The sequence below is a fragment of the Oryza glaberrima genome, chromosome 9 (assembly GCF_000147395.1).
Source record: "Oryza glaberrima chromosome 9, OglaRS2, whole genome shotgun sequence".
NCBI classification, from domain to species: Eukaryota; Viridiplantae; Streptophyta; class Magnoliopsida; order Poales; family Poaceae; genus Oryza; species Oryza glaberrima.
In genome coordinates, this window is record NC_068334.1 from 16679785 (window position 1) to 16748583 (window position 68799).

Below are 68799 nucleotides of genomic sequence, written 5' to 3' on the forward strand. Positions count from 1 at the left end.
GTGTTTTAGGTTAAATACCGTAAAACTATATATTTAATAATAAATTTATCACAAAACTACAAAATTGGGGGTTTAAGCACTAATATTATGTTTGAATTATAAATGTCCAAGTTTTATATCTAAATTGGTACTAAACCTGTAGTGTTTTTTTATAGCTTTGTTATAAAATTTATAGTTTTACGATACTTCGCCTTAAATCTGTAGTTCTATGATTAATTTAATATTAAATATGTGATATATCACCTTGAATATATTGTTTTATTATAATTTGACTAAAGTATCTGTAATTTTATAAAATTTACTAAAAAATTAAACTATATTCCATTCATCCTAAAATAACAACTTAGAACCGGATTAGAGAGATCCTATTAAACACGTCTTGCCTAATACTAAGAACATCGCAATATAGAGAATTGTATAAAATGTAACTATCTAGGAATAGGATCGGATGTGTCTAATCCAATCTTAAATTGTTATATTTTAAAACAGATGGATAATAATAAATGATTGATGGACAAATACTATTTTAGAACGCCTATATGTCTAGACAAACTTTAAAGGGTAATTTTATCTTTTCTAATGTAAAATTTGATACATCTAGGTAATAAGAATCTCAAGGTATTAAACATTATAATGTAAAATTTAGTTACCTTAATGTACTTTCTCAACGATTGTAAAATTTTTCAACTTTAAATGCTTGAAATACTTATAACTATGAACACGGAGAGAGTATCAAATTTGAGGTGAAATCTAAATGAGAGATGGTTGTGATTGGATAAGATAATACAATAAATAAAAGATAAATGAGATATTGTTTGTGGTTGGTTGAGATAAGCATCTAGGTCAAAAAATAAAAGAGAAATTAGTGTGGTTAATTTAGATGATGAAATAGGCGAGGAAAGAACTACTATATTTTAGAAAAAATGCTAAAGATACTCTTATCCTATCTAAAATGTAATAATTTATAGCGTTCAATATTGCTTATTTCTAAAATATAATAACTTCCCTCCCAACCCTCATTTTAACTGACCACGATCATTTCTCATTTCATCTTTCCATCTACTTTCGCATCTCAGCTGATCAGAAGCACCCTCTTATTTAGTTTCAACTACTATCTTTTGCCAAACTCTATAAATTCTAGGGTTGGATCTACAGTATAAGGACCGATGTCAGGCCACACCGATGATTTATTATGACGCCAACAAATAGATTTTCTGGATCCGCCACTAATTAAATCCTCATATTTTGTGACGGTGGGAATAGCTCATAGGAGTACTTTCTAACGGGGGAGTAGTGCATCTGGTGATCTGTACTGAAACATTCGCAAATGCAGGATTAGATAGACGACGCACATGCGTCGTTGCTCATTATCCTCTGCCCATTGTTCTGTCTCTGGAAATGTGTTCTGAAGATCTCTGCACAGAAAGACGAGGATAAAACAAAAGAAGCAGACACCTATTGACATATTACTATTGAGCACTCGATAGGTTTGCTCCTGGAACACAGCACTATAATGTGATATCTGACCATTCATTACACTTGCTTGGAGTACTCCAGCAGTCCAGCTCGCCAAATGCTTGTTTAGATCGGGAGCAACTTGCTCTTGCTGCATAATGATTCCGGAGATTATTGCTACTGTGGCGCCACTTTGTTTGTAGACAAAACGTACGGGCGTTGCCTTTTCTTATCTCGCTTCGACGTTGAGGGCATGGAGAGTTGGAGACATTTGGTCAGCGCACTATTCTGCCGTTGTGAAGAAGTTGTTTGCTCTCACATGCTCTTGTTTTCTTTGTAGGGTCATCGAGATAAAAAGGTGTGTTACGAGTAATTTTTACTATTTCGTTGTGACGTACTCCTAGTTGAATTTCACCTAACTAATGCATAGTGCAGAAATGCACTAGAAGCTCCAGAAGATCTCAAGCAGAAGCAAGTATAGCGGATCATTGATGATTTGGAGGTTAGAGTTGATAGGGGTAAGTGATGAATTCGACATCACAGAGAGCAGAATTTCCTATAACTCCGAAGCAAATATTACCCGAGAGTATCAAGCTAGGTCAGATGGATATGGAGTTCTTCTCTACAGCTGAAACCCTGCTTGAAAGGTAGCAGATCAGACCGACATTCTGCTGAAGTAGTGATTTTGAACTAATCACAACATTTTTTTTACCTCCATTGTGCTTAAAGCAGTAACTGCGAAATGCAAACTGCTACAAAAGTAAAAGGTATTCTCAAGCTCCTGTTGCTCCCAATAATGTCTCAGAGAGTTACAGTACATGTGTTTGATTCTGTCATTCGCAGCTCACACTACAACATGGAGTTTGTTCTCGATCTGACTAAAGGAACCAAAGTCCCAAACAAGTAGGAGTACACATTACAGCAAAGCCCAGTTAATTTGAGCCCATAAAGACCGATGTCTATTGGACCACTAGTCATACTGGTATGGAAAAAGTATACTTTTGACTCCCTCAACTATTGTCCGAGTATGATTCATGTCCTCCAACCACAAAACCGGGTATATCGACTCCTCCAATTATCAATACCGGTGTAAACAATATCCCTCGGTTGTTTTGGAGATGGTTTTAGCTGACATGGCGCCTACGTGGCGGTGTCCTACGTGGCATTAGAATAAAAAAAAAATTTGTGGGACCCATATGTCATTAAAAAAAGGATTATGGGACCCACATGTCATCATCCCTCTCCTTCCCTTCTTCCTCCTCCTCTCTTTCCTTGTCTCTCTCTCCCCCGGCCTTTCTCTTCTCAGGACGATGGCGGCGGGGAGCGGCGGCGACGGCGGCGGCGGTGGGGACGACGGCGGCGGGGAGCGGCAGCTGCTGTGGTGGTGGGGAGCGACGGCGGTGGCGGTCGGGAGTGGCAGCGGTGGCGGCAGCGGGAAGCAGCCGCGTGCTCGCGCGGCGCGGCAACGGCAGCGGAAACCTCTTCGGCCTCGCCGCGGCCTCCGCCTTGTCCACGTCCACGTCCACGGCCGCCGCCACAACGCCTCAGCGCATCTCCCACTACCTCGCGCACCATCCGAGAGCGACATGGGAGGCACTTTCCGCCGCCTTTCCCGCCACCGACCACGTCGACGCCGTCCTCCTCTCCCTCACCAAGCACCGCCACTCCTCCTCCTCCCCGGAGCTCGTCGCGAGGAACGCGCTCACCTTCTTCTACTGGGCCACCTCCTTGTCGCCGTCGTTGTCGACCCCCACTCCCTCCTCGCCTACTGCCTCCTCGTCCACCTCCTCTCCCGCGCCGCCCTCGTCCGCTGCCGCTCCCGACCGCCGCCGCTGCCTCTCCCCACCGCCGTCGTCCCAAGAAGAGAAAGGCCGGGGGGAGAGAGAGACACGGGAGAGAGAGGGGGAGGAAGAAGGGAAGAAAAGGGAGGGTGACATGTGGGTCCCACAATATATTTTTTTAATGACATATAAGTCCCACATATATTTTTATTTTTTTATCCTAATGCCACGTAAGCGCCACGTAGGATAAAGACTTGGTCAATACCGCTACGTAGGCACCACATCAGCCAAACCACCGAGGGATATTGTTTGCACCGGTTTTAATAGTTGGAGGAGTCGATATACCCGGTTTTTATGGTTGGAGGACATGAATCATAATCGAGCGATAGTTGAGGGAGTCAAAGTATACTTTTTTCCTACTGGTAATGATCCAATTGAAACTAAAGCCCAAACAGATCAAATCTTACGGATGACTAGCCCTAAGCCTCTCTTTTATTAGAGCCATACGAGAGCCTACAAACATGTACAACACCCTATCTTGTGTCCGTTCTCATGTCTGCTCACTCACTTTAGACTTTGTTGAAATGCTAGGTTCAATAATTCATTTAGTTATTAGTTACTAGCAGTACTATATTCACAAACAATTGCTGGATTAGTGACTGCAGTTCTGATCAGTAGTCAAGGCACATGAAGAGAGCATTACAAACAAAGTCACTGACTAAATTGTCTTAGCAGTGAAGAAATTGTTAATTTAACATTAGGTACCGAATAAACTAAAGCGATTCATATTATGTGAGTAAAGCTGTACAAATATATAGAGTCAAAACTAATCGATTAGTCGTGAACTCGTGATAGGCATAAATGATATAGTAAGTGCAACGAGTATAGATTTATAAGTGCAACGAGTATAGATTTATTCTTTCCGAATTAGATTTATGCAAATGGGAGGTGAAATGGAAAACTTTTAATGATCTTACATGCTTATGATGATGAAAATGTTGATTTGTCACCATGAATGGTGTAAGTGTGAAGATGATGCTTATGATCTCTATGCTTCATACTCACATGAGCTCGAACTGTTTCGCTATCTTTATAAAATTAAAGAAAAATGAAAATAGAGCAATTATCTTTTGTCCACCTAAAAAAATGCTCGGATCAAGAGTTACAGTTGCATTTTTCAGGTTGCTTATTCAGATACAAGTATATATAAGGTATAACACAATATTAATCAGACCATTGAATTATCATCCCTGGCTCCCTGCATGCCACCAGCGTGCACGTAAAGCTTCACGAATCACGACCCAATGCAACTTGATCATTAACTGATCATACTTCAGTTAGCTGCACTGGCACGTCGGCGCTTCTCGTCGCCGCGTGGACGCCGGCGAGCCGCCGGCCTTGCGCTCCTTGGCCGCCGCGAACACCCTGGCCGCCCACTGCGCGAAGTAGGCCTCGTCGTGGCCGATCTGGCGGTTCTTGTAGCAGCTGAGGATGTCCGGCGATCCGGGGCACGGCTCGCCGTGGGGATCCCACCACGAGCCCTCGTGCCGCATCCCCGACCTGTCCGCGCCCCACCGGTACACGAACTGCCCGCCTCCCGCCCTCTCTCGCCACCCCTTGGGGTAGAACTCCATGATGCTGCTGTTCCTGTCCATGAACACCAGATTCGTCATCTGCGCCCCGTGCGACGAGATCAGCACGTCCGTCCCGCTCATCAACTTCACCTGCGAGAAAAAAACGGAGAGAAAACACGCGTGTTACATTACACTGCTCGTTCGTCCATGCGTGCATATGCATGGAGCGAGCTGGGGGTACGTACCTGGTCGCAGAAGGTCAGGTTGTCGGAGCGCGCCGTGGTGAGCGCGCAGCCGGCGACGCGCGCGCACTCGCTCTTGAAGACGCGCGTGACTGCGGCCTCGTCCTTGAACGCCCGCGCGCCCGTGCGGAACAGGATGGTGACGCGCACGGCGGCGGAGTCGGGGTCGAAGACGTCCGCCACCACGCCGCACTGCGCCCTGGCCTTGCACCGCATGAAGTCGAACGCCGCGAGAAGCCGCTCCCGGGTCATCCCGGCCATGTTCCGCCTGAACACCACCGCCTCCTCGAAGCACACGGGGACGTCGGACGCGTTGAACGTCTCGACGACCATGCCCACGCCGGTGGTCGCCTCGGCCAGCGACGTCAGCCACGGGCTCATCCCGAGCCTCACCTCGCCGTGGTGGAACAGCGCCCACCTCGCGGGCCTCGCCCTGCACCCGCTCCTCGCGTGCCACGACGCGAACGGGATGAGCGCCGAGATGCCGTGCCACAGGTTGCTGTGGTCGTACGCCGTCTCGGACACGTACGCGAGGCCCGGCCTGAGCTCCGCGCCGTCCGGGAGCGCGTCGCGCCACGCGAGCGCGTAGGCGTTCCTGGTGCCATCGCGGCGTGACGGCGCCGACATGCAGAGGAGGCGGCCGGCGGAGGCCGCGGACGGGAAGACGATGTTCTTGGCCTCGCCCTCCGGCTCCGACGTGTCGTCGAGCGTGCTGATGAACCACGTCTCGGCCCACTCCCGCGTGTCCTTCAGCGGGAGGAACGTGGCCGAGGCTCGCAGTCGGTCGACGTAGTCGTCGCCGCCGCCGCCGCCGGCGGACTGGCCACCGCACCGGAAGATCGGGGAGAAGAGGCCCAGCGTCTGGAACTGCAGGTAGAAGAACACCGCGAGAAGTAGAGGCGGGACGAGGCAGAGCGAGCCCTTGACATGCTTCAGGTTACCTTCTCTGCTCTTCTTCATGGCTGTCGAGCTATAATTTCACACGACGACGCTCATTGTCTCGTGCAAATGGGCACGCCGTATGTATAGATTGATACACAGATCTCACTGCAGTGATTCTGCAATCTACGGAGGCCAAATCAGACGTTGACACTTGACATATATCATGTACAATTTACGTGTAAGTAGAGACGTGAATTGGAGTTACGACGACGAGCCATAGGATGTGTTGTTTTGATCTTTTCTGTGATATATAAATTTGCATGCACGCTATGTCGCTATGATATGCAGCCATCCAGGGTGATGATGTGTGGCTGCAGCCGCAAAAAATGTTCAGAGGGATCGAGTTGACCATGCATGGTACGAAATGGAGAAGACACTCTACATGTAAGAAATGCGCATAGGGAATCTGAATTACGAAAGAGTTTGGTCTAGTTGATGAAAAGTCACACCGGGTTATCCGTGAACACTGAGTAGGAGCAAAGCAAAGTTGCAAGTACTAAGCTAGGGTGAGGCAGTGAGCCATATATGGTCTGATTCTATCTAGTACAATTAATGAGCACATCAATCACGTAGGAGTATTAAACTAAGCATACATTTCAAAGCATTGTGCTGTATGCATGCACCAACTTGAACAGTTGAGCTGATAGGAAAATATATAGAGAGGTTAACAGGGTAGGGACATGAACATGAAAAGAGATACTATGTTTTTTCTTGACTGAAATCATTTTTAGTCATGGATTATCTTTGGCACGTATTGAGTTCCATGCCAAAAAGAGTAGAAGAAAAAGGCTTGGCCGGCAATGAGAATAGCCGGACACACTATAGTTCAGCACGACGTACGTTTTCAGAGGAGTACCGTAAATTTCCTTAGGAGGCAAGTGACTGACTCGACTACCCTCGAAGGCTCCAATTAAATGACATGAAACAGTGACAGTCTGGTAACGAATATATGGAGTAGTTTTTACTCGTGTACCCTTTTGCATGCTGTAAATTAAAGTATCAAGTTCCAAAAGCTGGCGAAATTACTCACATTTTGTAAAATAAGTGGACACTTTAGCTGTCCAGATAACTTCAAAAGAACTGGAAACTATTTAAGATGGAAGTCTTTGTGCTGGCGTTTAGCTTGCGGGGTTAGTGGCCGGCCAGCTACAAAGTCGAGAGCTTTTGGGCAGGACGTCAAAGGCGCCGGCACTAAAAGCCACAGAAAACATGGCGAAGCGTCGGTGCAGCTAGGGATGGCCAAAGGTCAGGTGGTAGCATCTAGCATGTCACAGATGCACCAGATGTCATGTTGGTGATGTGTATCAGCTTAAGATAGTCCCTTTTCTAGTTAATTATACCTTTATTCTAGAACAATGGCATAGATCCATGATGAAATACTTTAAAACTCCCTTTCTAGCAAATTATACCTTCATTACAACAAGGGCATATAGATCCATGATGAAGTACGTTAAAAGTTTAGAGAAGTGAATTTTGTGATATGAGGTTGAAAACCTCTGCCAACAAAATTAGTCTCAATAGACTGGAAAGAAACAAGATGAATCATGCACAGGGAAATGGCACACGATATTTTATCAACATTAATTGAAACAATTTGCTACGTACGCATAGATTAGCAACCCAGGAGCTAAGGGGATCATGATATTTACAAAATTTACAGAACCGGCCTTCTAATGGCCGGTTTATCAGCATCACCAGATAAAAACTACATCATACCCATGTCAAACGCTTATTTGATTTGACAGAAACCCAGGTTATTATCCTCAGCTCAGAGACACCACCTGATGGAGCCTTTTAACTGGCATCAGACCAACCTCTGCGAGAAAAATATGCACCATTCCAATCAGGAGCTGTACATCAGGTCGGGTCAGAATGCCGTACAGAGGTTGCTCTTCAAGTTTGAAGAGCATTCCTGCTGTATGGGAATGGCTGGGTTACACAGCCGACTCCTTTTTGGCTCTGATATCCTAACATTCGTTATTGCTGCTGTCAGTGCATCAACTATACCACATTCATCCTGATCTGCTGATCTCTGACTTGATGAATCTGAAGATATTGACTCGCAATGTAACCTAATTCTGTCCCATGTAATTCTGGGTGCTACGATATTGTTAGTAATACTCAAATTAGCAGTTACAGCCTTCAAAGGGCACTCTGTGTAGAACACGACCCACGGGTGACCTGAAAAATAGCATTATTATTAAATAATGACAATGTAAACGCAAAATCCAATAAAACTGCAATGCAAGATGAGAAACTGCTTGCACTTACTAAGAACTTCGTCAGCAGTAATTCTGGATGGTACATCTCGGTTCAACATTCGACTAATAAGATCCCGTGCAAGAGATGATATTGATTCCCATGGTCCACTGTGGAAATCAAGTTCAACTGTCTTTATAGCCTCAAAGACAGCATCTAGTGAACCCCCTTGAAATGGAAGGGAACCATGCAGCAGTACATGGAGTAGCACACCAGCTCCCCATACGTCTACTTTCTCAGAGTAGCATCCAGACAAAACCTCAGGCGCCACATAAGCTGGGCTACCAGCAATGCCAGACAATTTTTGACCTGCTCAATTAAGACCAAAAATATCAGCTCACGCAAAAAATGAAAATTGTCTAATCTACTAGGCCAGACTAAGCTGAGTGCATTCACAAAACTTTTGTGTTGTTTGGAAAGGAAGTGTAAAAATCAAAATTCAACTAACATATAAGCATGATTGAAAGAATAGAGTCCAAGTAAATCAACAGCGCATCTAATCGAAATACAGATTAGAGGTGGATTTGGACTATTACAGGCCTAGAACCAAAGATACAGCAGAGTTAGCTTAAAAAAAAAGTATGACTGATCTTGCAACAGAGATCAAATAAAGCTTCACTTCTCTTAGCAATTGATGTCAATTCATGACATAAAAGATACAACTTGCACTCACTTCTAGATATTTCCTATGAGAACTTGCTCCACTATGTGAAACATTAAATCAGTAAACAGCACCAGATTAAACAGGACTACTATCAAAGAATTAACCACTGCCAACTTAACAGGAGAAGGTAAGGTAGCTCATATCATGAAGGAAAATTTAATTATTCATGATTATGAATTAGATAACCAGACCAAGTAGTGCACTTAGCTCTTTAACTCTGTTTAGTGTGTACACCGGCTGATCACTAAAGTCATAAATGCCCAAGGACACTACATTGAACCTCAGACCGGCCAATTCCTTAAGAATTGGCACACAATTTCAAGGACTATTTCCATTAGCACATGTTTTGAACTTTTAAATCCATGCAAACTATTAAAACTAATTAGCTATGACACTCTCAAGCAAAAACCCAATAGCAAGTATGACTCACCAATTTTAATTCTTTTAGCATACCTATCAAATGGAGATGACATGTGAACGGACACTGCTACCAACTCAAGACTCCAAAACACACAGCTTGCACTCGTTTGTATCCCGAAAGAACATATTTCTTCTTGTGGGGTACCACACAGAACACTGAATCAGTCGCCAATGACAAGTTAAACAGGACTCCAGAAATGAGGGACCTCATAACTTTGTAAACTTGAGTTAGCCTAATTTATTTGTTACATGATCAAACCAAGAAGATCCAGGCTAACAATGCTTGCTTAAACTCTTAAACTCATAAGGGTATGACAACTCCCAACATATTAACATCACATTTAGCTGATATGCATGGCCAGTAGATATGAGAAACCTGCAAAAATACTAGTGATCATGGTAAAAGAGTAGTGGTCAAGATTTAATAAGTTGGAATTGTGGTGGAAACCTGGCACCCACCTCTAAATCACAATAACACAACAAAATATTACATGTTAGATGCAGATTAACTAAAACGTTGTCCATGCTAACTTTGTGATACCATCTTTTAATCTATAATTCAATGCTAGAATTCCAGTTGATCTTCAACTACCTTTGGGTAACTTTTGTTTCTGATGACAACAAAAAATGCATTTTGGTACAGGCACATTTTTTGTTTCCTCATAACTTAGACAACTCGAGGCATCCCAGCATAAGATTATCCTCAAAGAGCGCATCTCAACATTGTAGAGCCTCAAATTCAGTATCAGTGTCACTAACACTATCAATCTAAGATGAAGAAAAAAAAATTACCGTCGGCAACTCGTGCAGCAAGTCCAAAATCTGCGAGCTTTATCTTTCCTGCCTTGGTGAGCAGTATATTCTCCGGCTTAATGTCCCTGTGAACGACGCCCATCTCGTGGCAGTACTTGACCACGGACATTAGATCTTTGATCACAATGGCGGCGCGCTGCTCGGAGAACTTGCCCTCCCTCGCCATCTCGTCGAGCAGGCGGCCGCCGCCGCAGAGCTCCATGACGAGGTAGAACTTGTCGGCATCCTCGAAGACGGCCTTGAGCGTGACGATGCCGGGGTGGCCCGAGAGGTGCTGCATGATCTCCACCTCCCGGTGGACGGTCTCCTCCCCGTTCTTGGGGAGCGCCTTGCAGGCGAACTCCTCGCCGCCAACCTTGGCGCGGCAGATCCGGACGGAGCCGAACTTGCCCTGGCCGATCTCGGCGCCGAGCTCGTACTCGCTCTCGAGCCGCTTCTTCCGCCCCATCCGGGTGGCGGACTCGATGCACCCCAGCTTCCGCTTCAGCCCCCTGCTGGGGCTCTCCGGCGCGGCCCGGCCGCTCGCGGGGGGCGCCGTCTGGACCACGCCCCCGCCTCCGCCCCGGCCGGAGGCGTCATCGGAGGAGGGATCCTTCTTCTTCTTCTCCGGGCGAGGCTTGGGCTCGCGGCAGGCGCGCTTGCGGGCGACGGTGGTGGGCTCGTGGGAGGATCCGACGAGGGAGCACGCGGAGCGCGCGCCCTTGCGCTTCCGCGGCAGCGACGACTCCATGGACTCCCACCCCCCCACCCACCGGGCGATCAGGCGGCGTGCTTGCGCCGCTTGCGGGTCATGGGGATGCGGATCGGGAGGGGAGGGGAGGGGAGGGTTGGTGGCGGTGGATTGGGGCGGGGGAGGGGAGGGGCTCGAGGGAGGAAAGGGAGGAAAGAAAGCCAAAGCGTTGGGGAGCGGAGAGGAGATGAGGAGGAGGAGGACGGGGGCGGTGGTGGTGGGGTGGTGGCCCTGCCTTTGTTGGACTCGTGTCGCGTGCGTTCGCGTCGCGTCTCTTCTTGGAGAGCACGGGGGGTGTGGAAGCAGGTCGGCGTTAGTAATTGTGTCGGGTGGTGGCCCTGGTGGGTGTGCGGTGAAATCACGCGACCTTGGGTGGGCTGGTGGCGCGACGTTTCCAGGCCGTCCGCGTCGCGGGTTGCGGCCTGCGGTCGACGGGGTTTCGATGGGGGATTTCGTTGGGGGGTGGGTGGGTTGAGATTTTTCCTAACGAAATCTAGCTCCCATTCGCGTGTGGTGATTGGTGATTATTTTGTTGCCAGTTGCCACGTGTTCGCTCCACGGTTTTCCTGAGCTAAATTTCGGGGTCGAATAATACTACTTCCTCTATTTCACTCCATTTCAAAATATTGGACATATTTAGTTCTGTTACCTAAAACGTTAATTAATTGACGTTTGTTTTTCTAATATATCAATTATGTAACATAATAAAAGTATAAGTATACAAAAGTATCTTTTTATGCGAATCTAATAAGGAAAAAGTTAGAATTACCCTTTAAACTATTATGTTTGACCGGATCACCCTCCTAAGCTACAAAACCAGAAATTTTAAATCCTAAACTCTTCAGCCCAGATAAATTATCCCCTTCACTCAATCTAAATCGGTTTTGGTTCTAGGTGGCACACACGTGACAGTCTAGTTGGAAAAAAAAATCCGTGGGACCCGATTGCCAGTGCTTTTCCTATATTTATCCCCTCGCCAGCTTGACCCTAGTAGGCAACATCGCAACGAAGACGACATCGAGGGGGGCCTCAGCCGCAAGCACGAAATGGAGCAAAGGGAGTCGGACGGACAACGTTTGGTAGCGGGCGATAACCAAGCAGTCCCTCAGGCAGCATGACGGATGTTGAGGAAACTAGCAAGAGGAGTGAGCACGATGATGTGAAGCTTAAGTTCGAGCTCCAGATTCACCGCCATCGCCGTCTTCTAGATACCATCGTTGCTTCCATGAGCATAGTGTAGCTGCTTGAGCTCGAGCTCGGTCTCCTGGAACCGTGGAAGTAGCCACACTTGGTGAGCACCTTGAGCCTATCTTCCTGTCTCATGCATAAGTCACCTCGTCAGAGTCTCTACTGTCTCTCGAGTTTGATCTGATGGAAGAGGGGAAGATAAGTGGCGGCGGCTGACTCGCCTTACTAAAACCTGTTTCGCCTGCCGAAATCAATCTGGTGGAAAAGGGGAAGATTGAAGAGGAGTGGAGGCGAGTGAGCCCTCCTCGCCGTCGTTGCATGCCGGGTGCGAGCACTTGTCTCTCCCTTCCCAAATTTGCCTGTTATGGCACAGATGAACGTATATTTGGAAACTCGGTCCTAGAGGCGGCAGCGCTGGGCGAGCTGGGATGCAGCAGGAGGCGAAGAGCGACGAAGAGAGCGGAGGAAGAGGGGGGAGGGGAATCACTTATGGGTGGGGCCTATTGTTTTTTGGCTGATTGAATTGCCATGTAAGATCAAAACGCACTGGATTTAGTAAGGGGATGATTTGTCTAGTTTAAAGAATTAATGTTATATAATATCTAGTATTTAGATTTAGGTAATAATTCAAACAGAGGCTAGAGCTAAATTATGTAAAAAGGTGGTTAAATTCTTACTGTAAAACACGGACACCTAACTAGTACATAGATAAGTATAGATACTTAGGGACATATGTGATAAAAGGAAAACCAATGAAAACCGGTTCTAAAAGTTTTATAAATTAAAAGAAAATGTTAAATATAGATGTTGGCACGAAAATACATTCTTACTCTAAACTTTAAACTAAATTTTATTTGGAAGTAAACAAAATATAAAATTTGGGTGAATAGTGTTAATTTTATATTTTTGTCCTATCAAATAAAGTTGAGTTTGAAATTGAGATTTAATGGTTGTGTTCGGCAGCGCTGCATCGCAGCCGTAGCCGTTGCTCTGCAAATCAATAATAGAAACACTGTTCAAGCTGCTGCAGTCCAGCTGCAGTATCCAGCCTCTGAACAAAGCAAATATGAATGTATTCCTTGCCTATATTGTTATTATTTTCTTCATAAATTTAGAGAATTTTCAGGTATGCCTTTCATGGATTTTCATTTTCTAAATGTTTTCCATTGTATATCATTCGATTCATTTCCTACTCCCTCTGTTACATAAAAAGCGAATCTAAAACTAGATGAGTACTATGAATCTAACATATGTATATGTACATCTGATTCGTATATTCTGTAGGTAGTCGGTTGGTTTTTATGGGACGGAGGGAGTATATATCATATAGGAGTACTACTTTGGCAGTTCGGCCCAAACCTCGCGCCGCACTGCCGCCGCCGCCAAAGCCGCAAGCCAAAAGGGGAACACCCGCCGCAAAAACCCCCAAACCTCTCGCCGTTCTCTTCCCCCATGTCTCCCTCCGCGCCGCCGTCCGCCCTCCGCCTCCGGGGGCTTCCCAAGGCCTCGCTGCCGGCCTCCTCCTCTTCCCCGCCCTCCGCTCGCTTCCCCCACCACCTCTCCATGTCCGCTTCCTCGTCTCGCCGCCCTCCGCCCCTCGCCGCAACGGCGGCGGCCGCCGGGACCGGGAGTGGCGCCTCCCCATCCCTCCTCGCCGCCGACCCGGGCCACCGCGACGCCGTCCTCCTCGCCGCTCGCGGCGCCATGGCGAACTGCCTCGGCGAGACCAGCCTCCACCTCGCCGTCCCCGGGCTCCGGCTCGCGGCCAAGGGCAAGGTGAGCAAAAAAAAAAAAAAAAAAAAAAAACCATTGGCCTGTGTTGCCCCACTGATTCTCCGATTGGACTAGGGAGTGACCGATTGCGTTTCTGGGTGAAGGTGAGGGACGTGTACGAGAGCGGGGAGCATCTGGTGCTGGTCACCACCGACCGGCAGAGCGCGTTCGATCGCGTCCTGGCTTCCATCCCTTTCAAGGGGCAGGTATATACTCCTTATCTGTCGTTATTCAGTGCCAATGTTGACAAGCGTTTGTTCAGTTTCCATGTCGATGATATTTTGGTGATAGGCTGCACTGCCTGGATTTTTAGCCCTTGTTGTTGTTTCATGCAACTGCAGTATTTGCCAGTAATGGTTTGCAAGTAATAATCAACTGAGAATATGAGAAGGGTCTGTTCTTAGTCATGCCTGGAATTTTGTCAATTGTTAATCTAGCTGTTTATTCCCCTGTTGATTGTACAAGCAGAATGTATGTTGGAACTAGCGATTATCGCTTGCATGGTCGATCATTTTGATGTGCTTTCATCTGGTTGAATATAGGTGCTCAACGAAACAAGCCTTTGGTGGTTCGATAGGACCCGTCATATCACTCCAAATGCAGTAGTTTCTTCTCCTGATAAGAATGTGACAATTGCAAAAAGGTGCTCAGTTTTTCCAGTTGAATTTGTTGGTGAGACCTAACGCTTGCTGCATTTACTGATTATTTCTCCTACTGCTTTGCAATCATATCCCTCAGAATTTTGTTGGCTGTGTTGATCAATTAGTTCTTTGTTTTCGTGATTCTTATGAATCTTGTCTATCATCCTTTTTTTTTTTTAAAAAAAAATCTTATGGAGAACTGTTATCTGTGTTGATCAATTAGCTTTATTTTCATGCTTTTTTTTCAGTGAGGGGATATGTTACTGGAAGCACTGATACATCTTTGTGGACTGTTTATAACAAGGGTGCGAGGAACTATTGTGGAAATGTTCTACGTGATGGTATGCTGAACCAACAAACATCCAAATTGGATTTTTTTTCTTTACTTACAGTGAGTGGCCTCTTATATGCAGGAATGGTAAAGAATCAGAAGCTATCTGCAAATATACTTACACCAACAACTAAAGCTGCAGATCATGATGTTCCTGTCACTCCTGAAGAGGTCTTTACTCTCCTTCACTTTTATGTCAACATAATCTTAACAGTCTAACTCCATAATGATTCCCCTCAAAATAGACACTAGCTTATATAGGGAAGGGGATAAACAGATGCTCTTGGTAGTCTAACATTGGAATTACATTGGAGTATTGGAGAAAGGTGGAAAATTAACGATGGCACTAGTTGAAGCCTGTCATTCTGGAGTCACAAAAGTTACCGTACTGTCTTTAGTCAGTTATTGAAGTTTCTCCTTTGCTTATAAGTCTAATTATCACAGTTGGCAGTAATCTAGAAGTCCTTGAATGATTCATGGATCTCATTTTCCTTTTTATGAGCTATTTTAGTTGCATTTTTTGCCTCCTTGGTGTTTATTCTTCAGCATGTAAATGCTGCCGTATTTATTCATCGCCTCCAAAGAGGTCATGACATTGCATTCTGCAGATTATCAATTCAGGACTAATGTCAAAGGAAGATTTTGATGAAGCAAGAAGCAAAGCCTTAAGCTTATTTGCATATGGGCAGGTGATTAATTCTCATATCTTCTGGTTCTTGTAAGGTGTCAGTTGCATGCCTAATAATCTTCTATAGCAATGTCACTGGCAATGTTAACATTGGACCTGGAACATCTCAAATTTAGCCTTGATATGCCTTTTTATTTAAATCTCTGCAGGAAGTGGCCTTAGAGAATGGACTGATTCTAGTTGACACAAAGTATGAGTTTGGAAAAACAGCTGATGGGACAATCATGTTGATTGATGAGGTTACATCTTCTTACATGATTTTATCCTTGTGATATGTTCTGCCTTCAAATTTTATGCCTGTCGGTCTCAGGAAACAGAAAGAGCATGGCTGATCCAACCTTAGATAACTATGCCTGACTAGCAACTTGTGCTAGCTGTGCTCACTGTTTCTCTCTATAAACGTAACATGCTCGTCATGACATCACTTTAGTGTGTTATTGTGTTGGAACTACCCTTACATAAGTACATGTTTTGTTTTCATATTTGGTAAGTGATTTTTGCACAAAAACCAAGCCAAGGGATTTTTGTGCTGGGGCTTGTTCTAAGGGTTTGAGTTACCATTTCGCCAACCGGTTCCCATTCCCAGAAATATAGTTTCTAGGATTTTTTTTATTTTTTTTAAAAAATGTTGCATGTCTTAATCTCTTTGATAATTTCTAATATATTTAATGATGATTTCTAACAGAATTCCAAATTTCCTCTTTTTGACAAGCAGGTACACACTCCTGACTCCAGCAGATATTGGATTGCTGATTCTTACAAAGAGAGATTCAGTTCTGGTCTTGAGCCTGAAAATGTTGACAAGGTAGACTGCTCCTGAAACTATACATGTGGCAGCGTTATGCCTTAAACTTATTATGCTTTTAATTTACAATGGAATTGCTGAAGATGTGATTTTATTTTCACCAGGAGTTCTTAAGACTCTGGTTCAAGAACAATTGCAATCCATACGAAGATGCGGTATACCATTTTTCCTTAAACCACTTAAGCATTTTCCATAGTAAGCAAATGTTGATAATTAGTGAAATATGAGATGTCCATGAATAGGTCCACGTATAAATTCCATGTCCATTGACTGCATGTTTGTTTGTCTTTTGAAGGCTCTTTGTTTTTGTGAAAACTCATTTCATGTTTATCTATTACTTTAAAATACTCAGGCTCTGCCTGAAGCTCCAGAAGAACTAGTTTGTGAACTAGCTTGGCGGTATGTCTATTTCTCTGAGTTTGTTCTAGTACTTCTCATTTCAGAACATGTTCAACCAACAACTTTATGTGCTTCTCTATGTACATGAATCTCGTACAAACATGATATCATATTGGTTGAATTATAGTTTGCTTAAATATCCACCACAGGTACATTTTCCTGTTTGAGACAATTACAAACACAAAGTTCGAGATCCCCAAAACTCAGGTATGTGACGACAGTTTGGTGAATTTGCTGTAACTGACAACCATATACTTAAAACATTTTTGTTAAATGCAGGAGCCGATTCACGAAAGAATATCAAGGAATGTTGCACAAGCCTTGCAGAACCTTTGATTGTGGATAAGGAAGAGGATTTCCAGAACAAAAACTTGCTTGCTGATGAGAATAAGAGGTGCACTTCTGGACTTCTGGTACCGGCATTACTAATAATAATATCAGCGTACGTTCATGCCGTCTATCATTCAAAGTATGCGTGTGCTCCGAGATGTAATATGGTTGGAAACAACTATAGCCAGAATCGCCTGGCAATACTCTCTGCCCTTAATAGTTTCCCTGTTGTGAGGGTCAGTGAGTGAGAGAGCGCCATACACGGTATGCATGATTGCGTGCTAATATTTTTTTCACCCTGTGATGTAACATTTTCTGGGGTTCACATCGTCTATCATGATGACACTACCATTATACTCCCTCCGTTCTAAAATATAAGCATTTTTAGCTATGAATCTAGCACGTCCAGATTCATAGCTAAAAATACTTACATTTTGGGACGGAGGGAGTAGATATTAATGTGTGGGATAATAGGAGGGATGGTGAGACCCGCATACTAGTGACCATAATAATAATGATATTATGGTAATGATAATGATATTATGGTAGAGTATTCTCGCCCTATTTCTGTGTAACAAACATAATATCGAAGAGGCTGAGTTCAAGTTTGCTCCGCCTCTAGTGAAAGTGTGATCCTATACTTCAGAACACTTCAGTTTAGAAACAAACAATTTCTAATGATGCCAAGTCGTTTGTTATTACTAGCACCGGGCAATATTTTCTCCATTTTGTCAAACTCCCACAAAATCCGTACAGATGGACCATTCATTTTAGAAAGTCTCTCTTGTCAGTGTCACTGATCGATATATCGATAGAGGAAAGGGAAGAAGAATCAGCCGCTTAAAATGTAGAGTACTCCCAAGCAACGTTGACTTGACTTCCCAAGCCTTTTTAATCCCAAAGAGGGGATCAGCAGCTGCAAGTGCATCAGCAGCGAGTTCCAGCCATGGCAGCAGACAAGGGAGTGAAGGTGTTCGGCATGTGGGCGAGCCCCATGGCGATCCGTGTGGAGTGGGCGCTCCGGCTCAAGGGCGTCGACTACGAGTACGTCGACGAGGACCTCGCCAACAAGAGCGAGGCGCTGCTCCGGCACAGCCCGGTGACCAAGAAGGTGCCCGTGCTGGTCCACGACGGCAAGCCTCTCGCCGAGTCCACCGTCATCGTCGAGTACATCGACGAGGCCTGGAAGCACGGCTACCCCATCATGCCCTCCGACCCCTTCGACCGTGCTCAGGCGAGGTTCTGGGCCAGGTTCGCTGAAGAGAAGGTATAATCCAACTTTCTCTACTGATGACTCAAATCCAAATCCAATCTCTTTTTTTTCTTGACCTCTTAGTTAGATTGATTGGCTTTGCATTGGAAAAGTGATTTCATCACTCGGGGATATCCCCTCCCCTCGTTTTTTACATGACATGTAAATAGTCATAAAAAAATTTGGCAACATAGATTAATATAAAATATATCACTCTACAAACATGTAAGTTTAAATTTAACTTCTACAAGTTGTAACAAAAATAACAAATATAGCTGCGAATGTACGATAACTATTTTCAGTTTAATTTGTTTTTTTTGTTACAAGTTGTAGAAGTTGAATTTATTGAATTTTGTATAGCATGTATGTGGAGTGATATATTTTATAGTATTAATCTATGTTGTTAATTTTTTTAATAACTATATAGATGATATACAAACAAGAGGATATTCCCTCGAGAAATGAAAATCCACGTTCCTTTACGTTGCATTGGATGTTGTTATAGTGCAACGCTGCTCTGTACCCGATCTTCATGACGACCGGAGAGGAGCAGAGAAAGCTGGTGCACGAGGCCCAGCAGTGCCTGAAGACGCTGGAGACGGCCCTGGAGGGGAAGAAGTTCTTCGGCGGCGACGCCTTCGGCTACCTTGACATCGTCACCGGGTGGTTCGCCTACTGGCTGCCGGTCATCGAGGAGGCCTGCGGCGTCGAAGTCGTCACCGACGAGGCGCTGCCCCTGATGAAGGCCTGGTTCGACCGGGTCCTCGCCGTCGACGCCGTGAAGGCGGTCCTGCCGCCGAGGGACAAGCTCGTCGCGCTCAACAAGGCTCGCCGTGAGCAGATCCTCTCGGCGTAGAGAGCACGGTCACTTCAGCTCCCCAGCTAGTACGTTTCATCTCCATGGTCCATGGTTAAACAATAAGTTCGTCACAAGCACATTGTGCAGAAGTAGTAGATGCTCGAAGCATGATCCGTCTTAGAGAGACAAACTTAATGCTCTATGATATGTTATCCAGTGTACAATATTGCCTACTTAATTATTTCCTCAAGAGGAAAAATACAGTACAGTTTTGTACTTTTGTAGTGATCTGATCATTCTAATTAAGGGTCCAAATGGTCCGGTTTTGGGGGCTCGTCGGAGTGGCGGCGGCGATGCGCCGCCTTGGCCGCCCGGACCTCGCCGTAGAAGTAGGAGACGAAGCCCCATAGCGAGAGAGCGAGCGCGACGCCCTTTGTGCCGTTGAATGGCTCGTGGAAGAACATGACGGCGAGCACCTCGGTGACCGGGATGAGCACGGTCATGATGACGCCGGCGAGCAGCGCCGAGCCGTAGAAGATGGCGCCGATCGTGCCGAGGAAGAAGCACTGGTACATGGCGGCCGATCCGGCCAGGAGCAGGTAGTAGCCCGCTTGGCCCAGACCGAATTCATGGGCTTCTCCTGGGATTGCCTGCGTTTGGTTGCTTTCCAGCTTAATCAGAAATACTACTGCATATATGATCTAATGTCTCCAAAAGAGCTTGATCAAGAATTTACTAAACATAAGCTAGGCCTCTAGTTCCCTTTAGTATATTTATTAATTTCAACCGGTTGCACAACAAAATTTAATTGAAGTGTTAGAAATGAAGAAGTCACTAATTAGCCTTTTTTTTTCTAGAATTAAAAACACCTTCATGATAGCATGTATTTTGTTTTCTATGAGATAGCTGGAAATATGGATATTCAATTAATTTTCCTCTTGTTTCTGTTGTGAAGAATATTCTTGGGCTATATAGACTTTGAATTTGTTAGGTCTAACGGTAGACAGACTCGTCAACACAACTAGCTTTCCTTGTTCGAGAAAGAGTTACATCTTATTGCAAACATGAACAACTTGCTCAATGATTGGCTTGCACCGATCTACCACTACCTATCCTATATAGCCCACAAGTACGACTTGCTGCTGCTGGGCTTCAGTGTAAGTACAAAGGCCAAATTTGATCCAAAAAGAAAGAAAAAGAGGGTCCAAAATGAAAAGAATAAACAAGGGGATCAAAGTAAAACTTTGATAAGAAAAAGGAGGTACAAAATACAATTCACTCTCTTTTTTTATTGTCTATTAAGATTTGATTATGTCATTGTGTGCCAATCTTTCAGAAGCGTGCTCTGATATACTTAAATTTCTTTTCAAAAAAGCTTGGAACGTGCTCTGATCTATTGGCATAGTTACATTCATTTCTGAGTGGGGTTAAATAGTTTATAATATCTCAGTAGCCTGTAGATTGCCTTTCACTAGCAGTCCACTGATCAGATCACTTAGCATGACAAAAGGTAACTCCACTCCTGTGCATTACCATGTCAGCCTAATAAGTACTAGTATACAGTTCAGAACTCTGAGAAAAGGGTAGACGTCATTGCTAAGAACTCTATCAGAACACAGCTAATATCTGTTCCATCCCATAATATAAGGCATGATCAAACTTGGCACAGTGTTCAAAACTAATCTTTGACTTATAATTTCTCATATACAACAAAATTTTAACCATCTTAAAGTAAATTTAAATGTCAATCCAATAATATTAATTTTAGTTAAAAAATTAATTTATATTATAATAATTGTTGGTCAACTGTTTTTAAGTTGAATTTTGAAATGTGTGCATGTCTTATATTATAGAATAGAGGGAGTATATGAAAAATGTGTTGAGTTTTTGGATGGTGCAATACGGCTAAGATCAGTGTGCTGTGAAGAACTGTGAGAGTAGAGGTTGAAATCTTACGTGGAAATCGTTGTTGACGAGCATGCCGACGGCGCTGAAGGCCGTGGCGACGAAGCCGATGACGAGCTGCATCTCCATGACGAGCGTGTACGTGACGGCGCCGCGCGCGGCGGCGTGGTGCGCCTGGCTGAGCTCCATGACGGGGAGCACGAGCCCGTACAGCGCCGCGGCGGCGAGCGTCATGGCGAACCCGGCGCAGTACTGCGCGCGCGACACCCCCGCCGGCCGGTCCCCGCCGGCGTTCATCCCCAGCATCGCCGCGCCGACGCTGAGCAGCACGACGGCGTTCACCGAGAACGCCGTGAACCGCTGGCGCACGAGCAGCAGCGCGAACGCCGCCGTGAAGGCCAGCTGCGTGGAGATGAGGATGGAGGAGGTGGACACCGGGAGGTAGGCCAGGCCGTAGGCGTAGAGGAGGTCGTCGACGCCGGTCATGAGCCCGACGACGGCGGACGCCACCAGGAGGCGTGGCGTCATGAGGAACAGCGGCGTGGCCGCCGCGCCAGCGCCAGCGCCGTCGTCCTCAACCTCGCGCCGGCGGCGGCGTGAGGAGTACGAGAAGCAGAGCGGCGCGAGCAGCAGCGGCCAGCCGGCGGTCTGGAGAAGGCTGGAGAGCCACTTGCGGTTGCCGCCGCGGAGGAAGTAGGCGCGGAGGAGGAGCGGCCCGCACGCCGAGCCGACCACCATGAGGACGAAGTTGACGACGAGGAGCGGGCTCCTGAACAGTCTACCGGTGCTCAGCTGCTGCTGCTGCTGCTGCTGCTTGGTGGTGATCGCGTTCTTGCATGGCTGTCGCTGCGTCGTCGCCGCTTCCACCTCCATGATCAACAAAGTGAGCCCGAGAATGAGATATTGCGAGGATGATGAGTGTGCACGGCGACACGGCGGTTTATATGGAAAACTCAATTCATTCCCTGGGGATATCCCTCATTTATACATGTCATTTTAAAAGTTATTAAATTTTTTTAAAAAAAATTAGTATGATAGATCAATATTCCTATGTGATATGTTACTTTACAAACATGTAAATTCAAATTCAATTTATACAAGTATATAAAAAATAACAAATTTAACTATGAATAGAATACGTAATTCATGGTCAAATTTGTTTTTTTTTTCGAATTGTATAAGTCAAATTTTAACTCGCATATTTGCGAAAAGATATATCATATATGGATCTATCTTGACAATTTTTTTTTATTTTTTATACCTTTGTGAACGACATGCACAGAAACAAGAGGATATCCCCTTGAGGGACAAAAATCCACTTCCGGTTTATATGGCATACGGGTGCACCGTGCTGTGTACCGTGTACGTCCCGTGCAAAAATGATTTCGGCAGCTGAGGTTGTCACGACTCACGAACCTGACAGCTGAGGTTGTCAGCTTCCGGCGACGTCCGCTCGGTCACCTCTCGGTGATGGTACACTGCCACCACCACCACCGCAACAGCCCATGTCGAGAACACTAACGCGCGCCCAGGTGACCAGGTCCAGTTGCACCTAGCTAGGCTCGTAGCGCGAATGTGCCTTTTCTCATTGTCAAGGCCCAATTAATGGCTTGGCACAAATCGTTCTACCATCTCGGTGCCCGAGAGATTGCTTGGCACAAGAGATTCGATTGAGACCCATGCATTTGAGAGCTATCCCAATGGTGATGTCTAAAAGTAGAGCTCCTCGAAGAGAAGGATACTAAAGAGAACCTATAGGTTGTTTAGCAACTTCTATATAGAAAGTTTTCACACAAAATATACTAATAATATAAAGAGTATTGTTTAGCTGTTTGAAAAACGTGTTAAGAAAAACCGAGATAAAATATATATTTCATGTTTTCATTAGCACATTCTTCAAACTGCTAAACGATGTATTTTGTACGAAAGCTTTCTATATAGAAGTTTCTTTATAATATCAAATAAATCAAAATTTCAAGTTTATAATGATTAAAACTTACTCAATCATGCGCTAATGTCTTTCTTGTTTTGCGCGCCCACACTTAATCTTCATGTTTGGAAGTGTATGTCCAATCGTTTGTTTTGTAATCAAGTCTTAAATACTAATTAAATAGTTATAATAAATCTGAAAAAAAAATGACAACATTGGTACATTAGTCATCTATCACCATGCAAAATATCAACTTCAAGTTTGATCACATAATGAGAAAAATAACAAATTACACCCTTTCTTTTATCCCCACAAAAAAAACACCCTGAATAGTACAAGTAATCAGATTTCTTATTTTTCTTCAACTTGTTTAGGTTGAATTTAAACTTGCATGTTGTGATAGTGATATCTCTCATAATTATCTATGTTATCGAATTTCTATAATTTTTCATACCCATATACATTACATGCAAAGAATAAGCATGTACATGCACACAATGGTCGTTAATAGCGGTCTCTTACCAGTACTAATTAGGAATAATTGCTGACATGGAAGAAAGAGAAAGAAGAGAGATAAAACATCGTTGCTATAGGTAACAAATGGCTTAACAACGACTCTTAGCCTCTGTAATATGGAAACATGGTTGTATGAGGGTAAAAAGAAGGAAAGAATAGTAATATAAGGAATATTTTTTAAGTTAATGGTTAGAGTCTTTATCGTCTCAACTATTAAAAAGACACGATATCTAAATAATCTTGTATTGTCTAAAAGACGATAGTTGTCTCTACCATTGAATATGCCCTTAAGTGACAACATGACTTTCCCTTAACTTAAGTGCCATATCAGATATTTTACTTATTATGTGATAGTGGAATTAATTATATGTAAATCCAACATTGAGTATCGGGATTTAGTCAATCGTCATGAAATACACGGAGAACGGAGAATGCCTGTAATCGGCCGTCCGAACAAGACAGGAAAATCGGACACCACGCCGATGCTTCCCACGTTGGAGTATCTGCAATCAACTAACTGCTAATTTCAACCATGCATATGCACGTGTCAATTTTCAAAATATTTTTTCTCCTAGACTACTTATCCGATCTAAAAGCCGATTGCACCGTTATATTCATTGGAATTAAATATTTATAACAAGATATCACATGATTATATTCTGATTAAAGAAAAACATATGTTTCAAACCATTAATACTTTATGTTTCATACGTTATAGCAACATGTTTCAGCATCTGTTTTTATTGTGTTTCATAAAATTCACGGAAATACTTGCCACTACCCTCCCATCTCTCTCCACCTCATACATGCATGCATGTATGCATTTTTGTGAGCTTTAAAATGATTTTTCTCATAAACTAATTATCCAATCTATGATCTGATCACACCATTGTATTCGTTGTAATTAAATCTTTACAAGATATCACATGAATATATTTTGATAAAAAACATATGCTTCAATTCGTTAACACTAGTTGTTTCATATGTGGTAGCAACATGTTTCAACGTGTATCTTTATCATGTTTCATAAAATTTTTAAATGTTTCAATTGCTGATTTTTTTTGTTTCACCATATATAATTTGATGTTTCACTTAATGGTCAACTAGGAACATTTGACCAACCAATTTTTTTTTTGACATGAGACCTCAGATGGGAAGATTCCTCATGATTGTGGAGTGAAAAATGAAGTGTAGCAATATGCACATGTACATACGCTCAGAGCTTGGCTGGGCGTTCGATATTTGATGGGATATTTGGTGGGATATCGGACGTCCGAGCCGTAGCTCTCTCCGAAATACACCCCTAAAAACTCAAAAAAGCAAAGGCTCAATAAAGTACTCCCTCCGGGCTGATAATACTTGTCGTTTTGGACACGGGTGAGGTCAAACTTTAGAATCTTTGATTATGAATCATTTTCAAAATATTTGTCTTTCAAATATGGTGACCACATGTACAGATTAATCTTAAAAAGTATTTTAATAAGATCATATATTTGTTAATACTATTTTACATATTATGATAGAAAATAATGGTCAAAGTTGTTTTTTTAAGACCGTGCCCTTGTCCAAAACGACAAGTATTATCAACCCGGAGGAAGTAGGAGTATACAGTCCCTCCCCACAAGTCTAATTGGTTGTCAATATCTCGATCCTATAATTTGATTTTACTATCCTAATTAAGGTTTCTAATTGTATCATCATACTCCCTCCGTTTCTAAATATTTGACACAGTTGACTTTTTAGTACATATTTGACTGTTCGTCTTGTTCAAAAACTTTTATGAAATATATAAAACTATATATATACATATATGTATATTTAATAATGAATCAAATGATAGGAATTACTTAAGTTTTTTTAATAAGATGGACGGTTAAACCTATTTAAAAAAGTCAACGGTGTCATATATTTAGAAATGGAGGGAGTATATATATGTAGAATTTACGATTTTTTATACATATAATTCTATGATTGTGATTAGTATGGAGTAGAACTTTTAATTTCGATTTAGGATCGCGATTTAACAAGAAGTTGGTCCATTCCCCGTGATATCTGAGATGCATCTCTACAGCTCATAGGTACGGTGTATATAGAGTTTGGTTTTGGTGGCGTCATGTTCGCACACACCGAGAACGAGCAGGTCCAGCCGTCCAGGGAAGAAAACGGCAAGAAGAGGACAAGAGAAACCCGTGTGACATAACGTGCGTCAATCTGCAAGTCAAGCGTTATCCTTGAGGAAACTGAACTGATCGCCGGATACGCCCAGGCCCAGCAACTGCAGGTGCTGTAGTGTCAGGGATAAGAAGTGGTGCTCTGCTTCTGCACTGATCATGACACTCACCTCTGCTTCTTTTCCTATTGAAAGTGTATGCGTCAATTATCTTGTTCATGGTAGTTGATTTTATCGGTTAATACCGATACAATTAGGAAGAAAATAATTTTATTGGTTTTCCTGCCCTAACAAAAAAAAAACAAGTAAAACATGAGAGATAAAAACCGTCGTCGTGGTCAGTGGCAACTACCTATATTCTAATCGGGATTAGCCCCCCGAGTCCCACCAGTAAAAATAAAAGGAGAGTAGCAGTTGAGAAGAAGTAAAGACTACTTCCAACGCTAAATCCTAAAATCTAATAGAGCCCGATTGATCTATCATACTGTGAGGGATTCGTAGTGCTGTCTTTTATTCAATTCTTGTGCAGGAGAAACATCAAGAAAGAAGCTGGTGTTCCTGCAGCGGTGTTGCATCCTTTACCCGATGTCCAGTACACCGCGTAATCTAAGAAAATGAGAACAGAAAAGGAGGAACAGATATAACACTTATGGCTTCAATTCATCCAGTCAGTAATCATCCCAATTTTGTATTTAGAATTGGTAATCATGTGTTAAGCTAAGCAATTAGATCCCGAGAATAAATAATTCCAACAGGTCACAATATAGGCTTGCATGTAGTCCAGATGTCCACATTCACTAGAGTACACAGTACACAAAATGGTAGATTGGTCATGGACATGCATGACCAGATTAATAAGAACAAAAAGTGAGTACAAGAACAAACATTGCACCGTACTCAGTCATTACAGATACAGTGAAGTAGCTTGTTTTCGCCGACCAACAAAAACAGCCTCGATCACATACAGTACACAAATAGTGCAATGTGCACACAGTCTGCTATTTTGCTCCACGAGCAGTTGAACTGCTGCAGATGCAGCTCACTTTATGGCCTATAAAAACTAATAAATCCTTGGCCACTGGCACAACAAAAGCAAAGTAAGCAATATATACACACGGATTCATGAGGCTTCTTCAGCTTCCAAAGCCGCTTTCTTCTTGGCCTTGGCGTCGGCGTACTCGCCGTAGGAGTAGGAGGCGAGGCCCCAGAGCGAGAGCACGAGCGCCACGCCCTTCTCGCTGCTGAACTTCTCGTGGAGGAAGATGACGCCCAGCACCTCCGTGATCGGGATGAACACGGCGATGATGATCCCGGCGAGCAGCGTGTGCACGCAGAAGATGACGCCGACGGCGCCCACGAAGAAGAACTCCCACAGGACGGCGTTGAACACCAGCACCACGTAGTACCGCGCTTCACCCAGCTCGTACTGCTTCGCCTCCCTCGGGATCGCCTGCGTACGTACGTGTTCAGTTTCAGGGGTGATCGATCGTTAGTAGGCAACACAACTCTGAAAGGGCCAAATCAATATGGTAGTACGTATACTTGTCACGATCTGAATATCTGATGCATGTTCACGCACATAAAAGCTTATATTTCGTTACGTGTATCTATGGCCTTATTTGGATCCTCCGAGCTATTAAATAGCCCTCCGAAATCTTGCTATTTAGAAGTATTAAACGTAGATTACCGACAAAACCGATTCTATAACCCCTAGGCTATTTTGCGAGACGAATCTAATGATGTATATTAATCTATGATTAGCGGCTGATTACTGTAGCATCACTGTAGCAAATCATGGATTAACATACCTCGTTAGATTCGTCTCGCGCAATAGCCTAGGGGTTATGGAATGAGTTTTGTCAGTAATTTACGTTTAATACTTCTAAATAGTAAGATTCCGGAGGGCTATTTAATAGCCCTCCGGATCCAAACAGAGCCTATATATGATGGATAAAGAGACATGAGATGTGACTTGTGAGTAATACCTACCAATATCTACAGAAAACATACTGCAAGATTTGTCCTATGGTGACACTCGTGCTTCTATCTATTGTGCCACAGATGCACTGCTCCTGCATGCCTAAACTGCAAAGTGGTTATTCCACATTGTTTTCGCCTAGCAGTTTGTTTACTAATGATCAAATCTTCTAGTAGCAACTTGCAATGTGTCCCTGGTGCTGGCTGCTGACCCATGCTTTGCACTGTAGGGAGGGTATGGGAAAGGTATGTGTGTTGATTTCTGATTAGTGGTGGGGGCATGACATATGCCTACCAGTATTGTGCGCTCCAGAAACAATGGGATCAAATCGAAAGTAAGCAATCTAGCAGCCCTTTTTTCCTGGCAATCTAACACTCCGGAGATCGTGCACTGGAGGCTGGAGCAGTGCTGCCCACTCTGTCCTTTTTTCCCCCGAAAACCCAGGATTCCACTTGCAAGATAAAGGCCATTCCCATGATGTGCCCTTTTGAATTCTTTTTTTTTTTTTGACATAAGGTCCTTTTGAAAATTGTACCTTGAGGATGATGGCATCCAGATAATAAAAAAGGCAGCAACAATTACAGTCTGCACACAGTTACGTACCACCCCGTACTATGTTAGTACCTTTAATATCTCAATTGATCGACAGAGCTCGTGTCTTTGCTTTTGAAAAAAGAGATCACCACCACATGCGAAATTAATTCACTTCTCCTAACGTGCTTCTCTTACCATGTGTTTAATTTGGAGATAAGGTTGAATAGGTTAGATATAACACCCATTCCTATTTTTGATTATATGGTCCCGTATGTATGAGGGATGGAATAATCCTATTTTAGAAATGAGAGGATATGACCCGCATATCGATAAGAGATGAAGTGGGCTGGGTTAGTCTGCCAACTTTTATGGTATGAAGCAGACCTAACTTTAGATGGAATAATTTTCTTCGAGGAATCATTCTATTTCACATGTCCTTAAATTAAATATTCTGAAACTCACCTCAACTTACTCATATAGTTCCTTCAACCAAATACATCCTTAAAGGTTTGGGAATTTTACTCTATAGGGGTCTAATTTTTTTTCTTGACTTATCTGAACAATGTACACTGAATCCTGAAGCCTTATCAAACCTTGCATGACGTGACATGATTTTCACGAAACAAGGTGATTGTTAGACCAGACAGAGCACCCATCCAACTCACACTAGAGGAAGAAAGTTAAGTGGCCGTGCAACACTTGGAATCATCAAAGTTAAAGGCTAATGGCCGGATTGAAAGCAATAGATAATGTTTTAAACAATGGACATCGTCGTTTTGTCACTGGCTGAAGCAATATCTACTCCAATAATTGATTCCTTCGGATCACAATGGACAGGCATGCGCGTGTCCTTCTGAGGTTGTCCACACAAAATAATTAATTAGCTGAGAAATTTAAGCGCGTGACTGCTTCGACTTGGCACTTTGTCATATTCTTTTCGGTTACTTTATCAGATTACTACTAAGGATTATTTGCTCCACATCTGTACAAAATATATGTATTTTTAAAAATCTTTCTTCTATTGTATTGTTTATCACTTACTCCCTCCGTCCTATAATATATATAGTAATATAGTACCGGATGAGACATTTCATACTAAAACAAATCTGGACAGCCTACTATGAAATGTTTCATCTGGTACTAGTTTGCTATATTATAGGACGAAGGGAGTATTATTTTAAACTATCTATTTATTTTATTTAACACTATAGTCAAGTGAATGATCTATGGCAATGATTGAATCAATAATCTGTCTTTTAACTCTTAAATAGAGCCGTGCCACGGGCACATAGTACTATGCTACTAGTACTACCATTATGTCACGAGCTCAATATTCTCTGTATTATCCCTTTCGATTGTCAGTGTTGGCAGTTACTGTCACGTTGAATGAGACACGGCATCAAGGCCATTTCGGGATTGATTGCCGTGATGGCTACTCTGTTTTTTTTTTTATCAGATTGAAAATTAGGGGCTTGTATCGTTGCCGTCATTGACCAGATTACACGCATATTATTATTCGCCACTGGCGTTTTCATGCATGCATGGGATCTAGGGATTTGTACAACCCGTGCACTCTCCGGACAGTACAACTGTGTACAAGCATATAATTCTAATATCATGCTAGCACTATTTTTTTTAAAAAAAAAGTTAGCACTACTTTTTAATCTCATATCTATCTCAGAAAAATTTATCAACTTAATATAATTAACTGGGTCCTATAAAAACTTTCATTATCTAAACAAATCTATTTTTACTATTAATTAATCCATGCGTAATCAATCCAAAAATCACCCCAAAAAAATTGCCCCGTTTGCGAGCAAGAACAGGAATTAGGTTGACATCTCTTCGCTGAATGTGTTTTCTCAAGGTGCATCTATTTTGATTATTGGGCTACGACTATTAATTTGTGGCATATGATTTTAAAAGTATGATTTTTTTAAAAAATATATATTTGTATTGTTTAGGCTACTTATTCTAAGCTGTATAAGTTGCATGTTTGGTTTATAATATATCACATTTAATTTATCCAAATTAATCATCCACAATCCATTAGTCTTCATCTACATTATTTCTAGAGATCGAGGAGGTCTAGAATTTGGTGTGTGCTAACTTAGCTCCTTGTTTCTCTGTGGGCTGTGGCCATCGATAAGGATCTCTAAACCTAATGGTACATGATGCACAACAAGCCATCGAAATCAAATAAAAAGATGTTTGATTCGAGAGTCATTGTATTTTTATGGCTGATATGGAAAGAGAGAAGTACAAGAAAGTTCTAGTATCAAATAATGTGTAAGTAGTTGTCTCGTTGTTATAGCAGGAGTATAGATGCTTTCAAGGTGTGGTAGTCATTTACCTAGCTCATATTCGAGAACTACAGCATAGCGCAGTAGGTGGGTCTACGGCGGTGTGTCCGAAGGCCTGTGTTCGAATTCCAGCGAACACACTCACCACCTTCTTGATATATATCCAATATTTTTTTCAACTAACTCATCTCCTTATATGTATTATTGTATTTTTACTCCTCTGCTTGTGAAAATAGTTTGGCTAGTATTGTTTCATCGTCTTGGCATTTTTTTTAAAAAAGTAGGACCCATTACGCTGATGCACAAGAACTAATAGTTTAAAAGCATAAGTCGTCTACTTAACAATCATTGAAAAAATATATTAATATATATCCAACATTTTTTCAACTAACTCATCTCCTTATATGTATTATTGTATTTTTACTCCTCTGCTTCTGAAAATAGTTTGGCTAGTATTGTTTCATTGGCTTGGCATTTTTTTCGTTTAAGAAAGTAGGACCCATTACGCTGATGCACAAAAACTAATACTCCCTCCATTCTATAATATAAGGCACAATCACTTTTCTTGGATGTTCCATAATATAAGGCATGCATGTAAGCATGCAATTAACTATGACATCTTCTCTATTAAATTACTACTTTTTTAAATCCTCAACTCTCATGTTATTTAATCATATTGGATGCATACATTACATTTATCGTGATGATCCAAACTACAAGATAATAATAATTATTTCTTGATCATTGGGTTAATGGTGGTTGTGCCTTATATTTTGGAATGGAGGGAGTAGTTTAAAAGCAGAAGTCGTCTATTTTACAATCATTGAAAAGGTACTAATTAGTGCCACTAATTATAACATTCAAGACCTCCAGTATGGCTAGAATCTATTGCAACTCTAGTCAATTAATATACAGATCTCTGCAATAGAATGTACTCCGTATTAATTGTCTTAGAATCTATGCGATTCTCTGGCGCCCATAAATCAAATGGTCATCATTTTGGGAGACCCTATGTCTTGTTTTAATTCTAGCAACAAAACTCAATAGGGAATTGAAATGGCCGTGTGCCTTATGGTAAAGGTTGAAGATTTAAACCATTTCTATTGTCTAAAAAACTATATGTGAAAATTGAAATGCTAGAGACATTATGTTTTGTTAGGTAAACAATTCCATGTTAACAGAAGTACGTAATAAGAGAGATCTATATACAGGGATAAAGTTCTATAATACAATCATGATAGACCGGGACAATATTGATATATGCAACAAATCAATCATTATGAATGGGTGGGAGCTGCATGACTAGAAGACATTACGACTAAGCTATGAAATAAATCATATCATAATATTTCTGATTTTATCTTAAGTCAAACTATTCAAAATTTTACCAATTTTATAGGAAAAAAACAAAAATATTTATGATATCAAATATATGGTTAGATACATTATAAAATATATTTTTACCGTTCACAATAACTATTATTAACAATCTTAAAATAGTTTGGCATAGAACAAAACTACAAATACTTACATTTAAGACAGAGAAAATGTTTTTTTAAACATAATTAGGATATCAGCTTTTTTAAAACATAATTAGGATATCAGCTTTTTTTAAAACTACAAATGTTTTTTTAAAACATAATTAGAATGCAAATAGCCGATAGAGAAGTTATTGCGAGCTTAGAAAGCACAAGTTTATTAAAGTACAAAAAGGCAGATAATTACTAGATAGTTCAGCAATCATTGAAAGAAAGCCACACAATTTCGTAATTAAAAAACAGCGGATGCAAACCAAAAGAGGAGAAGTTTTCAACTTTTCACAGAGTAAGTTGCAGGCCGTCGCTTTTAAACCATGCATATAAGTTGCATTATGATCTGACTTTTGCTACTGTACTTGCATTGTTGTTGTTTTCAATTTGTCGGAACTTGGATCTAGTAATTAAGCAAGAGGTGCATATAGGGGGACACGCGGTCACCTGGAAGTCCTTGTTGGCGATCACACCGACGGTACAGAACGCGGTGGCGAAGAAGCCCATGACCAGTTGCATCTCCATCACCAGCGCGTACGTGACGGCGCGGCCGCCGCCCGCGGCGTGCTTGTACGCGAGCTCGACGAGCGGCAGGATGAGCCCGTACAGCGCGGCGGCGCCGAGGGTGAGGAAGAAGCCCATCCAGTACTTCCCGGTGGTCACCCCGGCGGGTCGGTCCTTGGACGCGTGGAGGCCCAGCACGACGGCGCCGATAGTGAGCAGCGCCACGGCGTTCAGCGTCGCCGCGGTGAGCCGCTGCCGCACGATGAGGCACGCGAAGAAGACGGTGAACGCGAGCTGCGTGGAGATGAGGATGGCGGAGGTGGACACCGGCAGGTAGGCGAGGCCGTAGGCGTAGACGAAGTCGTCGGCGCCGGTGAGGACGCCGAGCACCGCGCCCGCCAGCAGCACGCGCCGCGGCGTGAGGAACAGCGGCGCGCCGCGGTCGCGCGCGCGGCGGCTGTGGTAGGACGCCGACACGGGCACCAGCAGCAGCGGCCACCCGGCGGTCTCGAGCCAGGCCGAGAGCCACTTCCTGTGGCCGCCTTTGCTGAAGTAGAGCCGGCTAAGGATCGGCCCGCCCGTGGTGCCCACCACCAGCATCCCGCAGTTGAGCGCCACGAGGAGCCATCGCGCCGCCCTGCCGCGCCCCGGCGCCGCCGCCTGCTCGTGGACCACGTCCTTGGTCGCCTCCACGTCCATGCCCACGCGTGCAGGGCTAGCCGCGCTACCTACGCCGTGCGCGTGTTGCGTGAGGATCACAGCTCGAGGGCGCGCGGGGCAGGCTAGCTTGCTGCCGTCTGCCTAGCTAGGACTCCAGCTTTGGAGGGTAGCACAACTGCAGAAGTGGGTAGCTTTGGATACAACGACGGTGACGACGCTGGCTACGGATATATACAGTCGATCTACATATGGTGCGGGCGCGCGCGCACGTCGCTATTGCGATGGATGGTGATAAAAGGTTCGTTGTTTAGAGCATGGTAAGCTAGTGATGTACTCACTTCGTTTTATTCGTTTTATATTATATAAGATGCTCTAACTTTTTTCCAAATGAATTCTTGTAAGCTTGATCGGATTATTAAAATATTCTTCAATATCTACACCACTAAATTAGTTTTGTTAAATATAACATTCAAAACAAATTGCATATTAGACGAGAACAAAAACAAAGTCCAGACATCTCTAACACACCCAGCTAGCCACGACAAAAACAACAGGGAACCCCACCCCTGAACACTTGGACATGACCATCAAAGTTAAACGTACGGCTAATGGCCGGATTGAAAGCAATAGATGATCTTTTAAACAATGGCCATCGTCGTTGTGTCACTGGTTGAGGCAATATATTCCATCGGATCACAATGGACGGGCACGCGCGGGTCCTTCTCAGGCTGTCAACACAGTATTAACTGAGGAACATAAACGCATGGCATGACTACTAGATTGTTTGTTTCACTTTGTCAAATTTTGATATCTAAGCTGTGGTATTTGCCATGATTTATGTGGCTAAGAAATCTTTGGCCACAAGTTAAGCAAGTTTTGACTACTTGATATATATATCGCCACGGGCACGTAGTATAATACTGGCATGAGCTTTATGATTTGCCTTATCCCTTTCAATTGTCAGTGTGTTTGGCAATCGCTGTCATGTTGAATGAGGCAGCATCATCAAAGGCCATTTCAGGATTGATCGATGGGTAGCTACTCTGTTTTTTGTCAGATAATCTGGGGTTCGTATTGTTGCCATCATATCATTGACCATATTACAGGCGCATATTCACCTCTGGCGTTGTCGAGCATGATCAAGGAGAGGAACAATCCGTGCACTCTCCAGACAGTCCAAGCATATAATTTTATCGTGCTAGCACTATCAACTTTGTTAATCTTTATTTCATAGGTTGTGTTTAGAAGTTGAAATTTATTTTTATTGGCATGTCTAGACATTTTATTCGGGAGTCATCTTAGCGTCATGGCTACTTCCTCCATCCAAAAAAGTGGACATTCTACCGATCCATCTGTGTCCCATAAGTAATAAGGAAGGAGAGGAACGAAAGAAAGCAGACGCTTTCAGGAGACCATAGTCATCTATACCTATTTAATTATTTGAGCTATGAGCTAGCGGTGGGGACAAGAGAAACATTGTTACTCCTACATGACAAATAGATAAATGCAAGAATCTTATATTAATTGGTTAGAATCTATATGAATTTTTAGCAATAAATCAACTGACTTGTCATTTTGGGGAGTTTCGGGTTTGTCGATTGCTACCCTATGTCTCCATTAAAATCCTAGGAGTATTACGTGAAACATGTGGTCACTAGCTTCTTGTATTAAAAGAAGAGTCCACATCAATTATAATTTATTAATTACTAAGTTTGGTTTTTGAGTTAAATTAATAAAACATAGTAAAATTAAGATTCGAGACGGGTACACTATTTTCAATTGCATAATTTATTTAACACGGACTCTCAACACGATCTACGTTCATGATAATACGATCCATCAGATTAACGATCATGCATTAGTGATCAACATACAGAGGAGCTATTAAGAAGTACTCCTTCCATTTACAAATAATAATCATATTTTTTTAAGTTATTCAGAAATGATGAGCATATTTGGTATTCCTTGCATGTGACTTTTTGTTTTTTAAGTATAATTTTCACGAATTTAATATTAAACACATGTTGTTAAACTACACGAGTTTATATAATTAATGATTAAATTAGACATGTTTAACTTAGTAAAAGAATAATTTAAAACTGACCTTTTTGAAGCTCAATTTTTTAAGTTGGATTAAAACAGATCTTGTGGAGTTTCAATATAAGTTGCATTAAGGTTTTGCATTTACAAACGTCCTTGTTCTCAATTTGTTGGAACTTGGATCTAAGCAAGAGATGCAGGAGTTAATGAGTTACTCTCTCTATTTTATATTATAAGTCGTTTTAACTCTTTACGGATTAAGTTTATAGAAAAAATATAATAATACTTTTAACAAAACAAACAAATCGTTAAAGTATATTATCCAATGTTTAATTTAACGAAAATAATTTAATGTCGAAGATGTTGTTTTTTTATAATATCAATCAAATCTAAAGAAGTTTCACTAATACTAATATGAAAGAGAGGGAGCATTATTAATCACCTGGAAGTCCTTGTTGACGACCATGCCGACGGTGCAGAACGCGGTAGCGAAGAAGCCCATGACGAGCTGCATCTCCATCACCAGCGCGTACGTGACGGCGCGGCCGCGGGCCGCGACGTTCTTGTAGGCGAGCTCAACGAGCGGCAGGATGAGCCCGTACAGCGCGGCGGCGCCGATGATAAGGAAGAAGCCCATCCAGTACTTCCCATTGGTCACCCCAGCGGGGCGGTCCTTGGACACGTGCAGGCCCAGAACGACGGCGCCGATCGTGAGCAGCGCCACGGCGTTCAGCGTCGCCGCGGTGAGCCGCTGCCGCACGATGAGGCACGCGAAGAAGACGGTGAACGCGAGGTGCGTGGAGGTGAGGATGGCGGATGTGGACACCGGCAGGTAGTCCAAGCCGTAGGCGTATATAAAGTCGTCGGCGCCGGTGAGGACGCCGAGCCCCACGCACGCCAGCAGCACGCGCCGCGGCGTGAGGAACAGCGGCGCGCCGCGGTCGCGCGCGCGGCGGCCGAGGTAGGACGCCGACACGGGCACCAGCAGCAGCGGCCACCCGGCGGTCTCGAGCCACGCCGAGAGCCACTGCCTGTGGCCGCCCTTGCTGAAGTAGAGCCGGCTAATGAGCGGCCCGCCCGTGGTGCCGACCATCAGCATCCCGCAGTTGAGCGCCACGAGGAGCCACCGCGCCGCCCTGCCACGCCCCGGCGCCGCCTGCTCGTGGACCACGTCCTTGCAGGTCGCCTCCACGTCCATGTCCACGCGTGCAAGCTAGCCGCGGTACCTATGCCGCGCGCGTGTTGCGTGCGGATCACAGCTCGAGCGCAGGGCAGGCTTGCTGCCGTCTGCCTAGCTAGGACTCCAGCTTTGGAGGGTAGCAGAAGACAGAAGTGGCCTCAAGTGGGTAGCTAGCTTCCACGGCGCGAGCTTAATTTGGATACAACGACGGTGATGACGCTAGCTACGGATATATACAATCGATCTACATATGGTGCGCACGCTCGCACGCGTCGCGATTACGATGGATGGTGATAAAAGGTTCATTGTTTAGAGCATCGAAAGCTAGTGATGTACTCACTTCGTTTTATTCGTTTTGTATTATAAGATTCTCTCACTTTTTTCCAAATTAATTCTTTTAAGCTTGATCAGATCGGATTACAAAAGCTTGCATGATGTGACATGATTTCACGAAACAAGCTGATTGTTAGACCAACTGAGCATCCATCTGATATTGCCATTCACACGAGAGGAAGAAGTTAAGTGGCCGTGCGACACTTAGGTGGGCAGAAAAAGACCGGCACCGAGACCGCGAAATTCGGTCACTGTTCAATCTCAAGTGTTGAATGACCAAATTTTGTTCGGTTAGTTTGGTTAGCACATTCGGTTAACTTAACATATCGAATAAATTGAATTTTGGTCCTATAGATCAATTAAGGTTTAACAATCTAATTAAATCGAATTTGGACCCAATTTAAGCCTTCAACATGTTTTGATTTGTGACCATAATAGTGAAGAGAGTCGATTTGTGATTTTTATGTGTACATTTTTTTATCTAGGACTTATTAGAGACTTGGCTTGATTATTTTAATTTAGACCTAAAATTTCGGTCATGATCGTGACCAGTGTTACTCAGCGCCTTCGGGGTACTAGATGTGCTTTTATGGCCATCACTTCTTTGCTTGTGCTGATCTTCTCTGGCACACGAAAGGTCCTGCTAAATGTAAGTTCTTCCTCTGGTTTGCATTTCAGCGACGCTGCTGGACGGCCGATCTCCTCTAGAAGCGTGGCATTGATAGTCACTCAGTCTACCTTTGTTGCGCTCAAGAGCTTGAGACGGTGAACCACATCCTCCTCGATCGCGTGTTTGCTTGGCAGGTCTGGCTCCGTGTGTTGTCGCCTCTTGGTTGGGCTACCCTCTCTCCCTCCCGTGGTAGCTGCCTCCAGGATTGGTGGCCTTCGTCTAGGGTATGCTTGCCTGAGCATCTCCGTCCCGGCTTCGAATCTCTGATCGTCCTGGTCTCCTAGCAACTGTGGGAGGAACGGAACTCCAGGGTTTTCGATTCTGCGTTATCTTTGGTCTCGGAGGTCCTACAGTTCATCCTCTCAGAGGGCCATCTTTGGTCGTTAGCTGACATTGCTAATTTTGGGGTTTTATTGGGAGAGTAGTGGGCTCTGCCCCCTTCCCGCTGTTTGGAGTCGTAGTATCCGAGTCTTTTTTCCTTGGTCTTTTGTTTCCCTCATCTTTTGGCATAAGTCGGTCTGGCTTAATGTGTTGTGTAACAAATATTCTTTTCTTCTAATATATTGACTTGCAATTTTTTTGCACGCTCGAGAAAAAGAAACCGAATTTTTCTGCCTTCGTTATTTTTCAAGATCAATCGGTTTCTAATTTTAGATGACCGAAATTTCTAAAAGACCGAAGTCCGAGATCAAATTTTTCGGTCTTATCCAGCGCCCACCCCTAAACACTTTCTTAGACTAAAGATCAGTGACCCGTCTTTTAATCGAAAGCCACAGAGACAGAGTTTACGGTTAGGGACGCCAGCGAACCAGAGGAGAAAAAAACAAAGTCCAGACTTCTCTAACACACCCAGCTAGCCACGACAAAAACAACAGGGAACCCCACCCCTAAATACTTGGACATGACCATCAAAGTTAAACGATTAATGGCCGGATTAAAAGCAATAGATGATCTTTTAAACAATGGCCATCGTCGTTGTGTCGCTGGTTGAGGCAATATCTACTCCAATAATTGATTCCATCGGATCACAATGGACGGGCACGCGCGGGTCCTTCTCAGGCTTGCAACACAGTATTAACTGAGGAACATAAACGCATGGCATGACTAGATTGTTTGTTTCACTTTGTCAAATTTTGATATCTAAGCTGTGGTATATGTCATGATTTATGTGGCTATGAAATCTTTGGCCACAAATTAAGCAAGTTTTGACTACTTGATATACTGGCACGAGCTTCATGATTTGCCTTATCCCTTTCAATTGTCAGTGTGTTGGCAATTGCTGTCATGTTGAATGAGGCAGCATCATCAAAGGCCATTTCAGGATTGATCGATGGGTAGCTACTCTGTGTTTTGTCAGATAATCTGTGGTTTGTATTGTTGCCATCATTGACCAAATTACAGGCGCATATTCACCTCTGGCGTTGTCGTGCATGATCAGTGAGAGGTACAATCCGTGCACTCTCCAGACAGTCTAGTATATAATTTTATGCCAAAATTTACTCTAGGACATCCAAAAAACGTGTATTTAGCTGGTAGATAGCGCAAGAACACGAATTTGCTGTCGGGCAAAAAAAACAGGTAATTAACTGTCGGACACTCACAACCTTATTTTATTATTTTCGGAGGAATCGGAGAGAGGAACACTCATGAAAGACTTGTTTGCTCTTGGTTAAACTTTCTCCTTGATCGACGCTGCAATGGCGGACGTAGGCCGACAAAGCTTTTGGAGTTCATGGTGGACGCGCTCGCGCTTCTCCTCCTTGGATTCATCGGGGGCCTCAGCGGCAACCTGTCTTTGCAACTCCTTGGCCATGCGCTCAAGCACCTCCATCTCCTCGGCCTCCTTGAGCTGCCGCGCCATCGCTTTCCCACTCCCTCTGCACCTTGTCCTCCGATGGCTCCCTAGCCTCCTCACTACCTGCCCCAAAGCAGAGGCTACAAACCTGGCCACATGGCCATGGCCATGGCGGCGGTCACGTCCACGTGCACGTGCACGTGCACGGAGAGGAGACAACATGAGGCCGCACCGGCGCCGAGCGATTGCCAACGAGGCCAGGGGCCTAGTTGCAGAGGCAGAGCTACGGCCCGCGGACGGTGAGGAGAACCACCACCGGTCAAGAACCACCATCTCTTGCCGCCGCTTCGCTCCCTGCCTACTTCTCCCGCCAGTCGCTTCGCCGGTCGCTGTCCCGCCCGATGTCTACCCCTCTGCCGCACTCACTCGCTGAAGAAGAGAAGAGAAGAAAAGAGAAGAGAAGAAAGAGAAGAGAAGAGAAAAGAGAGCTGAAACAGTGTCCAGGGGTATTTTGGTACTTTCAACACTTTATCTCTATTTTCACCGGAAATAATAAAATAATACCTTAGGTGTCTAGCAGCTAATTGCCACATTTTTGCATTGTTCATGAGAAGATACATGTTTTTTTTTGTCTCACAACAAATGTCATAAACTTTCAGCGTCATGTAATAAATTTTGCCTAATTTTATCGTGCGAGCACTATCAACTTTGTTAAGCTTTATTTCATAGGTTGTGTTCAGAAGTTGGAATTAATTTTTACTGGCATGTCACGTTTGATTCGGGAGTCATCTTAGCGTCATGGCTAATATGGAAGGAGAGGAATGAAAGAAAGCAGATGCGTTCTGGACACCATAGTCATGTGCTACCTATTTAATATCCATTTTGTAGCTATTATTAAAGATATTTGTTCCGATCCAACAAAAAGTTCCTCGAGGTATCGGTACCTCACGGTATCAAATCGTTTCCGGTCGTTAGATCTAACAATGTCCATCCTATTCAGCTAGATCCAATGGTCGGAATCGATTTGGTACCGTAAGGTACCAGTACCTCGAGGTACTTTTTACTGGACCGGAGCAAATTTCATTATTGAATATTAAAATTGTAGGAGTATTACGCTAAACACGTGGTCACTAACTGCTTATATTAAAAGAAGAGTCTCACATCAATTATAATTTATTAATTACAAATTTTGGTTTTTAAATTAAATTAATAAAACACAAAATTAAGAGTCCGAGACGGGTATGCTATTTTCATGATAATTGCATGATTTATTTACCACGTACCCTCAACACGATACGTTCATGATAATACAAACCATCAAATTAACGATCGTGCATTAGTGATTAAACAGGGTTAGAAATTCCGGAATATCCGAAACCTCCCCTCCCCCGATATGATATTATTTCGGCTGAAATTTTTATTTTTTTAAATTTGGTAATATTTTGTTCAAATTTGAACAAAATTAGTTCAAAATTTCTGAAATTTTGGTCCAAAATTTCGGTATATTAGTGGCCTTTGATATAATTGGCCAAACCAAAAAATAAACCCTGTTCACAAATAATCATCATATAATTTTGTTTCAATGTTATTCAGAAATGATATGATGAGCATATTTGGTATTCCTTTCATGTGACTTTTTTGTTTTGTTTCTGTGCGGTATTAAATGATAATTTGCACGAATTCAATATTATTCACATGTTGTTAAACTAAACGAGTTTCTATAATTAATGATTAAGACATTTTTTAACTTAGTAAATAAAGTAATTTAAAACTAACCTTGTTGTAGTATTAAGTTGGATTAAAACTGATATTGTGGGGTTTCTATATAAGTTGCATTAAGGTTTGAATTTACAAAGTCCTTGTTCTCAATTTATTGGAACCTGGATCTAAGCAAGAGATGCAAGAGTTAATGAGTTACATCCTCCGTTTTATATTATAAGTTGTTTTAAGTTTTTTCTGATCAAGTTTATAAAAAAAATATATAATATTATTTTCAACGCAAAACAAAAATAATTCAAATATATTCAATGATAAATTTAATGAAAATAATTTGTGTTGTACTCGATATTGCTAATTTTTTTATAAACTTAATAAAATCTAAAGAAGTTTAAGGACTAATATGAAGCGGATGGAACTTAAAAACCTGGAAGTCCTTGTTGACGACCATGCCGACGGTGCAGAACGCGGTGGCGAAGAAGCCCATGACCAGCTGCATCTCCATCACCAGCGCGTACGTGACGGCGCGGCCGCCTCCCGCGGCGTGCTTGTACGCGAGCTCGACGAGCGGCAGGATGAGCCCATACAGCGCAGCGGCGCCGAGGGTGAGGAAGAAGCCCATCCAGTACTTCCCACTGGTCACCCCGGCGGGGCGGTCCTTGGACGCGTGCAGGCCCAGCACGACGGCGCCGATAGTGAGCAGCGCCACGGCGTTCAGCGTCGCCGCGGTGAGCCGCTGCCGCACGATGAGGCACGCGAAGAAGACGGTGAACGCGAGCTGCGTGGAGATGAGGATGGCGGAGGTGGACACCGGCAGGTAGGCGAGGCCGTAGGCGTATATAAAGTCGTCGGCGCCATTGAGGAACCCGAGCCCGACGCCCGCCAGCAGCACGCGCGTCGGCGTGAGAAACAGCGGCGCGCGGCGGTCTCGCGCGCGGCGGCTGAGGTAGGACGCCGCCACGGGCACCAGCAGCAGCGGCCACCCGGCGGTCTGGAGCCACGCCGAGAGCCACTGCCTATGGCCGCCCTTGCTGAAGTAGAGGCGGCTGATGAGCGGCCCGCCCGTGGTGCCCACCACCAGCATCCCACAGTTGAGCGCCACGAGGAGCCATCGCGCCGCCCTGCCACGCCCCGGCACCGCCGCCTGCTCGTGGCCCACGTCCTTGGTCGCCTCCACGTCCATGCCCACGCGCGCGTGTTGCGTGCGGTGCGGATCACAGATTCACAGCCTAGGAGACCAGATTTGGAGGGTAGCTGAAGTGGGTAGCTAGCTTCCACGGCGCGAGCTTTGGATACACTACAACGAGGGTGACGACGCCGGCTACGGGATATATACAGTCGATCGATCTACAGATGGTTGCGCGCGCGCGCGTGTCGCTATTGCGATGGATCGTGATACCATTATTTTGAGGGCTCCATCTGGGTAAGCTAGTGGTGTACTGTATAATTGCATTGCCGACGAAGTGTGTAGCACATGTTGCAAAACAGTAAGTGTCGTGACGGCTGTTAGTCGGACTGTCACCTGCTTAGCAACGGCGGTGTGATGGCCATCAGCACATCATGGGCCTCACAAGGCTAACACCAGGGCCCAACTTGCCCGAACAGCCCATACTGTCGGAATAAGTTCATTACAAGTGCAATCAAATTCGTACCACTTAACAGAAATATCAGATATTTTAATCCCTCAACTTTTAAAATCGGTGTAAAATAATTTCCTCGGTGGTTTTGAATGTGGTTTTCACTGACGTGGCATCGACGTGCCAAATTGACTTAGCCTCCGAGTCTGACGTTGCATTACAATAACAAAAATAATAAAAATAACATGTGGGACCCAAAGATCATTGACCGTTTCCTCTTTACTCCCCGTTTCTCCTCTCTCTCTCCACCTCTATGTATAGATGGCCAAAAGGCCCGAGGCCCGACGGCCCGGCGTTTTGGCCCGGCCCAAGCATGGCATGGCCCGTTAAGGGTCGGGCCCGTGCTAGCCTGGCCCGACCACCGGGCCATGCTTGGGCCTCTCCGCCGGCACGTTGGGCCGGCACGGCACGATGGACCGCATGCCAGGCCCGACACATAAACAATAGGGAGTAAAAATAGACATATTATATGCCACGGTCGAAAGAATAGGAATGTAAAATAGACTTACTTTACCTATATATATGTCAGCCCAAAGAGGAGGGAGAAAAATAGACTTATTTTTACTATATATATGTCACAGCCCAAAGTGGAGGGACGAAAAATAGACTTATTGTCGCTATATTATGTCCAGCCCAAAGAGGAGGGATGAAATCTAGACTTATTTAGAAAAGGCACGATGGGCCACCCGCGCCTTCGGGCCGGCCCGGTACGGCCCGACAGCTGGTGGGCCGTGCCTGGGCGGGAGGCGCAGCCCATGGGCCGGCACGGCCCGGCACGAAGTGCCGATCGGGCCGTGCCGGCCCGATGGCAGGTGGGCCGTGCTTGGCCGTGCCTGGGCCGGCCTTTTGGCCATTTATACCTCTATGTTGTCTCTCTCTCTCTATGGCCGGGACGACGGCGACGACGAGGAGCTAGAGCGGGGGAGGGCGACAGGTGGCTTTGGCACGGTGCTAGGCGCCATCCGCCATGGTATCCTCGCACCCGACCGGCGGCTTCAAACTCAGGTTTGAGCATCCAGCACTGGCATTGTCGGCATCGTCCTAGCTGGCGGCGCTCCTGTCCCGGTGGTGAGTAGAGGATGGCCTCAGTGGAGGATAGAGGTGACCGCGTGCCTCACCGACCTCTTCCTCGTCGCACCCGTAGCTGCCACGCTGAGCTCGACGCTGCCGCCTGCACTCGCGGCGAGATGGACGAAGAGCTCAGTGCTAGCCAGATGGACACATGGCGCGCGTGCAGGATGGGGCGGCGGACCAGCGCGTGGGACGACGAAGCGTGGCGGAGGGTGCGATCCTGTTTCTTTTTTTTTTTTTTCCTTTCTGTTCAGTTCAGTTTTTTTTCCTTTTGGTTTTTAATATATATACGTATACAAACTTTGTATATATGGTTTTTTCTTTTTTTCGATTTTTTTAATACAAACTAGTTTGTATATGTGATGTTTTTTTGGTTTTTTTTCAATTTTTTATATGTACATATATAAATTAATTTTGTATTCGTACATATACCAAGTTTGCATACGTCTATAAACTTTGTATACGTGTATATATTTTTTATACAGAAAAAACGTGTACATAATTAAAATATATACATATCTATAACTAATATAAATATTTGTATTTTTCCGGTCGTCACAATCCGATTGGTCCATCCGCGTGATTTTTTTTCGGTCCGATTTCGTCCGTCGCCCCCAAAAAAATCAACCACATCAACCACAAACATCCAAGAACAACATACACCACATCCAAGAACAACAACAACATACATCACATCCAAGAACAACAACAAGAATAACATACATCACAGAAGTTCACTCCCCTACCGCCGGATCCACCATCGGGCACCACCATCGCGCCGGACGGAGAAGAGAGGCGGCGGAGGAAGCCGCCGTTGCCAGATCCACCCTCAGTAGACGCCACCACCGTCGGATCCACCCGCAACCACCGCGCCGAAGGGAGAAGAAAGGCGGCGGAGGAAGCCGCCGTTGCCGGATCCACCCTCAGCAGATGACGCCGCCGCCGGATCTGCCCGTGGCCACCGCCGCCCGGCAGATCCACCCGCGGGAGGGAGGCGAGAGGGGGCGGAGGGAGCCGCCGCTGCCGGATCTGCCCGTGGCTGCCGCCACCGCCGCCGCCGCCGCCCGGCGGATCCACCCACGGGAGGGAGGCGAGAGGGGGCAGAGGGAGCCGTCGCCGCCGCATCCGCCTACGGCCGCCGCCCGGCGGATCCACCCGCGGGAGGGAGGCGAGAGAGGGCGGAGGGAGCCGCCTCCGCCGCATCCGCCCGCGGCCGCCGCCACCGCCGGCTACCCGCGGCCGCCGCTTGCCGCCACCGCCGGCTACCACGAGGCGAGAGGGAGAGGAGGGGGCGAGGGAGGCGATACGGGGTGGAGGGAGCCGCCGCCGGTGCGGATCCGAGGAAGAGAAGAGCGAGAGGACGGGGCGAAGGGTCGCCGCTGCTGTCCGAGCTGGGGAAGGCCGCCGCCGCCGACGCTCGGGGAGGGCGCCGCCGCCGCCCACTGGAATTTGAGAGAGGGAGAGAGAGAAAGGGGATCGGTTTCGGTGGAAATGGATTGATTAGGGTTAGGTTTTTGCTGTCTGGTATTTATATAGGTCGGGGATCCATCGGGACCATCCATTAGATCGGACAGCCCGGCTTCTCCGGCATTGGGCCATTGCAGATTGGGCCGCACGTTTGGGGCAGGCTAAAATCATTGATTTCTCTCTCTTTCTAATTTTAATTATTTTTCTATTTATAGAAATAGTATTAGTACTATTTTAATTGTTTATGACTGCTTATTAATTTAATTCTAGATAAATTGAGCCAACAATAAATTTGGCTAGATGTTTCTCATAAATTTATTTTCCACCCAACATTGATTATAAATTTGTATACATTTCATTTATGTTCACGTTTCTAAACGCTCAACAATGATGTAATTCAGGAATTATTTCTGTTTATAACTATGTTATTAATTGAGACAACATAAATTACTTATTTATGTTCATCCACGGGTTTCATGTGCATATAGAATTAATCATTCAACAATACTATAATTTTGGTTGATTAGAACTAATCATATATAATTTTGGGTGGGCGGTGCACGGTGGACGCTCATGTCGTCCTGAGGCTGAGCGATACGAGCTAAGCAAGAATTTTTATATCCATCTTGATTATCATTAGCGCAATAAATAATTTATCTATCTTGGAACATTATTATATACTCCCTCTGTTTTTTAATAGATAACGCCGTTGACTTTTTCTCACATGTTTAACTATTCGTCTTATTAAAAAAATTATATAAATGTATAAGATATAAATCACACTTAAAACACTATAAGTGATAAAACAACTCATAACAAAATAAATTATAATTATGTATATTTTTTGAATAACAACATGAATGGTTAAACATGTGGGAAGAAGTTAACAGCGTCATCTATTAAAAAAATAGAGGGAGTACATGTTAACCGTGTATTTTATAGAATTTAACTGTTACTTTACCCGTAGTGAAGCACGAGCATTTTGCTAGTATTTATATACATACGTACAAACTTTATATATAAGTTTGTACGTATGTATATAAAGTATGTGGGAAAGTTTGTACTAACGCCCTTCTAGAACTCGGTAGCGCGCCTAATGTGAGGAGGAACTCGAACTCCACGACAGATCTTGGTGGAGGCGCGGAGCTCCGTCAAGATCGGAGGAGACAGCTGAGGCCGGGGGAATGAGAAGTGAAGTCGGCAACGCAATTTGGTACGGGTGGAGCTTGACCTTGGCACTGTCTCTGACCTCCGGATCTGCTACATTTCCATTGTTGTCGTGTTGCGCAGGCTAATTGATTAAGGGAGAGTTCGGCGTCGTGTCTTATGGCTGAAGGAGCTTGATGTCGCCGTCGAGGCCGCGCCGCCACTGCTTCGTCTCGGGCCACGTTGGCACTCTGCTCCTAGCCTGCCAAAGCCGCAGACCGCCGTCCCCTCACTCGAGCTCATCCAACGGCGGATCTAATGGGTGATCCGGGTGGTCCCCAAGCCACCCAAAAAAATTAGCGACCCAACACGATTTTTTTTGGTAAAAAAGAAAAAGAAAAAAAATCCCGTGAGGCTGAAGCTTCCAAACAAAGCGACGCCGTTTCTGCTCCCTCTCCGCTACCGTGACTCCATCTCCTTCTCCTCGCGCGATTGACCGGTTGTACCAGCGGCACCATCACGCGTGTATAGCACGGCGGTTTGTTGCTAGCTGCTCCTTCTCTTCCCTACTTCCTGGGGATCAAGTGACGATGGGCCAACAACAAGCGCAAGGAAGCAAGGGCGCCGGAGTGCTAGTGCGGCTGCGGCGGCCGACGGCGACGTGCAGCGATCAGTGCCTGCATCTAGGGCATTGGTCAACTGGGAACTGCGCGAGCTACAAGGGAAGGAACCAACAAAGAGCTTTAGGGCAGGTGATAATTAATTACTCCTACTGATTAGCAGATTAGAACCATATTAGGCATTCAATTTTCAGTTTTGACTCAACTCATACATCTAAAATTATACTATTGTATTGTAGATTCTTAAAACATAACGAAAGATGTAGATATTTCATCTCATTTTCAGAAACATGTTAAAAAATGCTTCTGAATTACTCTACTTCCTTTCCTAGTTATGACAGAAGAGTATACTCTAAACAAGATGCGGAAGAAGTGGTTCTATTACCTATATTTATATTGTATATATTTAAATTATTATATCCGCGATGTTTAAAATTTTTTATAAGTTGGACCACCCATACCATAAATTCTAAATACGCCGCTGAGCTCATCGGTAGCCGTCGTCGTCGGTCCGCTGCACCTCATCCGCCGCCGCTGCAGTTTGACTGCCACTTGTCATTCGCGCTTCCTCCTCCCAGACGGCAGCACGACATGGAGCGGAAGGGGGATGAGGGGGCAGCGCTGATCCGATGCAGGGGAAAGGGAAGGGAGAGGAAACATAAGGCCACTAACGGGTGGGTTTCACAGGATGACTTAGCAGATTGGATCAAATCAAAACGCCACGTCAGCGAAACCGCTCTCCAAAATCACCCAGAGAGTTATCGGTTTTAATAGTTGGGTGGTCGACATATCCTGTATTGTAGTACAGCGATACCAATCAGATTCGTCACCAGTTAAGGGAGTCAAAATGGACTTATTCCCCATATTGTCGGCTTAGTAAAGCCCACTGAGCTAGAAGCCTGGAACATGTTACACGTACGTTTTCAGTGTAAAGGGCCTGGAGGGCATGACAGTCTTTTCGACCTTGTTAAAAAATCCAAGCACGTGTTGTGCGCGCGAATGAATGGCACACTACATAGCCTGGTAGACGGGCAGTTTCCCTTCTTCCCGCCGTGGCTAGCTGCTGCGCGCTGACCAGCTAGCTGCCAATTGCTCCCTGTGAGCTGCGTGCTGCGAGAGGTCAAGCTAGCTGTAGTGGTCATGGCGAGCGTCCCGCTCCTCGCGGAGTGGCCGGCCGGGAAAGAGGAGGAGGGGCGCGTCCGGCGGCGGCTGCCGGCGTTGGCGAGGGAGGCGTGGGAGGAGTCCAAGAAGCTGTGGGAGATCGTCGGCCCGGCCGTGTTCCTGCGGCTGGTGCTGTACAGCTTCAACATCATCAGCCAGGCCTTCGCCGGCCACATCGGCGACCTCGAGCTCGCCGCCTTCTCCATCGCCAACAACGTCATCACCGGCCTCAACTTTGGCTTCCTGGTAAGTGGAAATTAATTAACTCCCTAAGCCAATCATATATCTTGCTGCATTACGACTATATTCTGTTTATTAGTATATTCTTGCACTCCGGACAATCACTGTTGCTCGATCTTTGCGAGTGTATATATGTATGCCCCTCTGAACTTTAACTTGCAAATTTTGGGAGCATTTACCATTTAGATTACACTTACATATGTTTGTATACATGGGTGAAACTGTCTCGGTAATTGGTGATGAAATTAATAATCATACACTATATTTTGAAACCTACAAGCCATTTTCTAATTGACAACATGCATACTTGTGTTTGTTAATTAATTGAGGCACATTCATATACCACGGCGTGACGCATTTATTTTGCAATATTCAAGATCAAGAATGTACTTCTGCCAGTTGATCCCGTCCTACGATATTTGCAAAAACACGAACAAAAGAATGCTCTCGTGGAAGGACTCATGGTGTATATCATACTTATACAAGGTACAAGTAAAACAGAAGAAAACTGAATGCGTGACTGTTACCCCTTAGAAAAATGGGCACAGTGATCAGGTCTTGCTGCAAACAATTGCCACTAGTTCTATACAAACATGGCCAAATAAAAGAAGCCAATTGAAGTTAAATAAATCCGTCGAGTCAACTTAACTGATCTGGTTTTTTCTCCAAAAAAAAAAAAAACTGATCTGATTTTGTGGTTGGTTCAAAACTTCAAACAAAACTATTCGGTTCGTACAACATGTGAGCTGTTGCGAATTTGTGCGCTTCATGTAGCATTTGTAGCGTGCAATTTACACTAGCTGCACACTCCAGGAAAAGCAAGACGCCATGACTAATAGCATCACCAACCACCAACAGATGCCTAAAAATGTATCCCCTAATTAATTCTGATTCCTAATCAGGTTTTATATGAATAGATTCTCTCCTCTAACATATATCTTAAAAATTGACTCAATAATAAAAAGTACATTCACCATGCCAATAGAAGTAACAAAAATAGCTCTCCACCTCCTCCAGGACGCGATCCAACCCCCATGCATCACTCGGTTAGCACCACATCAGCTATATTAGAAGTCGGCGTGCTTTCTTACTAGGAGAGAGTGATCAGAAGGATAGGGAAGGGGATTCCAATTTTTTAGCACCATTTTTGAGCACCTAACAAGGGAAATTATCGCAGACTAACTTTTATAGAAACATGAAAATTAAGGATTGGAAAGCATATTGGGCATTTGTTAATGATGTTCTCAATACACGCGTTAAAACCAAACTAGGAAGGTATGCGCGGGCCACTTATATTATTAAAAGGTAAGATTATTGTTTGTTCATAGATTAAGGGCAAAGTAAAGTTTGGATGATGCTATTTTATAATAATTTAAGGGTTCTATTTTTTTTAAGATATCTTAAAAAACCATTCACAAACTTTTGAGTAGGAGATGGTTTAAGTACTTACGATTTTTGAATCATGTTTCTTTTTTCTCGAGTAAATAAGAAACTATTGCTAGTTAATTATCATATAGTCCATCTATATACATACCGTGTAGTATGGCCACAAATGAAAAATGCAAGTGCAAGATACTCAAAATTCTTTTGATTAAATCGTCTCATGAAAGAGTATGATATAGGAATAAAGGGAGGGAAGCATATGCATGGGAAAAAAAGAAGGAGAAAAAAATGAAAAAAAGGGAGGGGAAGCGTACATACCCATGCACGTAGGTGCGTACCTATGCCGCGGGAGGAGAGGTGGGACCTCGTAGTATTTAGTTTGTTCTAAGATCAATTTAATCTAATGGTTTATAATATTGGACCTAACGATTTAAGTGAAAATCAAGAAATAGATACTTTGATTTTTTTTCTTAGAATTTCTAATATTTGCCCTAATTTATTAGAGCACCACGTCGCAGCTTGAGAGCATTTTAGTGAATTTTAAATGACTTAACACATGTAATTAGAATATTAACTGCACAATATATATGTATGGGACGTATGGTAATATTTGTTCCAGGTTTGTCCATCTTTATATACATGTAGAGTGAAATTAATTTTGTCGCTTGCAAGCCATTAGATGTCTAATTAATAGAAATTAATTTTGACACCTATTTATAATTGTTCAGAGTAGCTCTTACATATTCATTTTACGACTTTAATGATTTATCACCATGACTCGTATGAAAAAAATATGTAGTACTTAAGGTTTAGGATAGCTGAAATTAATGAATTATATAATTTATGTGATAGCTATTTAAGGGTATAAACAAATGAATTGACTTCTAAAAAGTTAGAATATTGTTTAAAGAAGACACTATTTAGAAACTTTGAAAGCGTGCAAACAAAAATCCAAAATATGGAATCGGGAAAAAAAGAAAGGGCCTTAAACTCCCTTTATCACCCTTATCGTAGGAAGAGTTCTATTAATATTCGTCAATATTATGCTTACATTTATAACATAATGATTCCTTTCACCTTTACGAACAAATAGTACAAAATCCAAATACGACATAACACAAATACATTATAATTATTATGTAATCAACTCTCGGTTTCAACTTAAACAGAGCTAATTAGTGTTGAGAAAAACACAACCCATGGTGCTTAATTATTCTCTCGCTGCATCATACCTTTAATTTTCTTTTCATGTTATTAACAAAATTAATCATCTTCATATATGATTTGATGTGTGGCAAAGCGGTAGCTCTACAGCGGTTGTGATCACCTTATATGTCTCAGACACTACACCTTGTCACACATGCGAAAGGCAAAAGGTGCAGACGTGTATTGTGCAGCGGGCAAAAAGAGAATTCCGGGCGCTTTATTTATTAGAAAACAATAGATCCGATGATTATAATAATAAGTCCACCAATTCTAGTGTAAGTGTACATTAGTTAATATAGATTTTAAATTGTTAATTTAATGGGTACACAATATAATGGTGTAGACCTTATTTTAAAACAGTGCATTACTTGAGAATAATATACCAACGTAACATAAAGTAAATCCGATGATTTATATAATGGGGCCATCAGTTTAAGTGCACGTATAAATTAGTTAATATAGATATAGTTTATATTAAGATGGGAGGAGGATAGGTGGGACCCATGGTATTTAGTTTGTTTTAAGATCGATTTTATCTAACGGTGTATAATATTGGACCCACCAATTTAAGTGAAAATTAAGGGGCATATATTTTTCTTTTTTCTTAGAATTTCTAGGATTTTCTCTATTTTATTAGAGCGCCACTTGACAGCTTGAGAGCGTTTGTAGGAAGTCTCATGGACTTTTAGTATATAATAGATTCATGTCTCCACTACTATTTTCTAGTTGTCTTTTAGAAACTACTATTTATTGGAACTTGTACACCTGATATTTTGAAAACTATTTTTCCATGCTGGCTTTTTTAGATTTTAGTCTTTTTAAAACTTATTTTATAAATAAATCTCTGAAAAAACTTATTTAAAAAATAGACTATTTTTCTCGGCACCAGGGTTTTAATGTCTTGGCACCGATAATCTCGTCCCGCGTGGTGGCTAAGTTGCTGACTTGGAGGGGTTGTCGTCGAGGACCTATTGTAAATTATTTCTTTTTGAAAATAGTCGAAATGTAAGGATTTTTCTTATGAATAGGCCCTTGGCTCTAGCCTCTTTTGCATCGAGGGCCTATCTGCATTCTTACCCTTTCCATAAAAATTATTCTATAAATGGGTCTTGGCACCGACCCTTCTACATATAGGCTGCTAGGGGGTCAAGGGTGTCAGCACAAGCGTTGTGGGCTCTGAGATGTTGGACATCAGCAGAAGGGTCACTGGCGCCAATAAAAGGATCCATTTATGAAATAAGTTTGTCAAGAGATCTATTTATAAAATAAGTTTTCAGAATAAGCCAAAATGTAAAAATTCAAATCCTACCATGAGGGTGCACTCCATAAATACTTCACAAATCTTTAACTATGTATAATTTATAACATAAGTGTTTTAAAAACATGAAGACCATATGCATAGATTTTTATTAAAAGGTACTTCAACAAAATAACATATTTATTGATATCTAATATATTGAAATAAAAAATTAGTGGTCAAAGTTGATTCTTTAGAGATTGTGTTCTTATCCAAAATGATAAGGATTATCAATCCGGAAGGAGTAGAAGATAATATTGTACTTTAGAGTTTAGACGAAGATGATTATATTTAGATTGATTTATAGTTCTTGAACAGTACGGGGAAATACCATCATAATTTTAAATGTTACTAACACCGTCATAGGTTGAACATTGGTATTAAGAACTTGATAAAATTAAATAAGGATATGTTGTGATTGGTTAAGAAAACCAAATTTGAATGGCGAAAGGCTATGATTGGAATGTAGGTGAAAAGGTTGATATATTTGTGATACTTTTTGAAGATTTTAAGTTGTTATATTTTGGAATAGAGGGAGTACTATTATGTGTTACCTTGTGCAAACTTAGGGCTGGAGGTATCGGAGATATCAAAACTTTATACTGTGTTAGAAAATGTCCCGGTACCTTACGTTCTTTTTTTAATAGATGATGCTGTTAACTTTTGACCATATAGTTGATCAAAGACAAATTAAAATACAGTACTAAAACATTAATGTCCGTACCTTCATGTTAGGTTTAGTCCTACATCGGTAATTGACGATGGAGGAGCACAACTTAAAAGGTGGGGGCGGTTCTCGTCCATCAGACTAGTCTTTTGGGTTGTGTAGGCCCAGGACCCAACAATCTCCCCCATCACCAGGGTTTACCTTACCGCCGGTAACCGCGGTAACCTCCTTAAATTCAAATAAATTTAAAAAATAATTTGAATTTTTGATAAATTTTGCACGGTTTTTCAAGATTACCGCGGTAACCGTGCTTACCGCCGGGGCGCGGTAACCCCGGCCCCGGCGGTAAGATAAACCCTGCCCGTCACATATCGGGCCCAACAACTTCCCCCGTCACATCAACCCATGTGACCCCGAAGACTTTTACCTGGCCTCTCCACCATGTGACCCATGGAGATTGTTCCGGGTTCCAAACCTTGGGCTCTGATACCACTTGTTATAAAATCGGTCTCCGTGTTGTCATCGTGTTTTATCTCCTATTGCGTTTCTTACACGTTTGGTTTCTGATATGATTTCGGGGCCGGTTTTATAACACTTCATATGGCAGCTGGGCATGGCTAGTGCACTGGAAACACTCTGCGGCCAGGCCTACGGCGCAAAGCAGTACTCCATGCTTGGCATCTACCTACAACGTTCTTGGATCATCCTCTTCGTCTTCGCCGTGCTCCTCGTCCCGACCTACGTCTTCACCGCCCCGCTGCTCGAGGCGCTGGGCCAGCCCGCCGCGCTGGCGCGCGAGGCCGGCATGGTCAGCGTGTACATGCTCCCGTCGCACTTCCAGTACGCCGTCCTCCTGCCGCTCAACAAGTTCCTGCAGAGCCAGCGCAAGAACTGGGTCACCGTGGTGACCGCGGCGGCGGCGTTCCCGGTGCACATCGCGGTGAGCTGGCTGCTGGTCAGCCGCCTCCGGTTCGGGGTGCTCGGCGCCGCCATGTCGCTCGGCGTCTCCGGCTGGCTCGTCACGCTGCTGCAGCTCGCCTACGTCGTCGGCGGCGGGTGCCCGGCGACATGGAGTGGGTTCTCCCCGTTGGCGTTCGTGGATTTGTGGGGTTTTGTCAAGCTGTCCGTCTCGTCTGGAGTTATGGTATGGTAAGTACAGAACCGTAATTAACTATAGTTTCTAAGCGGCCAAACATTATTAACAGGGGCTTGGGATTAACTATTTTGACAAACTGCAATCTGCAAATGACCTACGAAATTTTGATGGCATGGCTTCATCTCTTTGTCTCTGCATTTGGTCTGTAGTTTGGAGACTTGGTACTACAAGATACTGATCCTGCTCACAGGACACCTGAAGAATTCTGAACTTGCAGTGAATGCTCTTTCTATCTGGTAAATCCTCCCTCTCTGCCTTGCTCATGTTTCCATCAGATCATATCCGACCTCTAAATTTATTTACAAACGTATTTGCCTAACCATCGTTACTGCATCTCCTTGAACAGTATGAGTTTTCAATCTTGGGAGATGATGATTCCAGTGGGATTCTTAGCCGGCACCGGGTAACTGAACTCACTGAAACAACATAAGTCACTACGCTGCACTCTAGTTTCAACCCACAGAATGGTTGTCTGAACTGAAAGTTTACCTATGAATCTCAAGGGTGCGAGTGGCTAACGAGCTTGGCGCGGGCAATGGGAAGGGAGCAAAGTTCGCGACGATCGTGTCGACGACGACCTCCTTCCTGATCGGCCTCTTCTTCAGCGCGCTGGCGCTGGCCTTCCATGACAAGATAGCGCTCGTCTTCTCGTCGAGCAATGCGGTGATCGACGCCGTGGACAACATCTCCTTTCTGCTAGCCGTCACCATCCTCCTCAACGGCGTCCAACCTGTTCTTTCAGGTACATTTTGGTACACCCTGCACACAGGTTTACAAGTGCAACCACACCTGAATTTGTGTGCGCTTGTCAATTTGCAGGGGTTGCTATTGGTTCAGGGTGGCAAGCGGCAGTGGCCTATGTAAACATCGGATGCTACTACTTCATCGGAGTTCCTATCGGTTTTCTGCTTGGTTGGAGTTTCAACCTTGGAGTTCTTGTAGGGTTCCAATTTTGATATCCCCATACTTTTCTCCTTTCCAAAGTACACATGGATTTTTGCTCTTTGATTATACTTTGTCATTTTATTTCTATGTTCATGTGCAGGGAATTTGGGCTGGAATGATCGCTGGCACTGCAATCCAGACTATAATTCTGGCGCACATGACCATTCAGTGTGATTGGAACAAAGAGGTGGGTCGATTTCAAGCCTATTTGTTAACTCTAGTACATTCAAATATGAACTTGTCCAACTTGCTGAATTTTTGCAGGTTTTGCAAGCAAGTGAACGCGTCCAAAGATGGGGGAACCCAAAATGAACAGGAGCAAGTATATTATGTGTTCGTACTAGCAGTATTGTGGATTGTTCACTGTATCAACAGGTTTTCCATGTTGGAGAATTGGGCTTGCTTGCTTGAGTTGCGGCTTGTAATTTGTAGAACTTTAGTTTAGAATTTGGTTGGTTGCTCTACTTGCTTGACGCCTTGTTCAGTTGTTCACTTGTTCGTCTCCCTATCACTTTCTCTAGTCGGAGTCAGCGGCGGTGCGTACACACGTAGTAATACATACTCAGCATTCAACCACCCGATTCATCAGTTTCGCAGAGAAAAATCCACCAATTGGAAGCAACTACCTGGTAACCCGTCAACCGAAGCAAAAAACACTAGTTTATGGTAGGAAACAGGTCGTCGTTTTTGGAGTGGTTAGTGTGGCCGTTTGGAGCAAAAACGTACACAGAGCAAAGCATCAGTGATGAACTGACGATGTGATTAATTTGCAGATGTTTTATATGGAGGGTGGCGCCAACCTGCGGTTTAACAACACGCCACGTTTATTAAGCTATAAAGCGCAAGCTCGGAACACCCGTTGATCGATGTGCACATAATCAACTAATTGCCTGGGCAACGATGTCAATGCTTACATCCACGCGTAGAAGCCACTAGATTCCAGTTTAACAATTTCTTAGGTTTTGCAGGTCGGTATCATCATATCAGAGTGTGGATTATTTCAAGTTAAAAACTGTAGCACACGAGCCTTTTTGAGCCGAAAAATACGTGTTTATGATGCAAATATGACCCATGTATTTCAAGTATTTGCATCAAGTGTCCATCTCAAAAGAAGAAAAATAAAATAAGAAAAAGAAAAGAACCCACAGCAAGTGTCCTTTTCTAGTGTAGGTTGGACAACTAGTTGCAAACTTGAGTGAAGACGTGGAGCGAATTAATGTAGAGCTTTCACCTTCATCAATCAAAGGCCGTTGATTTCATTTAGTCATCCAAAGTACAAATATCTCGTAAAGAGTAGTAATTTACAAGTTGTTTCAAACGACCTTTCAAAATCAACAAGCAGTTCTAAGTTCTAAGTGTTCTAACCGGTGTTGGATCAAGCATTCAAAATACAACCAAAATCTTGTACTCCAGAATATCCATCCAGTACAACAAAGCACAATAATTACATACAAATGTTCTCTCTCCCTTTTCTTTTTTGAAATTTGAAGCACAAAACTTAAGGAGGATAGAGAGTTACCATATTTTTTGATGAAAAAATTCGTAGCAGAAAATATGATAACTATCGCCGTGTGGAAGACCACCGCGTGGAGCCGAATCGGACGGCCTCGCCGCAGCCGCCGCCGCCGGTGAGGACGCGGACAGACATGCTCCCGGCGGTGCCCCTCCGCACGAGCCGCCTCTCCTGCTCTGTCCTGCGCAGCACCACCTCCTCGGCGCGCTCGCGCAGCCGCCGCGCCTCGCCGACGACGGCCTCGTCCAGCCCCGCCCACTTCCAGTCCGCCGGCGACGACGTGCTCTCCTCCACCTGCCTCAGCACGCAGACCAGCTCCACCGCGTCGGCCAGGGTGAGGGTGGCGAGGCGCTCCCCCATTTCGTGGACCCTCGCGGCTATGTTGCGCTCCGCCGCGACGCGGTCTTCTTCGGCGAGCCGGATGAGCTCCCAGATGAGGCCGTTGTGCTGCGGGGCGGAGGAAGGTGGCGGGGCCTGGCGGACGGCGTCGGCGACGGACGCGTAGGCGGATAGCTCGGCGATGACGTGCGGGTTGGGAAGGGCGATGAGGTAGTCGGCGTCGGCGGCGTCGGTGGAGGAGTCGGGGAGGAGGAGGAGAAGCTCGAGGAGGCGCGCGGAGAACCTGACCCACGTGGCCGCGGCGAAGGATCGGCCGAGCGGGAAGGCGGCGAGCGCGAGGGGGTTGCGGCCGGAGGCGGGGTGCCGGACGAGGGCGGCGACGAGCTGATCGCGGAGGATGAAGGCGCCGCGGGCGAGCAGGATCCGGAGGAGGACGAGGCACTTGAGGGCCACGGCGGCGTCCCCGTTGCCGGAAGCCGCCGCGCGGAGGCGGTCGGTGAGCGCGGTGGCGAGCGCCGACGCGGAGAGGCGCGAGCCGCGGCCGAAGGCGAGGAGCGCGTCCAGGTGGTGCGCGGCCGGCGGCGCCGCCGGCGGGTGGTGCGCCGTGGCGCGCGCCACCGCCTGGTGCGCGTCCGCGGCGGACGCCGGCGAGGAATTGGCCCCCGGGGAGGAGAGGAGGGTGGCCGCGAGCCGCCGGAGCTTGAGGCCCATGGCGTGGCGGTGCAACGCGACGCGAGGTGGAATCGCGAACTTGCGAAGAGGTTGGAAACAGCAAGGAAGCTATAGAACTTCGCGTGGCGTGGCGGGCTTAGATCTGACGCATCGCAACCGATGGGTTAATCGTGGCCGTCGATGGGCTTGACCGTATCAGTTTTTGGATCACGGAGGCTTTGCTTATCCTCGTCAGGCAATTGACCGCTTCTCTTGCTTTTCTCTCAAGGTCCACTCACCAGTAAACTAATTGAATGGTTGTACTCCGTACAATGTACTGGGATTGTTCCATGATGCACGTGCCGGGCTGGGTCAACCTACGATGTGATCGACATTTCTCGCTGCACATGCGGTTGCTCCATCACTCTGCCCACATATTGTTCATGCATTATGTTTGTGAACAAATAATTTCTCACACAGAAAAAAAAAAGGTATATCATATTTTGTGTGAAACTTATTTAGGTTCATGTGTATGTCGACGTGTATGCCTGCGAAATGTGGGGAAAGTAATGATGTTCCGCAGGGTACTGAGGGATGTTGGTGCAGATTATTCATGCATGTATCAACGAGTTCAATTCCTTTGATTTAAGTCAGAAGAGTTTAGAGTCACTTCATCAGGTGTTAAGTCAAAGGATCTCAAACCGCATCACTCAGTACCTACATGCGGTGGTGCTACACTGCTTCTTCTCATGGACTTAGAAAATTACTAAAAATTTTCTGTACAAATTCGAAATACATGATGGGCTGGGCTAGCGGGCCAAGCCCTGGGTCTCTTCTTCAGGCCACGAGGCCCGCGAACCCTGTTCAGCGCATCAAGTTCATCACGAAAGATGTTGGCAGCTCGGCAAAAATTATGTTTTTCATTTTCATCTTTATTGCGAGACAATTCTTTTTTATGGGGGGAGAGTAAAGATATATTACTCAACCAATGGATTCCTTACAGAGAATCTGAGAGATTAGGCTACAAGAAATCAGAGATATGATCAACACGAGCTTTACAAGCTAACACATGGCTGGCTTGATTCTAGGATCTCTGTATCTTTTTTATGGTGACTCCTCTCTCATCTTCCAGCAAACATTTAATCTCGCTGACAATATGCGAGAAGGCAGAGCGATCTTGGACTTTTGAAAGCGTCAAATTAACTACTGACAAGCAGTCTGTCTGATGATAGGGAGATAATATGCGAGACAATTCTTCACAATCAGAAACTATGTTTCTATATCTCATGATTTTGATAGTTCGTGCCGTATTTGTAAATCTATTAGTTCATTCGAACTGATCAAATTAGACTTGGACATAACAGTAGCATAACACTCATTTTTTTTAACCCAAAACGACAGACATTCTTAACCCAAAACGAGAACATACGAAGTTGTGCATATACAGGAGGAAAAAGTACACCGAAGGTCCCTCAACTTGTCATCGGGATAAAAAAACATCCTCAAACCGTAAAACAAGATATGCGGAGTCCCTTAACTATACAAAATCGGTCACCCGAGGTCCTTCGGTGGTTTTGACCACGGTTTTGGTCTACGTGGCGGCTGAGTTACCGTGGGACCCACGTGGACCCCACATGTCAGGGTTATCCACGTTAGCCTCCTCTCCCTCTTTCCCCTGTTCTCTCCCTTCCTCATCTCTCTCTCTCTCTCTCACTTCTTTTCATGCTGCCCGGGGCAAGGCGGGAGAGAAGGAGGGTGGCGCCGCGACAACGGCCGGCGAAGCGGAGTGGAGCGGAGGCACGGAACGGCGGTGGCGGCATGCGGGCGAGCGCGCGGCGGCCAGCGGATGGGGAGTGGCGGGCAGTAGGCTGCGGTGGCAGAGGCGAAGGCTGTGAAGGTGGCAGCCCCCTAGCGGCGGCCATGGTGGTTGTCGTCGTCGGCATCGGCGTGCCCCGCTTCTCCCGATGGTCGTCGGCGTCGGCGTACCCCGCTTCTCCCGGTTGTCGTTGGTGTCGGCATGCCCCGCGCCCGCTCCTCTCGACGGGATCCTCTCCTCCTCATCGGCATCGTCGTCCACCTCATCCCCGCCGGATCCCGCCGTGGCGCGGTGGCCGGCGTCCTCCTCCTCTTCTGCCGCCGCATCGACGGCGTGCCCCGCTTCTCCCTCCTGGCCGCCTCCACGGCGTCATCCATGCGGGTCCTTGAGCAACCGGACCCCACTAGCGAACTCCTGCATCAGCCCCTCCTACCCCAGCCTCTTTGCCATCACCAGCAGCTGGCCACTCTCGGCGAGCTCGGCGCACGCATCGGCGCCGCCAAGGTAGCATTCCATGACAAAGAGGTGCGGCGGCACTGGGTGGGGAGGTCCGCGGCGAGCATGTCGTCATGCTGGACCATGAGCCGGTGGAGGCTGCTACAGGATTAGTTCTTACTGCTCCCTCCCCGAGCCCGCACGCCGCCTAGGGGAAGCTCTCGCCGCCCAGGAGCCGCCGTCGCCGGCCCCGCGCGCCGCCGTGGGCGCCCCAGTGCCAGCATCCCCATGTCCTACGAGTGCAAGAGCAGAGAGCGAGAGGAAGGAAGGAGAGAAACAGAGAAAGAAAAAGGGGGAAGAGAGAGGGTGACGTGGACACCTGACATGTAGGGCCCATGTGGGTCCCATGCTGACTCAGCCACCACGTAGATCAAAACCAGGGTCAAAACCACCGAAAGACCTCGGGCGACCGATTTTGTATAGTTAAGAGACCCCGCAAATCTGGTTTTGCGGTTCAAGGACGTTTTTTATGCTGATGACAAGTTGAGGGACCTTCGGTATACTTTTTCCTATACAGGACAGGTAAGAGAGAGGCCCATATGTCCAAAGTCCAAACTTATCCATGGCCCATAAGCCATCTAATTCTGTCAATAATATAGAGTGGACCCACATATAATTTACACTTTGGGCCTGATTTACATTGGGCCATGAAAAGAAAAGAAAAAAAAAAGAAAAGGAGAAACAGAAGTTGATCCATGGCACATCGGCCGTCTAATCTGTCAATAATGCAACACATCGCCTGCAAGTGCACGGTGACTTTTGCCTCGACGATAATGCTAGCCAGTGGCATCTCGTGATTGTGCTTGTCAATTCACGGCTTTAATCATCCTTATTCCACTCGCCACCAATAGTGAATGAAGCATATAACATCAAGCATTAGATCCTTTCAAGATAAAAATAAGAATCCTATAAGGAAGAATCATTCAGATATATAGCTTTTGTTTTGTGGTCAGATCAGATGCCATCATCTCTAGTTTCTTCGATTAGAGTAATTAAAATGAACAATCAAGGATGATAGATATATGGAATCGCCCTGCCGGTCGCCGCTATGGTTGCGGAGACTCGAGAGGTCTGACGTATGTAGTGATCCATCTGGAGCTCTGGACTAGCTGACTTTGGAACAGTTCTCCCCTCCAAGCACAGGCTGAGTTGAAATTTCAAATCCAAATTTCATGTGAAAAGCATGAGATTCCAATCGAAAAGTCACTGTAATAAGTCTGTAACTTCATGCTGAAAGTGAGGGGACAGAAGGAAAGAACAAGAGGAAGACGGCTTTGGGCTGGGCTATCCTGTCGCTCAGATTGGAAACAGTAAAAATTAAACGTCAAAGCATCTGGAATTCATATCATATGGCACGCAATTTCGTCTGATGTATCAATGATTCGTTCCTTCTGATGATGCACCACCTGACGCGTTATGCAGAGAAGACTTTCGCGTTTTTTTTCCCTGCATTTATGTTGCTGATTATTCTCAGCTGTCAATCGACACTGATTTTGAAGTCTCTGCCAACGTTCTAGAAAGTGGATAAAAGTAAATCTTTTATATATATTGAATAAGGCAAATGGATGAATAAATCATTTGTGGTGGTTTCAATTCACCACAGGCATGCGCATGCTTGGATAGAAACAAACATGTACATTTCTTTGTCGATGTCACGTGAATTCGGACGCGCTAAGTAAAAGTTAAGTACTCGCCGAAAAAATAAAATAAAAGTAAGAGTCACATGTGATCGTCTGATAGATATGTACTTTTTTTTTTGTGGAAAATTTTTTTGCATCATGGCTAGTTACACACTTATATGAATGAAGGAGATAAATTTGGGTCGTAAATTCCTCCTGCTATCAACCACTGTACGGTATATATGTACATGCTTGTTTGAAGAAAAGAAAAATGAATGAACAATCATCAAGGGGAAGAAAAAACGAAGAACCATCGTTCCCTCCAAAATTCCACCAAGAAAAAGAAGAGAAAAAAATCGTGTCACGGCGACGAAAGCAACAACAGTTTCTTCGCAGCCTCCGATTTGACCCCCAATGGCGAAGCGAAGCCACATCAAACACGTTGCCCAACCACGCACGCCTGGTCGTCGCACACCACTGACTTGCCGCCGGCGCCGACGCCGGAGCCGGCAGTCCTGCCGCCCTTGCTGGACCCGTCGCCGTCGCCCCTCCGCGTCGACCTTGATCCCCACGCCGGCAGCCTCGCCGAGAACGTCCGCGCCAGGAACGACGGCCACCGTCCGGACTGGCCGAGCCGTACGCTCCTCCCGGCGCGGCTGCTGCCTTCGCCGCCGCCGCCGCCGCCTCCCGACCTGAGGCCACGGCGCGTGCTCCCCTGGCGGCCGGCGCGGAACGCCACGAGGCTCGTCGTTCGCTGGAGCTGCCCCGCCGCGATGACCTCCCGGAGCACGTGCTCGGGCAGCCGCAGCGTGAACCTCTCGGCGCCGGCGCTCGCCGCGGCGGAGGAGGAGAGCGAGTGCCCCGTCGAATGCGAGCGCGGGAAACGCGCGGCGGGCGCGCGGCCGGACTTCGAGCGCAGCGCGCGCTTCAGGCTGCCGATGCGCGTTAGCTCGGCCGCCTCCTCTCTTATGATCCTCTCTTCCTCGGTCTCCTCCACGTCGATCACCACCGCCGCCGCCGCCGGCGCCGGCGCCTCCCCCCCTGGCGCTGCTGCCTCGGACGGCGTCGGGCCTTCCGGGCGCGGAGCGGGCGCCGTCGGTAGCTCGGCGGCGACATCGCTCGCCGGCTCGGACGCGCCGTCGACGAGGTTGGCGCGGCAGACCGGGCAGGTGGCGTGCGACGCGAGCCACGTGTCGATGCAGTCCTGGTGGAAGACGTGGGAGCACTTGGGCAGCAGCCGCAGCGTCTCGTCGTCGTCGAACTCGCTGATGCAGACGGCGCACTCGAGCGCGCCCTTGACGGACTTGTGCGCCTTCACGTCGGCGTACGCCATGGTCGGGAACGTCGCGAGCACGGACTGGTCGAGCCCGCGCTGCCGCCGCGACCGCGCGGCGCCGGACCGGGGCAGCGGGGTGGTCGAGTAGTCGCCGCGGCCGCCGTAGCAGTGGCGGACGTAGATGGAGAAGAAGCCGAGGAAGAAGAAGGCGGCGATGAGGACGACGATGACGATGGCCATGGACGGGCTGAAGTTGGTCGCGTAGTAGCCCGCCGGAGGATTGTCCTGGCTCGGCTGCGCCGCCGCAAAGCCGGCGACGGCGAGCAGGAGGAGAAGCATGAGGAGGCGGCCATTGCTGTGGACTCGAGCTGGCGCCATGGATCACTGTGCTTAGTAGTAGCAGCGATCGGGATATGAAATGGTAACCGGTGAAGAGTGGAGTACGTTTTATATGTAAGGACGACGAGGTGGAAAAATGGGCGGCGCGAAGGTTTGTGTGGGGAGAACACGGGGATGCTACGAAATTGCTAAATCCACCGCATGCTCGTTGTTTGATGTGTGTGGCTAGGCCTGGCCTGCAGTACAACTTACACATGGCAGAAGTAGAATTTTCTAGAAATGCTAATTAAGGCTGCGTAGCAATATTTTCTTTGACATGGGTGAAAAGAAATTTCTGCCTAGCAATAGTGTAGGTAAACATATTTTATCGATGTCCATAAAAATCATCAAAATAAATAAAAACCCATGAAATAAAATCTAAAAGGTTTGTAATTTAATAAAAAAATATTAAAGATAATGTAGGCAAGAAATACATTCTCGTCAAATCTTAAGTTCAAACTAAACTTTATTTGAAAATAATAAAAAGACAATTCTTTGGTGAATAGTGAAGTGAAGAAAAACACAGATTTATCTTTTAGGATCTTATTTAGTGTTGTGTATGTTTCGTTAGATTATTTTTATGTTTTATTATCCAATGCGAACAAACCTGGTTACTATTTAGTGGAGTACTGTGATTATTGAAAATCTAAACTGGACATATTTGAGTTAATGTTAAGCTATAGTTGCTCAATTGAAAAATTGTACAAACATATTCGGGTTATATAGTTTTATGCATTTAAGCATTCGAAGAAGGTCATATATTACAAAATTTACACATATATTTATAAGAGTAAAGTCCATCACTGGTCTCTAAACTTGTATTGTTGTATCATCCTGGTACCTAAACTCGCAAATCGATCGTTCAGGTCTTCAAACTTGTTCGACAGTGTCATCCCGGTCCTTAAACTTACAGATCACTCGTTTAGATCCTCCAACTTGTTTAGTTGTGTCACCCTGGTCCCTAAACTTGGATTTGAATATCATCTGGGTCAAATAGGACGGTCTAAAGACTTTATATTTAAAAATAATTCATAACTTTTTCATGTGAACTCTAATGAAGACAAACTTTATATCAAACTTGTAGCCCTCAACGCGATCTACAATTTTGTAGTTGAATTTTTTTTATTTTAAGTCATTTTTTGTCCCAAAATGTAATTTTAAAATTAAAATTTCAAAATCAATAAACATGCAACAATATTTTGGGACCCTAAACAGTTTTAATTCAAAAACTTTTCAACTACAAAGTTGTAGGTCGCGTCGAGGACTACAATTTTGATATAAAGTTTGTCTTCATTAGAGTTCATATGAAAAAGTTACGAATTATTTTTTGATATCCCTTTTTAGACCGTCCTGTTTAGAGACCGGGGTGACACAACTGAACAAATTGGAGGACCTAAACGAGTGATATGCAAGTTTAGGGACCGGGATGACACAATTGAACAAGTTTGAGGACCTGAATGGTCGATTTGCGAGTTTAGGAACCGAAATAACACAGCGGTACAAGTTTAGGGACCGGTGATGGACTTTACTCTATTTATAAACACTACTTCACAGAACTCTGATTAATCATTGAACAATACCCCCTCTCTGACAAACATATTCTATCTGCCACCCTCTAAACCCTGCCCCACTGTAGCTCCCTCTGCATTCTCTCCTTCATTGCAGAGGATCCAAATTGAGCCCCACACCCCTCTCTGCACACAGCCAAACGGTACCTATGTCATCGAAAACCTAAATATGTAGTGAAGCTCAACGGATAAGTAGAAAAATTACAAATCTTGTTGATCATACGGTCAGTAAACTCCTACATAACGATGCGATTCGTTTCAAGCGATTCCATTTTTTTAAGGCTAGCATGTTTCATATGTTGAACACGTTGGTATTAACAAAAAGGCACTTCTATTAAACAATCATCCAGAGAAAAAGGCACTTCTATTATATATTAAACAATCGTCCAGAGAGAAAAAAAAATACACCGGATCAGAAGTCCCTTTAAAGGGAATGAATGTTAGGAATACTGAAAACCTTATTGGGGTCCGGCCTCGTTGTGCACGTAGATTAATTTTGTGGGAATTCAGTTTGTTAAGCGAATGATCAGGTTGTTGGTTTTTAACTGAATGCGACTAAACGAAGGATCGACGGAGATGCGTAGCTCCTTGTAGCACGTGGAAGTTCCCCGTACGTCGCTAGCGTGAGATCGGTGTGTTCACTTTCCTCTTCTTGGCTTCTTCGTCTTTTTTCCGTTCCATTTCCTCGTGCTAACTGCTAATCAACCTGAATTAAATAAAGTAAATGGTCAGTAGTCATCGTTGACATGCACTTGCAGTTTAACCACACAATCATAATTTGCTTTTGCCCTGATGAAAAGGCTACCGAATGCTGCTCGGTATCATAGTCAAATGTATCAGCCCGGTAGAAGTTTCTGAAGTGTTTGACGAGGAAATAATCCAGAAGACGACGACCTTCGAGAATCAAGAGCAGAGTGCATTGTCATGGGCGTTCAAAATGAGTGGTAGTATTTGATAATTGAGTTCCACATGGACCTGAACATATTTTGGTGTTCCTGAAACAACATGTTTGGTGAACAAGCTCGGATCGGATATAGTACTGTTAATTATTCACCAGATTCGTTCTACAGGTTTGTTTTGCCAGATGATCGCATGACAAGTTTGGCTCATGTTAATCGCAATTAGGCTCGTACTTTTGTGATTAAAATGCATATTTTAGCTATATTTCTGTTAATACTTTTCAAACTAAAAAGCTATATACGTTTTGTGTGAAAAGTTTGTTGAAAATATCAAATAAATCAATTTTCTAATAATTAAAACGTAATTAAACAAGTTTTAATAACTTTTTTTTATTTTACTTGCGTAGTTAATCTTCGTCCTGGGTCGCAGAACGAGCCCGGACTGAGGAGAGAGGATACAGGCAAATTCATACAGGAAAGAGGATCGAAAATGCTAAAACACTACACAGACATAAAAAAGAAAAGAAACCTATGTGTGACCGTGCACAAAAGACCGTGATGATCCGTATAAAGATTTAGCCAAGATTAAGTGACGCATTACATACTAGTATATCTAGTAAAAACGGTGCGCATAAATATAACACAAAACAAAACCTACCTCCACCAAGTCGCTCGTTCCGACGTCGCGGTCATGCGATGCGTCATGCGAGTAGTGACGGTGGAACGCGATCGAGCTGATCTTAGAACAAGGCCGCCGCCCCTGCTGGGAGCTGCGACTGGAAACGCTCTTCCGCTGGACCCGGTCGGGCTGGAATTAAAAAGGTTTCGCGGTGGATGAAATGAAGAAGCTGTCACGTCACGTCACGGCCTTGTTCCGAAGCGGCGGCGGCGGCTAAAGGCTTAACTGCCGCTGCGCATGCGCGGTTGGCGCTGATCGCGTCTACTTCTTCTGTTTTCGTGCTGGTTCACTTTGCTACCATTTTCAACCTTACCAAGTTTTGGTATTGCCAAATTTTGGTAAGGTTGCCAAAATTTTGACAATCATACCAAAATTCTTACTAAAATTTGGCAACAAACTAAACATAGCCAAAATTTTAACAACTTTACTGAAAAAAAATGGTATAATTGAAAATTGCATTAAAGTGAATATGCCCTTTCTCTTCCGGTATCAACCGGGGAGTCGTATGCAATGCGGTAGATCTGGGCGAACCGGCAAAACAATGAGCATGGCTAATGATTTCGCCGGCAGTCGGCTGTAACGTGCGCCAGATCACCACGCGGTGGTGATGGACCCGCTAGTATTTAATGCACAAAAACGAGCCTAAACCAATACCAGCTGCAGTAGCACGTATCCGTCAGCCTCAAGCAGGCGCGTTACGAGTAGCCCGTCCAGTTCTCTCTCTTCGTTTCTCCCCCCTCCACGTAGACATCAGTCTGTTGTAATACTTGCTCTTGCGTCCGTTCGGCGCGGGCAGGCGAGTTGCCCCCGTGTGCGTGCTCTCCCAGAGTCCCGGTTTGATCACGTTCACGCCCGTGGACCGTGGTGGTTGGTTGGTTGGTTTAGTCACCGCGCCACGGTCTGGATTCTGCACGGAGGGAGCAGCAGCAGGCTGCAGGCGTGAATGGTTGTTTCGACGAGGGACGAAAGTAGATTTAGATTCAAATGGTTTTGAATAATTTAAATTTAGAACAGTAATTTTAACTGAAATTTGGTGAAAACCGTCATACTGACAATGGTTGGGACCAAACTGGGGTTTACGTTTTCGACGAAAATTGCGAGATTTCGAGGTGGGATGAAAGCAATTTCTGAGTGAATTTCAAATGGGTTTTAAGAATATTCAAATTTAAAACAATAAATTTGATTGAAATTTGTTAAAATTTAACCAAAATTTGTCAAAGAAAATATCATACCTTAAGAATTGGGATTCGGTGCTCAATCGGGAAGGACGGAAGGTGAACCCCAGACCCAACGCTCATGAATCGTGGACAGAAGCAGTTTCAAAGGGGCATGTGGACATCGGTCGCGTTGGGCGACTGCGAGTTGCTTTCGAAAGCGCTATCCGTGATTCCCCCTTTTTTTTTTCCTTTGTCGATTGTTGCACGCATCTTCCAAACAATTATGCGCATGCGTACAGGTACAGGTCTAATGATCATGAATGAACTTTAGCGTGGTTTACGACTTTATGCGGTTAATTACTTTGGATGCAGTACTGTTGTGGGTTTTGAACTTTTGGGTGTTGTTGCTTCTCTAGACGAGACACGTATATTTCGTGTTTGGAATAATCAGTTTACGACGTGTTTGGAAGCCTTCCTTTTTATAAACACTTGAAAAATAACGATGCATTACAACATGTGAAAATAATTTTCGCAATTGATAAGATCTCAGTTAATTTAAACGACAAACAAAGACCAGTCAAACAAAACGATAGCAAAACAAAGTCATAAATTATATATAGCATTGAGCCAGGTTGCGCATGCTTCATCTGTCATCGCACAAAGAATCCCTTATGTACGCATTTCCATAGTTTCACAAATCGATTAGGTGGCTATTGCAAAAGTTGACGCATGCATGTGCATTTTGCTATATCTCATCAATCAAAAATTAAAATCTTAATTATTCAATTAGTAATATTTTTTTACTCTAGATGAAATATTTGCAAAGTAACAAATTTGCCCGCATACACACCTTAAACAATAATAAATTCAAAAAGAAAATATTTACAAGGAGAAAAATTTGGAAGAGAAAAGGAGGAGAAAAGAGAGGAGATTGGAAAGAGATGAAGAGGATCAGGAATATAGGGAGAAAAAGAAAAAATGGAGAGAAAAAAAAGACGCCCATCGGAAGAGTGGCGTGTGCGGAGCCGAGTGGAGGTGCACGGGATGGGACGACGGGATAGTGTTAGCCAGTTAGGTTGGGCCGGGAGAGGTACAGGTTGGACTAGGATATGGGTGTATAATAGTTATTCAACAGTCACGTTGAATTGAATATATGCAACATATAACCAACTCCAATATGGATAACTTACCAAAATTTTAATGAAAATAACTTTAATTTTTATAATAGTAGAGATATAATAGTATACTATAAATCGTAAGATGTTGTGTTCTTTTGTTGATGAGCGAGGAAGATTTTCAGCGCACGCGAAATGAGAAAGCTCATTAGCATATGATTAATTAAGTGTTAACTACAATAAACTTGAAAAATGTTTAAACAACTTCTATAAAGATTTTTTAAAACCACACTATTTAACAGTTTAAAAAAATACGCTAATGGAAAATGGGAAAGTTATAATCAAACTTAAATATGCCAAATCAAGCATAAAAAAATAACACAAATATATTTGTTTGGTGTTAAAAATATTAATAAATTTAAATAACTTTAACTTGAAGGTAAAACCAA

General features: G+C 44.5%; 10 protein-coding genes across 12 annotated transcripts; 3 read left to right on the forward strand and 7 right to left on the reverse strand.

Moving 5' to 3' along the window:
• Positions 1–4375: 4375 nt before the first annotated feature.
• Positions 4376–6168, reverse strand: LOC127784088 (uncharacterized). The gene is made up of 2 exons (XM_052311276.1): positions 5056–6168; positions 4376–4960 (listed from the first exon to the last, which is right to left on the reverse strand). Exons 1-2 carry the CDS (start codon positions 6010–6012, stop codon positions 4574–4576), a joined length of 1344 nt encoding a protein of 447 aa, XP_052167236.1. The 5' UTR covers positions 6013–6168; the 3' UTR covers positions 4376–4573.
• A 1024-nt stretch (positions 6169–7192) lies between these two features.
• On the reverse strand, positions 7193–11102 carry LOC127784087 (serine/threonine-protein kinase PEPKR2-like). The gene is made up of 3 exons (XM_052311275.1): positions 10130–11102; positions 8266–8562; positions 7193–8175 (listed from the first exon to the last, which is right to left on the reverse strand). The coding sequence occupies exons 1-3, from the start codon at positions 10878–10880 to the stop codon at positions 7862–7864; spliced, it is 1362 nt and encodes a 453-aa protein (XP_052167235.1). The 5' UTR covers positions 10881–11102; the 3' UTR covers positions 7193–7861.
• A 2319-nt stretch (positions 11103–13421) lies between these two features.
• On the forward strand, positions 13422–17367 carry LOC127784089 (phosphoribosylaminoimidazole-succinocarboxamide synthase, chloroplastic). Its single transcript, XM_052311277.1, has 12 exons — positions 13422–13844; positions 13946–14047; positions 14384–14513; positions 14731–14823; positions 14896–14984; positions 15422–15502; positions 15651–15740; positions 16217–16306; positions 16411–16461; positions 16659–16705; positions 16855–16912; positions 16985–17367. Exons 1-12 carry the CDS (start codon positions 13521–13523, stop codon positions 17039–17041), a joined length of 1212 nt encoding a protein of 403 aa, XP_052167237.1. The 5' UTR covers positions 13422–13520; the 3' UTR covers positions 17042–17367.
• A 148-nt stretch (positions 17368–17515) lies between these two features.
• On the forward strand, positions 17516–19362 carry LOC127784091 (glutathione transferase GST 23-like). The gene is made up of 2 exons (XM_052311279.1): positions 17516–18302; positions 18793–19362. The coding sequence occupies exons 1-2, from the start codon at positions 17982–17984 to the stop codon at positions 19141–19143; spliced, it is 672 nt and encodes a 223-aa protein (XP_052167239.1). The 5' UTR covers positions 17516–17981; the 3' UTR covers positions 19144–19362.
• Positions 19253–21922, reverse strand: LOC127784090 (purine permease 3-like). The gene is made up of 2 exons (XM_052311278.1): positions 21043–21922; positions 19253–19736 (listed from the first exon to the last, which is right to left on the reverse strand). Exons 1-2 carry the CDS (start codon positions 21862–21864, stop codon positions 19389–19391), a joined length of 1170 nt encoding a protein of 389 aa, XP_052167238.1. The 5' UTR covers positions 21865–21922; the 3' UTR covers positions 19253–19388.
• Positions 21923–26383: 4461 nt separating this feature from the next.
• Positions 26384–42135, reverse strand: LOC127784587 (purine permease 3-like). Of its 3 annotated transcripts, none has more exons than XM_052311921.1 (2): positions 41277–42135; positions 26384–27057 (listed from the first exon to the last, which is right to left on the reverse strand). In XM_052311921.1, exons 1-2 carry the CDS (start codon positions 42030–42032, stop codon positions 26728–26730), a joined length of 1086 nt encoding a protein of 361 aa, XP_052167881.1. In that variant the 5' UTR covers positions 42033–42135; the 3' UTR covers positions 26384–26727. The 3 variants fall into 3 exon arrangements, with proteins under 3 accessions (XP_052167881.1, XP_052167880.1, XP_052167879.1); XM_052311920.1 differs by lacking the exon at positions 41277–42135 and adding an exon at positions 35598–41252; XM_052311919.1 differs by lacking the exon at positions 41277–42135 and adding an exon at positions 32399–35497.
• Positions 42136–44247: 2112 nt separating this feature from the next.
• LOC127784282 (uncharacterized) lies at positions 44248–44760 on the reverse strand. The gene has a single exon (XM_052311481.1). The coding sequence runs from the start codon at positions 44758–44760 to the stop codon at positions 44248–44250; it is 513 nt and encodes a 170-aa protein (XP_052167441.1).
• A 3096-nt stretch (positions 44761–47856) lies between these two features.
• Positions 47857–55310, forward strand: LOC127785162 (protein DETOXIFICATION 27-like). Its single transcript, XM_052312583.1, has 8 exons — positions 47857–48197; positions 53352–53893; positions 54050–54136; positions 54247–54303; positions 54404–54642; positions 54720–54838; positions 54946–55032; positions 55110–55310. Exons 1-8 carry the CDS (start codon positions 47931–47933, stop codon positions 55155–55157), a joined length of 1446 nt encoding a protein of 481 aa, XP_052168543.1. The 5' UTR covers positions 47857–47930; the 3' UTR covers positions 55158–55310.
• A 917-nt stretch (positions 55311–56227) lies between these two features.
• LOC127785082 (putative clathrin assembly protein At4g40080) lies at positions 56228–57452 on the reverse strand. Its single transcript, XM_052312503.1, has one exon. It carries the CDS (start codon positions 57406–57408, stop codon positions 56407–56409), a length of 1002 nt encoding a protein of 333 aa, XP_052168463.1. The 5' UTR covers positions 57409–57452; the 3' UTR covers positions 56228–56406.
• Positions 57453–61453: 4001 nt separating this feature from the next.
• Positions 61454–63032, reverse strand: LOC127784922 (E3 ubiquitin-protein ligase ATL6-like). Its single transcript, XM_052312340.1, has one exon. It carries the CDS (start codon positions 62930–62932, stop codon positions 61712–61714), a length of 1221 nt encoding a protein of 406 aa, XP_052168300.1. The 5' UTR covers positions 62933–63032; the 3' UTR covers positions 61454–61711.
• Positions 63033–68799: the final 5767 nt, after the last annotated feature.

What these genes read in the sequence shown, in the direction of transcription:
- LOC127784088 (XM_052311276.1), bottom strand. Translation starts at nt 6,012, where the DNA reads ATGAAGAAGAGCAGAGAAGGTAACCTGAAGCATGTCAAGGGCTCGCTC. An exon ending in ACCTGACCTTCTGCGACCAG is followed by an intron (nt 4,961 to 5,055) that starts GTACGTACCCCC and finishes TTTTTCTCGCAG; the next exon opens with GTGAAGTTGATGAGCGGGAC.
- LOC127784087 (XM_052311275.1), bottom strand. Translation starts at nt 10,880, where the DNA reads ATGGAGTCGTCGCTGCCGCGGAAGCGCAAGGGCGCGCGCTCCGCGTGC. An exon ending in TGCTGCACGAGTTGCCGACG is followed by an intron (nt 8,563 to 10,129) that starts GTAATTTTTTTT and finishes TTAATTGAGCAG; the next exon opens with GTCAAAAATTGTCTGGCATT. An exon ending in TACTGCTGACGAAGTTCTTA is followed by an intron (nt 8,176 to 8,265) that starts GTAAGTGCAAGC and finishes GCTATTTTTCAG; the next exon opens with GTCACCCGTGGGTCGTGTTC.
- LOC127784089 (XM_052311277.1), top strand. Translation starts at nt 13,521, where the DNA reads ATGTCTCCCTCCGCGCCGCCGTCCGCCCTCCGCCTCCGGGGGCTTCCC. An exon ending in TTTTCCAGTTGAATTTGTTG is followed by an intron (nt 14,514 to 14,730) that starts GTGAGACCTAAC and finishes CTTTTTTTTCAG; the next exon opens with TGAGGGGATATGTTACTGGA. An exon ending in TGGAAATGTTCTACGTGATG is followed by an intron (nt 14,824 to 14,895) that starts GTATGCTGAACC and finishes TCTTATATGCAG; the next exon opens with GAATGGTAAAGAATCAGAAG.
- LOC127784091 (XM_052311279.1), top strand. Translation starts at nt 17,982, where the DNA reads ATGGCAGCAGACAAGGGAGTGAAGGTGTTCGGCATGTGGGCGAGCCCC. An exon ending in CCAGGTTCGCTGAAGAGAAG is followed by an intron (nt 18,303 to 18,792) that starts GTATAATCCAAC and finishes ATGTTGTTATAG; the next exon opens with TGCAACGCTGCTCTGTACCC.
- LOC127784090 (XM_052311278.1), bottom strand. Translation starts at nt 21,864, where the DNA reads ATGGAGGTGGAAGCGGCGACGACGCAGCGACAGCCATGCAAGAACGCG. An exon ending in TCGTCAACAACGATTTCCAC is followed by an intron (nt 19,737 to 21,042) that starts GTAAGATTTCAA and finishes AACCAAACGCAG; the next exon opens with GCAATCCCAGGAGAAGCCCA.
- LOC127784587 (XM_052311921.1), bottom strand. Translation starts at nt 42,032, where the DNA reads ATGGACGTGGAGGCGACCAAGGACGTGGGCCACGAGCAGGCGGCGGTG. An exon ending in TCGTCAACAAGGACTTCCAG is followed by an intron (nt 27,058 to 41,276) that starts GTTTTTAAGTTC and finishes GTACGTACGCAG; the next exon opens with GCGATCCCGAGGGAGGCGAA.
- LOC127784282 (XM_052311481.1), bottom strand. Translation starts at nt 44,760, where the DNA reads ATGCGGCGGAGGCGGCTCCCTCCGCCCTCTCTCGCCTCCCTCCCGCGG.
- LOC127785162 (XM_052312583.1), top strand. Translation starts at nt 47,931, where the DNA reads ATGGCGAGCGTCCCGCTCCTCGCGGAGTGGCCGGCCGGGAAAGAGGAG. An exon ending in TCGTCTGGAGTTATGGTATG is followed by an intron (nt 53,894 to 54,049) that starts GTAAGTACAGAA and finishes TTTGGTCTGTAG; the next exon opens with TTTGGAGACTTGGTACTACA. An exon ending in GGATTCTTAGCCGGCACCGG is followed by an intron (nt 54,304 to 54,403) that starts GTAACTGAACTC and finishes ATGAATCTCAAG; the next exon opens with GGTGCGAGTGGCTAACGAGC.
- LOC127785082 (XM_052312503.1), bottom strand. Translation starts at nt 57,408, where the DNA reads ATGGGCCTCAAGCTCCGGCGGCTCGCGGCCACCCTCCTCTCCTCCCCG.
- LOC127784922 (XM_052312340.1), bottom strand. Translation starts at nt 62,932, where the DNA reads ATGGCGCCAGCTCGAGTCCACAGCAATGGCCGCCTCCTCATGCTTCTC.